Raw genomic sequence first — 60,000 nt, 5'->3', positions numbered from 1 at the left:
GTCCGGGAAACAGTACGGGGATTGGGGCACAAAGCCACATTTACCTGTGATTACTTAAGTTATTGGGGTTGGTATTGGGCTTAAGGCCTATCAACCTCTGAAGGGTTATTGAAGGCTATTAACCTCCGGAGGGTTGTTGAGGCCTATCAACCTCTGAAGCGTTATTGAGGCCTACCAGAAAAGTATGGATATACCTACAGAATATTCTGCCGTATCTGATATTGAGAGAAGATGCTTATAGGTTATATTGCATTTCGAGTCAATAAATTGATTGGGAAGCAATGCTCATATGTACATCTAACCAACGTCACTTGTTTAAGGCAGTGGGCAAGAACATAACAAGTCCCCCCCCCCCCCCCCTGGAATAATATCACAGAGCAGTTTCCCCCAAATTGTTTTATCTCTCTCTCTTCTCTAACCACGCTCTCACCTGTGAATCATTGTACATACACCTACACGTCACAAGCCCTGCATTGTTACTTTCTCTTCAAACTGCATATAAATGATAGCTGGAAACATTAAATGTTCAACACACACTCAAAAAGGGGTTCTTAGCGTACAACACATGATATTAGTTCCATGGACCCTCAGTTGGGACCTACTGTCATAGAAGAATCTGCAGCAGGAGTATTCAAGTCATATATACACACACACACACAAAATACAAGTGCACCCTTCCCGCGTGTGTATAATCACTCTAATGCATCATTCTGCTGCCCTTACTGACTCACTGACACTAAATAAATACATCAGACTGCTGAGACTGTATGAAACATCAATTAAAGAAGGCCCGTGACGTCAATTAATGCTTCATCAATGTCTAAGTCTTTGAAATACAACGATGTATTGCAAGCACTTTATTGCATATAGTTTGAGCAGAGGAGTGTCCTTCAGGCAACAGTAAATGATTACGCAAATTATACCATCTGCGCAATAATTATGCAAATTTTAACGTGTGCATAAATGACGCAAATGTTGATATATGCGTATTAATGACGCAAATTTTAACATATACGCAACAATTACGCAAATTTTTAAGGCATCGCCCCAACCGCTGATACGGTAAAGTTGTGCGTAATTAGTGGCTTAATACAATATACATTTTATATACATATTAATTAACTACTGCAACATTTTCCTTGTATATTTTATAATTGAAAATTATTATTTTATTACTAAAATGCCAGAAACAATGATTTAAGCAACTACTGATAAGCCCAAGGTGCCTAAGTCTCGAACCCCGTGCTGGCACGCACAGGCAGACAAATCGCCAACCATGTCATATAAATTTGCCCATATCCTGGCAAAGAATAGCCCATCTCCCAATTTGCATACGTCCATTTCTCTGTAAAGACCCGATTTTTCAGTCTACATTTCACCCATTTCTTTGCAATGTCATCGTTTCCATTGCTTTCTTGGCCCATTTGTTTCAAGCAAATCGGCGTGTTCCCATTCCACCAATTCTGTTCCCCCATCCGATAATAATGAATAATGAAGAATTATTTTCAGGACATATGATGACTTACGTGCTCGTTCGATTCATAGGGTAGACGGTACTTGATGAGTACTTGAAGAGTACTTGATGAATATAAGATTCAAGCCGTTCTGACCACCAAACGATTACCAGAAATTTGAGCTATAAATATGGAATATATGTACTCAGTGAAGACTTTTATTCTGTATTGAATGGCGTATCACTTACAGTTCTATACCAGGTCCATGCATGTAGCTACAGGTGTATGATAGATTGGACTGTGTAATATTGCCAAGACATGAATATGTATAATGAGTTAAGGCAGGTGTCTGGGGAATCATCTGGACGCGCGTTCAAGTCACTCAATTGCCTCAAAATGATTTTCATTTATGTATCACGCTATTGTGATTTAATTGTGATAATGAGGTACTTTTAAGGTAAAAAATATAATATTCATCTTATAAACCTGCAGTAAAACACACACACACACACACACACACACACACACACACACACACACACACACACACACACACACACACACACACACACACACACACACACATCCTCTTCATCCTCTACAACCCCCCCTCCCCCTTCCCTTCCTCCCATCAATAACCCCTCTAAACTAACTCCCGCAATTCTCTCTAATCACATGCAGCCCCCAGGCTAACATGATTTCAGCCGACCATCCCGCTTAACTAATTTACTTGGCCCCTTAACTTTTAAAACTGGTTCGCTTATTACCGTGGAGGAAGTTCGGTAACCATCTCATTCGCCCAAGTTAGAATGAAGTTTGAGAGAAGGGTTCGCGACCGACGCTAAAATACATTTCCAATGGAGTGTTCTCACCGCTTTCTGCGATTGTTTACAAAAGTCTCCCCCGTGAGGGTCTGATGCGCGGAGGGACAAAGCTTTTGTGGTTCAGGTAAAATATGTTTCTTGGGGCTATTGTGTGTGTGTGTGTGTGTGTGTTTCTCACCTAGTTGTGGTTGCGGGGGTTGAGCTCTGGCTCTTTGGTCCCGCCTCTCAACCGTCAATCAACAGGTGTACAGGTTCCTGAGCCTACTGGGCTCTATCATATCTACACTTGAAACTGTGTATGGAGTCAGCCTCCACCACATCACTGCCCAATGCATTCCACCTGTTAACTATGTGTGTGCGTGAGTGCGTGTGTGTGTGTGTGTAGATGACTTCTACTCCAACAGCTCAGGCGTCAGGGCTTCAAAAGCGATACGAAAGTAGTGCTTCTACATCTACTTCATTACTAACGACGACTGCCGATGCCATCTACTCTATTGCTGTTCAAGTTACTGTAACTACCATGATTATTACTACTACTCCTAATACTACTACTATCACCACCACTATTACTATCGTTGCTACTGCGAATGACAAGTAGACTTCCCAATATATTGTCAAGAAGATTAGCAAGTTCACCGTCAAGTAGATTAGCAAGTTCACCGTCAAGTAGATTGGCAAGTTCACCGTCAAGTAGATTAGCAAGTTCACCGTCAAGTAGATTGGCAAGTTCACCGTTAAGTAGATTGGCAAGTTCACCGTTAAGTAGATTAGCAAGTTCACCGTTAAGTAGATTAGCAAGTTCGCCGTCAAGTAGAATGGTACGTTTACCGTCAAGTAGAATGGAAAGTTTACCGTCAAGTAGAATGGTAAGTTTACCGTCAAGTTGAATGGTAAGTTTACCGTTAAGTAGATTGGCAAGTTCACCGTTAAGTAGATTGGCAAGTTCACCGTTAAGTAGATTGGCAAGTTCACCGTTAAGTAGATTTGCAAGTTCACCGTTATGTAAATTACCAAATAAATAACTAAGAAGGTTCCAAGGTACTGTATATTAACACAGACTACTAAACAGATTACCAGGTAGATTACAAGGGTAGAACACTAAGTAGATTATATTATAGGCACAGTCAGTAGCATGAATTGAAAAGAAATTAGTGTGTTGCCTCCTTAGCTCCCAAACCATAACCACCATCGTGACTACCACAATCACCACCACCACAATTACCACCACACTCATCACCTCTTATCTCCATAGTCATCACCCCGAGCACCGAAATCATCACGACTAACAACCCCTAAACCCCCCCCCCCTCCCCCACCATAGCCATACCTACCTTGAGGCTACCTTGAGGTGCTTCCGGGGCTTAGTGTCCCCGCGGCCCGGTCGTCGACCAGGCCTCCTGGTTGCTGGACTGATCAACCAGGCTGTTAGACGCGGCTGCTCGCAGCCTGACGTATGAGTCACAGCCTATAGCGTATAGAGCCATCATCACTACCACCAAATTCATTCTCCATCATTACCACAAGATTCATTCTTACATATCCCCCTTAAATCTTACACAAAACCACACCCATTATGCCCCATGCGGACCCCCTCTTCCCCCCCCCCCTCCCCCCATCATTCCCCATTATCAAAAAGATATTTATTGTGTGTTGCCGAGAAGGCGCTCGGCATACGAACATGGTTATGCTACAGCTCACAAATTAGACGCTTGTCAACTCACTTGAATGGGTTGATATTAGTCTCCCGTGATATTCATCTCCCATTTTCTTTGGCCGTGTGAACCTCCAGCTTCCCCAGCCCCGCTGGGTAGATATCATCAAGTGGTACAGTGCTTCCCAGCCTCTATAGAGCAGTCCCAGCCTCTATAGAGCAGTCCGAGCCCCAGTAGGGCAGCCCTAGCCTCTATAAAGCAGTCCCAGCCTCTATAAAGCAGCCCTTAGCCTCTATAAAGCAGTCCTAGCCTCTGTAAAGCAGTCCCAGCCTCTGTAAAGCAGTCCCAGCCTCTATACAGCAGTCCCAGCCTCTATAAAGCAGTCACAGCTTCTATAAAGCAGTTCCAGTCTCTATAAAGCAGTCCCAGCCTCTGTAAAGCAGTCCCAGCCTCTATAAAGCAGTCCCAGCCACTGTAAAGCAGTTCCAGTCTATATAAAGCAGTCCCAGCCTCTATAAAGCAGTCTCAGACTCTATAAAGCAGTCCTAGCTTCTATAAAGCAGTCCCTGCCCCTATAAAGCAGTCCCAGCTTCTATAAAGCAGTCCCAGCCTCTATAAAGCCGCCCCCACCCTCTATAAAGCAGTCCCTAACCTCTATAAAGCAGTCCCAGCCTCTATAAAGCAGTCCCAGCCTCTATAAAGCAGTCCCAGCCTCTATAAAGCAGTCCCAGCCTCTATAAAGCAGTCCCAGCTTCTATAAAGCAGTCTCAGACTCTATAAAGCAGTCCTAGCTTCTATAAAGCAGTCCCAACCTCTATAAAGCAGTCCCCAGCCTCTATAAAGCAGTCCCATCCTCTATAAAGCAGTCCCATCCTCTATAAAGCAGTCCCAGCCTCTATAAAGCAGTCCCCAGCCTCTATAAAGCAGTCCCAGCCTCTATAAAGCCGCCCTTAGCCTTTATAGAGGTGTTACTTTTCCATTATTACAAAGCTTCTTTCACTATTGGGATTAAGCAAATATAAGCTAAGAAAACAGAAAATAGCAAATATAAGTGAAGTATATATAGGTGGTGGGAGAGAAACTGTTCTGTTTGTGAATAAGATGTAGATATAAAAGTAGGTATGTGTGATAAAAGAATTAGTACGTATTGTGTATTGTGAAGTGTAGTGTGTGTGTATGTGTGTGTGTGTGTGTACTCACTTATTTGTATTCACCTATTTGTGCTTGCGGGGGTTGAGCTTTGGCTCTTTGGTCCCGCCTCTCAACTGTCAATCAACTGGTGTACAGGTTCCTGAGCCTACTGGGCTCTATCATATCTACACTTGAAACTGTGTATGGAGTCAGCCTCCACCACATCACTTCCTAATGCATTCCATTTGTCAATCCTTGATTTGTGTGTGTGTGAGTGTGAGTGTGTGTGTGTGTGTGTGTGTGTGTGTGAGTGTGTGTGTGTGTGTGTGTGTGTGTGTGTGTGTGTGTGTGTGTGTGTGTGTGTGTGTGTGTGTGTCTGTCTGCCTTACGACCCCAAGGAAGCTGAAAAAGAGGACTGGGACTCGTATTTTCCACTTAAGTTCTTTTGTCCTAACTCTAAGACCCTGTCTTTGTCCACTCTGTCTAATCACGAAAGTATTTTGTATGTCTCGGTCATAATCTCTTTGGTCCTTCCTCTCCTCTAGCCGATGAGATTAAATTTCATTAAACTGTCATCTTGGAGTAATACGCTAAATTCAGGCACATAGTCTTGTTGCATACGTCAAGTTTTGAGGTTCCTAAAGCGCGGAATCCATGTCAATGATGCGGGAATTCCGCCCTTATGGTGGTGTGTGGTATTAGCAAAGAGGGTGGAGGGTTGCCTGCTGAAGTAAACAGCAGCATATTTATGCGCGTTTGGGGGATGATAATGCAGTTCGTTCTCTTGATTTGCCACTCCGTTAAAATTGCTACTGTTTTGCCTCACCAGAAACAAGCGGATCGTGTTGTAGGGAACACTACTGGGGAAAGTCTCAAGGCTGTACTTAGGGTTCACCTGTTCTGCCCCCCCCCCCAATCTACCCCCACGCCCCAACATCCACCCCCCACGGCCCCCCATCCACCACCACGCCCCAACATCCACCCCCCACGGCCCCCCATCCACCACCACGCCCCAACATCCACCCCCCACGGCCCCCTATCCACCACCACGCCCCAACATCCACCCCCACGGCCCCTCATCCACCCCCACGCCCCAACATCCACCCCCACGCCCCAACATCCACCCCCACGCCCCAACATCCACCCCCTCCCCCACATCCACCCCCCCCCCCGCCCAGGAGGTACGGGACCACTTGGAATGGCGCTAAAGGCGACTCCGACGACCCAGGCTAATCTTAACTCCTATATGCCTTGAGCTCCTTCAGCAGGGACATGCTCCTCGCGTGGAAAAATAAAATGCTTTCGCGATTTGCATAAACTGGAAGGCTGATAAACAGAATGCCAGGATGTGGGTGTCTCTGGTGGGCGGTCCCTTCTAATTGGTCGGTCGTTAGATGGAGGTGTGTCTGTATATCTGGTGCGCGGTCCCTTCTAACTGGTTAGTCGTTATACTACCTTTACATTGCTCAATGAAATCAAAGGAACGCTCAAATTAGGATTTTCTATGTCTATGTACGATTCTAAACTCGTACTGACAACATCTTATAATTTAGATGGCATCTTGATTTGCACAAAAGTTCTTTTTCCCAAATTATGATTGAAATCTCAACTCTGTATTCCTCAGGCGCACGCACTTCCGACTAGGCCATGATGAGCTCAAAAACTAACCGAAAACATGATTTCGATCCCCCCCCCCGATAAAACCCACCTTAATAGAGATCTAAATAGTATTTTGTCAAGTCTCTTAGAGCATATGGGAGTTACATATGTAACTAAACAGCCACAAGTTACACAACTGTATTCTAATGACAGCAGTAACGCATTTGTTATACTCAAAAAAAAAATAAAACGGATTTAGCCGGATGGTTGGGATTTAACGGAGAAGAAGCTGACGACTGTTCAAAGACTGAAGAGGGAGAGAACGGGGAATTAAAAAAAAAAGGAACAAAGGTGTGAGAGGAAATAATGAGACAGTAAAGGCCTCTTCAACAGAAAAAAGGGGTCGAGGTATGGGGCAGGCAGGAAAGGGAGACATAATGGCAGAAAGGGAGGTACACGAGGGGAAAAAAGAGAAGTTCAGGTGCAGAAAGGGAGATTTAGAGGTAGAAAGGGAGGTGTACGGGTTGAATTGGGCACACACACACACACACACACACACACACACACACACACACACACACACACACACACAGGAGTGTGTGTGTGTGTGTGTGTGTGTATATAGGAGAATAATTAACAGGAACATGTGTACAGAGCTATACAGGAGTGTGACACAGCTCTACAGGATTGCGACACAGCCATGCAGGCGGCCGGTGCCCCCATATGCCCGGCTAGGGTTTCACCCCCCAGTTGAGTTTTCAAGATGACTGATGATAACATAACCCACAAGGAGGAGCGGGAGAGGTCAGGAGGGAGGAGGATGGACGGAGATGTGAGGGAGGGGGGGAGGGATAGAGGGAGAGAAAAATGGGAGGGAGGGAGGAAGGGAGGGAAGGACAATAAAGAGATTGATTTGTGGCAGAGAAAAGCATGAGAAAGAGGGAAGATGTTCTACAAAGTGATTGATCTTGAGATATCTTCCATTGTTCACGAGTGAAGAGCCGGATCACTGTACAGTTACAATCCCCCCCTGAATCATGCTATATTGTACTACTGGCTCTGGCTCTCTCTCTCTCTCTCTCTCTCTCTCTCTCTCTCTCTCTCTCTCTCTCTCTCTCTCTCTCTCTCTCTCTCTCTCTCTCTCTCTCTCTCCTGCTGGAGAACATGACTGCTACCCAACAAGGCCACTCTTATCAGACGTAAAGGGAATCTGCAACTCCATATCCAACTGCATTTTATGTCTCTATACTTTTTTGCTGTTGCAAATTCTGTCCCTTGTGTAAGCGGGGGGGGAGGAGGAGAAGGGACAGTCAGATACAAACTCACAGTGTGACACACACACACACGCACGCACACACACACACACACACACACACACACACACACACACACACACACACACACACACACACACACACACACACACACACACACATATAGGGAAGGGGTTTGGCAACTGAGTGGACAGCGCGCGGGACTCGTAATCCTGTGGCTTGGGTTCAATTCCCGGCGCCGGTAGAGACAAATGGGCAGAGTATCTTTCACCCTTATGCCCCTCTTACCTAGCAGTAAATAGGTACCTGGGAGGTAAACAGCTGTTACGGGTTGCTTCCTTGGGGGGGGGGGTGAGAACAAAAAAATGAGTAGTTAGTAACAGTTGATTGACAGTTGAGAGGTGGGACCAAAGAGCCGAAGCTCAACCCCCCGCAAGTACAAATAAGTGAGTAGACACACGATTACATTCAGATACCTAAACAAAAAAAGTTTCAGTATACAACACATGTCAGACCAATTCCGGAATATGCATCACCAGCCACCTCGTTCTCTTGAGTAGCCACAACAGACAAAAAACGGTGTACTAATACACGTGACCCTAACCTAACCGACCCACGGCATAGAAAACGTGGCTGTGTGCAACCCGTCCTCATAATAGCCACGTCGCATTTTGACGTATACGATACCTCAGGCCAAAAACTGTCGTACTAGAAAATGGTTGCGGCTTGCGAAACTGACCTATGTCCCGTTTTCTGTTGGTGGGTCCTCTGGTAGGTTAGGATAGGGCACTTTAATACGACAGTTTCTTGACGTTGGGAACGCTCCCAAGAACGGGCTGATCTGTGAGGCGCAATGATTCATACCTGGATCATACCTGGAGAGGGTGTCGAGAGTTCTCCTACTCCCCGAGCCCGGCCTGGGGCCAGATTCTGGCGTCAAATTACGATGTATTATTTGAGAGAAGTTGCACCAGCTTAGTATCCATATCTCAATACAACAAAATAAATCTAGATAAAGTCTAGAGATACGCCACTACACTGGCCCCGGAGCTGAGACCCAACAGTTGCGAGAACAGACCGAAGGAAACTCACGTCACTGGAGGAGTGAACAGGGGAGACATGATCAGGAAATACAAATTGGGTGTATCATCCTGAACCGTGACGAGGTTCGAACCCTCGCCACGGCCCTTGTGGATTTGTTCATTTACACAATAAGCTCCATGAATAACTCAAAGAACAATGTTACTAGCAAAGACGAGAAATAAACAAGCGAATGTTCGAAAGCGTTCGCTTGTTATATATATATATATATATATATATATATATATATATATATATATATATATATATATATATATATATATATATATATATATATATATATATATATATATATATATATATATATATATATATAACTTGTTATATATATATATATAAATATATATTATAAATATATATTTATAAGCACTTACATAGTTTATATCATTTCATTGATTTGATATTACACAACCGAAAAGGTTTTGGAACTAGCACAGCCGCCACCTGATATGTGAAAGGCAGGGACCAAAAGCTAAAGCTCAACATAAAACAAAATTTGAACAGAGACAAATTGATGAGGAGAGCCAAGAAAGACGGAGGAGGTGGAAAAGACGATGTTTATGGAAATCAGAGAGTAATCCCAGACCTGTGTGAGGCAACGGAAGGAGGAAGTAAACGGGGACATGAAGGAGGAGGAGGAGAAGGGGAAGAGTGAATGAAGCTTGGAAAGGAGAAAGGAGTATAAAGGAGAGAGATATATATTATGAGAGGGGGTTGAGGAAAAGAAGATAGAGAGATGAAACAGAAGGATAGAGGGAGGTAGAACATGAAGACGATGATTGTGGAATAGAAGGAAGGGTAGAGAGGAGCGACAGTCCGCAAGTGCGAAGGTTTGGTGATGGATAATAGTGATAAACTATGGATAGTAGAGATGGGGATAAAAGCGAGATGAAGCCACTTGGTAAAGAAGAAAAAGAGAGAGCTGAAGGGAGAACTGTAAATAACGGTAATATTTTAGTAAAAATAGACTGAAGGAAATCAGTGAAAAACAAATGGAAGAGGAGGAGATAAGATAAATTATATATATATATATATATATATATATATATATATATATATATATATATATATATATATATATATATATATATATATATATATATATTCCATGATAGAACAGAAAAGGTCCCAGTGAAAGAGGAACGTGTGTGTGTGTGTGTTTGTGTGTGTGTGTGTGTTAGAGGGACAGGGGGGGGGTGCGAGAGAGACGGGAAGGGAAGAGAAAGGAGATGTAAAAGAGAAAGGGGAGTGAAAGTGGGACAGGGATAATATAAAAAAACAATTGCTATTGGAGTGGGAGTAAGGGGGAAGGGGTGGGGTGGGCGTGAAGGGTTGGCTTATGGGTGGAGGAGGGTGTTGGAAAATGACCAACCATTAATGGTATTAAGATACCATTACTCCACCATTAATTTGCTAAAACCCTTCCCCACCCCCCCTCCACCTTACTATACCTGCCTCAATAAAACTAACCCAAGACCCAACCATTCATAAACAAAATCGCCCATTTAAAACATAGACACCTGAAACTTTTGCCCCATAAATCCCCCCCCTCCCCCCCCCTCTCCCTTGTACCCCCCTAACAACCCCCGCCCACCCCCCCCACCCCCACCTCCCACTCCACACGTCACCAATAACGAGCCGTTCAAAGGCCATTTGCGCTATCCATAACCGTAAAATGCGTCAGATACTTTGCTCTTTCCTATTTTACCTCAGCCGATGTCGTATACACCACAAAAGCCCCCCAAAAGGCCATCGTATACTCCACAAAAGGCCCCCCCCCTCCTCCTCCAAGGGGACACCTGCTCTTGGCCTTTATTTCGCAATCAACCGCCATAAATGTGAAGTTTTCTGACAAAACGGCTTTTTTTTTTGTTCCGAAGTCAACTATGCAACTTTAACCCCGGAGTGTTAAAGGACAAATTGGTTAGCAAAAATGTGTTTTGATTGTCTTCAAGTGGCATCGAAGTCGTTTGATTAAGAAAGTGACTCGACGCTCAGTATGATTAAATGAGAGAAAGTTTGGGATTTTAAGGTAAACCGATCAAATGTGTCTTTAAAGCACGTGTCGTGAGGGTCTTTAAAGCACGTGTCGTGAGGGTCTTTAAAGCACGTGTCGTGAGGGTCTTTAAAGCACGTGTCGTGAGGGTCTTTAAACCACGTGTCGTGAGGGTCTTTAAACCACGTGTCGAGAGGGTCTTTAAACCACGTGTCGTGAGGGTCTTTAAACCACGTGTCGAGAGGGTCTTTAAACCACGTGTCGTGAGGGTCTTTAAACCACGTGTCGTGAGGGTCTTTAAACCACGTGTCGTGAGGGTCTTTAAACCACGTGTCGTGAGGGTCTTTAAACCCCATATCGAGAGGGTCTTTAAACCCCATATCGAGAGGGCTTTATACCCTATACCCAGAGGGTCTTTAAACCCCTTGTCGAGTGGGTCTTTAAACCCCATGTCGAGAGGGTCTTTAACCCCCATATCGAGAGGGTCTTTAAACCCCACGCAGCGCTGAATAATAAGTGCGTGAAGGATAAATAACCACGTGTAAATAACAACCAACTCACCAAATATAACCAAAACCAACGCACCGTAACCTAACCTAACCTAACCTAACCTAACCTAACCTAACCTAACCTAACCTAACCTAACCTAACCTATCCTAGGGTTAACCAACCCACTCAACTTAACCAAGTTGGGCCTAAACATACACGGGGGGAGGGGGGGTAGAGGGAAACTTATGACGTCATAGGAAGTGACGTCATACCTCGTGCATACCAATAAACACAATAATAAAACTCCTAAGAATTGTGATATTTCGTCCTTGAATCTTCCTGTTTTCTTATACTCTATGTACTCACCTAGTTGTGCTTGCGGGGGTTGAGCTCTGGCTCTTTGGTACCGCCTCTCAACAGTCAGTCAACTGATGTACAGGTTCCTGAGCCTATTCAAGGAATATGAACGAATATGTTTCAAGAGGCGTTCCCTTTTCGCCTCTTTCCCCAACCCCGAGCCTCTCCCCTTTCCCATTCTCTACCCTTTCCCCCCTATCCTCCCCCTATCCTCCCCCTTGCCCCCATCCCATCCTCTCTCTTTCCCCCTTCACTCCTTATTCCTTTCCCACTAACCCTTCAGAACCTTAAGCCCAACATGAAACCATACCAGACATCATGGATCAGCTGATAAGTATAAATGCTAGTGATGTCACTGATGTCACTAGTGATGTCACTGATGTCACTAGTGATGTCACAAGTGATGTCACAAGTGATGTCACAAGTGATGCCACTGATGATGTCACCGGTGATGTCACTGGTGATGTCACCGACGATGTCACTGGTGACGTCACTGATGATGCAATTGGTGATCCGCTTGTCAGAAAATAACCTATGAGCTCACTGATCTGGTGTCAACCGTCCCTGGTGGAATAAATAAACAATTATGACAGACACGGATTACATGTAGGCATTAATTAACAGCTGTACGTTAGCTGAATAAACAACTCACGACGTCATAGATGAGATTAGGAAGTGACGTCATAGATAAGCCTAGGGGGTGACGTCATAGGTGAGCCTAGGAGGTGACGTCATAGATAAGCCTAGGGGGTGACGTCATAGATGAGCCTAGGAGGTGACGTCGTAGATGAGCCTAGGAAGCGACGTCATAGATGAGCCTAGGAGGTGACGTCGTAGATGAGCCTAGGAGGTGACGTCATAGATGAGCCTAGGGAGTGACGTCATAGATGAGCCTAGGGAGTGACGCAGCGAGTCAAGAGCTCCAGCAATTATTCCAAAATATAACTCCTTCGCAACATTTAGTACATATTGCCATTTGTGAATTTATGAATATTTACTGTTTATATATATATATATATATATATATATATATATATATATATATATATATATATATATATATATATATATATATATATATATATATTATTAAATATGACCGAAAAAGTAAGATTAATAATTCTAACACGAATTTTCTCAATCTTTCGTACATTACGCTTCACTGTTGGAGGTAAATCAAAAATCACTTCTCCAAAATTCATTTTTATTTCTAGTCTGACGCGACACGGGCGCGTTTCGTAAAACTTATTACATTTTCAAAGACTTCACAAATACACAACTGATTAGAACTTGCGTTTCCCTCATTTTATATCTACATTTGAGTGAGGAGGGAAGGGTGATGTGGCATTACATTTGAGTGAGGTGGGAAGGATGATGTGGCATTAACACAAGACAGAACACTAGAGGATATTAATAGGGTATTAAAAGTATCAACACAAGACAGAACAGAAACAATGGGTATTGAATAGAAGTGTTTGTAGAAAGCCTATTGGTCCATATTTCTTGATGCTTCTATATTGGAGCGGAGTCTTGAGGTGGGTAGAATATAGTTGTGCAATAATTGGCTGTTGATTGCTGGTGTTGACTTCTTGATGTGTAGTGCCTCGCAAACGTCAAGCCGCCTGCTATCGCTGTATCTATCGATGATTTCTGAACACAGAAATCATCGATAGATACAGCGATAGCAGGCGGCTTGACGTTTGCGAGGCACTACACATCAAGAAGTCAACACCAGCAATCAACAGCCAATTATTGCACAACTATATTCTACCCACCTCAAGACTCCGCTCCAATATAGAAGCATCAAGAAATATGGACCAATAGGCTTTCTACAAACACTTCTATTCAATACCCATTGTTTCTGTTCTGTCTTGTGTTGATACTTTTAATACCCTATTAATATCCTCTAGTGTTCTGTCTTGTGTTAATGCCACATCATCCTTCCCACCTCACTCAAATGTAATGCCACATCACCCTTCCCACCTCACTCAAATGTAGATATAAAATGAGGGAAACGCAAGTTCTAATCAGTTGTGTATTTGTGAAGTCTTTGAAAATGTAATAAGTTTTACGAAACGCGCCCGTGTCGCGTCAGACTAGAAATAAAAATGAATTTTGGAGAAGTGATTTTTGATTTACCTCCAACAGTGAAGCGTAATGTACGAAAGATTGAGAAAATTCGTGTTAGAATTATTAATCTTACTTTTTCGGTCATATTTAATAATATATGTCTACAGGAAAGACTGCTACCAAAATATACTAATATATATATATATATATATATATATATATATATATATATATATACACAAATTGCACCGACAATTGTTTATGGAAATATACACCACAATCAGTTGGATTGTGTTACAATTGAAAAACAATAGGTGTGCAAGGGGTTAGTGTAAAAATGTGTAATGGAGTGAGTTGATGACGCAGCTTCCTAATGGGGGCTGATTGACAGATGGGTCCAGCTGGGCTCCTCTTACACACCCGGGTAATATGGCCATTATATAATAGTGTGGATATCTAATGTAGACACACACACACACACACACACACACACACACACACACACACACACACACACACACACACACACACACACACACGTTTCAATGGGAGTATATAAAACTTTTAAACTTGGATTTATTGGTACAGCGTCCGCCTCGCTGTCGGCGTTCGATACCCGATGGTTGAAGTAACTGAGCACCTTACTTTTCAACTTCAAACCTGCCACTAGTAGATCACATTACTTAAATAGCATCCGGAAACCTGGAAATGTCCTCAAACCTACAGTTAATCTTCTGAATACATGTAATACTACGTATGAAAGACCAACCTCTTGAATATGCAGCCACGGAATTAAATCATCATCTGTTTAGATATTTTACAAGTTTACAAAAAGGTCCAGATAAGTGCAGCAGGACTTAGTGCAGAAGATCGGGAACTGAACGATAGTGAAAGGTTGTGGGAAATGCGAGTACATACTGTAGATACAGTACCTTTGACGGAAAGGCAGCTTATATAATCAGAGTAAGTATAGCTTATATAATCAGAGCAAGTATAGGTTATATAATCACTGAAATTGCTCATATACTCAGAGCAAGTATAGATTATATAATCACTGGAAGTTGCTCATATAATCAGAGCAAGTATAGATTATATAATCACTGGAAGTTGCTCATATAATCAGAGCAAGTATAGATTATATAATCACTGGAAGTTGCTCATATAATCAGAGCAAGTATAGCTTATATAATCACTGGAAGTTGTTCATATAATCAGAGCAAGTATAGCTTATATAATCACTGGAAGTTGCTCATATAATCAGAGCAATTACAGCTTATATAATCACTTGAAGTTGCTCATATAATCAGAGCAAGTATAGCTTATATAATCACTGGAGGCTGCCTTAACAATCGTTGACAGCAGCTCAGCAAAATCCATGACATGCCAGGCCCGGCATCAATATAATTTTGTTTTCATGATTTTCCAAGAATTTCCCATGACTGTTCGCAGTGTGGGTGATGGACGGACGCTCGGACGGACGCCCTCTTCTGTTGCGTTATAAAGTTCGATAGTTTGATTGATTCATTGATGAAGATTAAGCTACCCAAGAGGTGGCACGGGCATGAATAGCCCATAAGTAGTAGAATTTTTATTTTTCTTGGGAAGGGAAAGGGAATTTTCATGGGAAAAAAGGCAAGTCATTACGATTATATGGCACTTGGAAGGGGCCAGGATAAGGATTTGGGATGAGATGAAGGATTGGTATGAAACCAATCGGATGGTCGGGGATTGAACGCCGACCTACAGAAACGAGACCGTCGCTCTACCGTCCAGCCCAAGTGTGTGTTATACTGTGTGCTTAGGTCCCGTTTAAATCGTCAGGCTGCTATCGCGGGGGAGGATACTGCTTGACAGTATTTATGAGGGTGTCCAGCTGCTGGACACCTTTTTAGACCAGAAGAGTGACAGTGTTGATGGCTTCAGGGTGGGTACTGCAAGATTCAGGGACTCTTAAAGCTCTTCTAAGGTCGTTGGTTGCTTCACATTCCAGGAGACGGTGAAGTAGTGGCATTTCTGTGATTGTTTGGCAGTCTATAATGTGTTGTAAAGTTTGTTATAAAGAGCACCTACACCTCACTGTTCACTTAGTCATTCCACACTCATACTAACTACTACTACTTCTTCTTCTCACTCAGACGAACACACACACACACACACACACACACACACACACACACACACACACACACACACACACACACACACACACACACACACACACACACAATTGAGCCGGTGGCCGAGCGGACAGCAGGCTGGGCACGCAATCCTGTGGTCCCGGGTTCAATCCCGGGCGCCGGCGAGAAACGATGGGCAGAGTTTCTTTCACCCTATGCCCCTGTTACCTAGCAGTAAATAGATGCCTGGGAAGTCAGTCAGCTGTCGCGGGCAGCTTCCTGGGGTGTGTATTCACCTAGTTGTATTCACCTAGTTGTGGTAGCGGGGGTAGCTTTGCTCTTACGGCCCGCCTCTCAACTTTGCCCATTTGTTTCTGCTTGGTGCGGGAATCGAACCCGCGTCACAGAATTACGAGTCCTGCGCTCTATCCACCAGGCTACCAGGCCCCTGTGCGTGTGTGTGTGTGTGTGTGTGTGTGTGTGTGTGTGTGTGTGTGTGTGTGTGTGTGTGTGTGTGTGTGTGTGTGTGTGTGTGTGGAGTGGAAAAAAAAAGTAGTAGTAGAAACAGTTGATTGACAGTTGAGAGGCGGGCCGAAAGAGCAGAGCTCAACCCCCGCAAGCACAACTAGGTGAGTACACACAAACAAACAACTTCCTGTACAAACAATCATGACACACCCGCCTCCAACATGCAGACGGCTCCGTCAAGCACACACACACACACCTTCCCCAGGAGTTAACCCCTGCAATCACTCCACTTCCCCTCTTTACAAGCACAGTCTTCCCCTCTTCCTTTCGAGTACCTACATCCCTTTCCTTCCAGCAACACATCAAACATCACCAGCTCAAAATTGAGCGGAGAGTCTCTCCGCTCAATTTTGAGAGAAAACTCTCTCTCTCTCTCTCTCTCTCTCTCTCTCTCTCTCTCTCTCTCTCTCTCTCTCTCTCTCTCTCTCTCTCTCTCTCTCTCTCTCTCTCTCTCTCTCTCTCTCTCTCTGTCTCTCTCTGGCCTCTTGGGGTGGACGGTAGAGCGACGGTCTCGCTTCATGCAGGTCGGCGTTCAATCCCCGACTGTCCAAGCGGTTAGACACCGTTCCTTTCCCCTGTCCCATCCCAAATCCTTATCCTGACCCCTTCCAAGTGCTATATAGTCGTAATGGCTTGGCGCTTTTCCATTATTGTTCCTTCCTTCCTTCCTTCTCTCTAGTACTCTTTTTTTTTCATCGCCACACACAAAGATCTGCTTCTATTTTGCATACTGGTGAACACACACACATACACACAGCTCCCAAAGCGATGTGAGTACACACACACATATTGGCAGAATTTGTTTCACTCTGATGCCCCTGTTCACCTAGCAGTAAATAGGTACCAGGAAGTTAGACAATTGCATCTAAACTACTGCGACCGATTAAAATGCCTAAATCTGTATTCTCTTGAGCGCATGTGTGAGAGATACATAATAATTTACACCTGGAAAATAGTAGAGGGGCTGGTCCCAAACCTGCACACAGAAATAACATCACATGAGAGCAGAAGGCATGGCAGGATGTGCAGAATACCCCCGTTGAAGAGCAGAGGTGCAACAGGTACTCTGAGAGAGAACTCTAACATCAGAGGCCCGAGACTGTTCAACACGCTTCCACTACACATAAGGGGCATAACTGGCTGACCCCTCACAGTGTTCAAGGAGAATTGGACAAGCACCTCCAAAGGATACCTGATCAACCAGGCTGTGACTCACACGTCAGGCTGCGAGCAGCCGCGTCCCACAGCCTGGTTGACCAGACCACCAACCAGGAGGCCTGTCAGAGACCGGACCGCGACCACGTTCATCTCCAGAACCAACAACAGGTAGGCAGGCTGTACTATACCTGCTGCCTTACTTAGTACTTCCTTAGTACTACCCAAGTACAACTGGGGAAGTACAGACTCAAAGCTTACAGCCTAAAACTACCTTTCTTAACTCTGTACCAAATTGACTTACTTATTCCACTCGCTTCCTTCCCTCTATTTCCATAGGTGAGGCACTCCACTCCCTCGAGCTAAAAATAAATAGATTTTTTACTTCCTTTTCCCTTCATCCTCCCTTACATCCGTTTCTCCCAAACAACTACAAACAAACTTCCTGTAAATGCAAGCCGCCCCCTCATCTCTCTCTCTCTCTCTCTCTCTCTCTCTCTCTCTCTCTCTCTCTCTCTCTCTCTCTCTCTCTCTCTCTCTCTCTCTCTCTCTCTCTCTCTCTCTCCCTCTCTCTCTCTCTCTCTCTCTCTCTCTCTCTCTCTCTCTCTCTCTCTCTCTCTCTCTCTCTCTCTCTCTCTCTCTCTCTCTCTCTCTCTCTCCCTCCCTCTCCCCTCCACATATTAGAGTCTTACGCCACCCCAACATAGAACTACACATTCCGCAGCATCGTTTATCCTAAAGACTTCTACAAATCAGAGGAATCATTGGACCACAGCACCGTCACAAGGTATTTGAAGTAAGAAAAGCAGAAGAACGAGTCTGTGAATTTGTATGATGGTACACAGGTACAGCTGGTACAAGGGTACAGCTGGTACACGGGTACAGTTGCAGACGATAACCTCAAGTATCATGGACGAAAAGGTGGTGGTCGCAGGAGAGACTGTAATAGATAGAATTCGTCTTGGGTACAAGTACCCATGGAACCTACATTAAATACTACATTGTTTGAAAAAAAACCTAATTGTCAAATATAGACAGACAGACAGACATGATGGCGGCCATCTCCCCCCCCCCTTTCGCACCCTCAAGAAAATGCAAACTTAAAGGACTGGTAAATATTGGTATCTTGCTGGACGATCTGTTCATTTGAGATAGTTATTTAAGTATACTTGAGACAGTTAAGCAAGTCCCAGCTGTGTCTGGGTACAAGTGACAGGATGAACAACCCAGCGGGTTTTCTTCCTATTGGGGAGTGTTGTACATGCTGCTATGGCGGTGATGAGTGGCGCTGCCCAATAAACTCCCCTTCGTGGCAAAATACTAAATGAAATCCTACAACCCAGCGGGTTTTCTTCCTATTGGGGAGTGTTGTACTTGCTGCTATGGCGGTGTGTCCACTCACAAGATGGCGCTGCCCAATAAACTCGCCCCTCGGGGCCAAATTTAAAAAAAAATTAAAAAAAATCCTACAACCACACACGCGAATGGACCGGGAGCTGTAGCTCAACCGTGCCACCTGATAGTCAAGCTGAGGATGTTTATACCGCGAGTCGACCTCTGACACTCCCCAAAGAGAGGCCCTTGTGTGAGGCCGGGTCGTCGAGGACGGCCCGGGACGAGGGGGTCCAGGCCTGTGTGTGCGAGTCTGTGAGGAGAGAAGTGGGGGGCAAGTCGCTCAAGTAGAGCGTAAGGGGGATTTAATTTGATTTTAATTTTGAGCCAGTGAAAGAGTTTACAGGGCAGCGTCACTCATCTTGTGAGTTAACATACAGTCATGGGGATAGTATGAGGCAGCGTCACTCATCTTGTGAGTTAACATACAGTCATGGGGACAGTATGAGGCAGCGTCACTCATCTTGTGATTGAACATACAGTCATGGGGACAGTATGAGGCAGCGTCACTCATCTTGTGATTGAACATACAGTCATGGGGACAGTATGAGACAACGTCACTCATCCTGTGAGTGAACACAACGCCATGGGACAGTATGGAACAACGTCACTCATCCTTTGAGTGAACACAACGCCGTAGGGACAGTATGGGACAACGTCACTCATCCTGTGAGCGAACACCCTTCAGAGCAGCACAGACAATACTCTTCAAGGCTGATGAAAGTACAGAGGAAAGATTAAAGGCACTTAACCTTACGTCGCCTAAGACTTAAATATAAAAAAAAGAGACATAATTACCATATACAAAATACTCATAAAAATTGATGGAGGGAAGACAAGGATTTGGAAAGGGCAGTGCACGGAGAATGGAGCTGCAGAATCTGTAGTGAGAGTAGCGGACATGACCACTACCTGAGAGATTGTGCCTACCTAAGAGACATTAGAAATACGTGAAGAATACTAAACCCCACATTGAGGTAGGAAACACAGTATGTCAAAAATATAGATACTGATTTTAAAAGACTCCCTCACTTTGCACCCGCAAGATAACGTAGGTTTAAGGATTAGTGAACGTTAATCTTCTTGATTAACGATAAACTGTTCACTTGAGTGAAGTAGGTCCCGGCTGCGTCAGAAACAAGTGGCAGGATGAACAATCCAGCGGGTTCTTTTTTTTATTGTGGGATGTTGAACATGCTGCTGTGTTAGGATGTTCGCTCATCCTGTGTTAGGATGTTAGGATGATGACGCTGCCCGACACACAGGCGGAAACTAAGGACCCAAATGAGCGCTAGGAATATTTAAACTAACTTGTTCACTCACAACACGAGCACTCACTAGGGCGTGAGTGGTGAATGTAGTGTTAAATGTGCATATGAAAGAGAGACGAGTCCCGTGAGCTGAAGCTCAACCCCTCCAACTCAAACCCCCTTTCACCACCTCCACCCACAACCCCCCCAACCCCACCATCACATCCACCCCTCCTCAAATATAATAATAATAAACTATTATTATCAATATTCCTATCTGCTTATCTCCACATTCACCCCATTCAAGCACCCTCCCCTCCCCCATTACCCCTTCCCCTACCCCAGCCCCTCCACCCCCTCTACCCTACCTCCCCCTACTCCCTCCCTCCCTCCCTCTACCTCACCACAGATGAAGAAGGGAGGCCCTTCATCATCTGTGGTGCGTTGTTGCCTGTGGCCCTTCACAGTGGTATTTCGAACACCCCCCCCCCTCCCCCTCCCCAACTCCCCCCTCCCCCAACTCCCCCCCTCTTTACGTTATCCAGGTCACTGCTCTCCTAGTTGATTCCTTCTTTCTCCGTCACGTCTTTCCCTCTTTTCTTTTTACTTTCTTTCTCCCCTTTTTTATCTCTTCTTCCTTTCTTTCTCCCTTTTTTATATCTCCTTTTCTTCTTCCTTTCTTCCTTCATTCTCCTCTTTTTCAGTCCACTTTTTCTTTTCTTATCCTTCATTCTCTTCATTCTCTTCTTCCTAAACATTTTCCTTCCTCTTCTTTTTGTTTTTTCTTCTCTTTTTCTTCCTCTTTCTCTTTTCTACCTCCTCTTCCGTCCTCTTTTTTTTTTGTAATTTCCTTTACTTGCTGCGTCTCTTCCCCCTCCGAGTCCCTTATGTTCCTTTTATGGTGACTCGTATTTTTATTGTCCTCCTTTTGTCTCTTTATCTCTATTTACCGTATCTTCCCTCTTCCTCTACGCCTCGTGCCTCTGCTTCCCTCCCCTCGTTCGCATTTCCCCTCCAATTATTATGTTTTTGCAGCCATTTTCATTTTGACTTAAATTTGGCCTTTAGTTTCCCCTTCTCTCTCTCTCTCTCTCTCTCTCTCTCTCTCTCTCTCTCTCTCTCTCTCTCTCTCTCTCTCTCTCTCTCTCTCTCTCTCTCTCTCTCTCTCTCTCTCTTATTTGTCTTCTTTCGCTGTCATGTAATCATTATAAGTTATATAGATTAGTTTACCCTGTGGATTAAGGTACTCTTTGGATTAGTTGATTGTTTTAAAGAGTACTGTTTACCCTAGGGATTGGTTTGCCGTGTATTAATTTAAATTATGGAATGATTTACCCTGTGGATCAGTTTACCGTGTACTGCTTTAACTTTTGGACTATTGTACCCTGCGTATGGGTTTACACTGTGTTTACACATGATTTACCCTTGGTTTATACTGTGTTTACTCTGGGTTTACCCTCTGAATTCGATTCGAATGTTGATTTGTTAGATTCACATCCTGCTCGCGTGAAGAATTATCATAGATTTCAGCTGCATTGTTTGGTTCCTCTCCGTCGAAGAGGAGAGAAACGAAATAATGGAAAATACACCTGGAAGATACTGGAGGGCCAAGTACCAAATCTACACAGTAAAATAACAACGTACTGGAGTGAACGATTTGGAAGAAAATGGAGAATAGAACCAGTGAAGAGCAGAGGTGCCATAGGCACAATCAGAGAACACTGTATAAACATCAGAGGTCCGCGGTTGTTCAACGTCCTCCCAGCAAGCATAAGAAATATTGCCGGAACAACCGTGGACATCTTCACGAGGAAACTAGATTTATTCCTCCAAGGAGTGCCGGACCAACCGGGCTGTGGTGGGTATGTGGGCCTGCGGGCCGCTCCAAGCAACAGCCTAGTGGACCAAACTCTCACAAGTCAAGCCTGGCCTCGGGCCGGGTTTGGGGAGTAGAAGAACTCCCAGAACCCCATCAACCAGGTATCAACCAGGTAACCAGGAATGTAATGGAATCAGACCCCTTCTTTGATTCCATTACATTCAAGCTGGCAGCGAGCAGGAATTAAGCTTCCTCGTCAACCTATACGTGGCCTTCCACACCACTGACGGCTACAGCTGTCAACAAGGTGTAAGTGCACACCAATTTTAAATAGGCACCCAAACCAGTTAAGCTTGTGACGTAGAACAGAGCCCCATTTTGTGTGTCTTAAGCTTAAGCGGGCGTCTTCAATGGACGGCAATTCGCGATGGACGCGAACTGAGGGAGTCTGGATGGGATGATGGCTCAAGGTCCGCCATCAACACCGCCTCTGTGGAGCGCAGGAGCTGTGGATGAACACCCCGCAGCTTTCACATTCCTCGTCTGTGGCTCCTGTGTCGCAACGTCCAGGGTTTATGACCTCAGATGCACAGCTGGCAATGAGGGAACTTGGCCTATGAGGCGTCTGGCGAATGAGGAGTCTTGGGTATGAGGGAGCCTGGGGTGTGAGGAGCCTGGCGTGTGAGGAGCCAGCTGGTGAGAGGAGAAGAGGGAGTCATCACCAGCCACCTGCCGAGGACGCGCGAGCCGCCTGCACCCTGAGGTAGATGAACTAAGTCGCCAGACGCTCATAAAACCTGGTATTGGGGATAAGGGAGGCGGAGCTGCGGGCCCCATAAAGGTCTCCTTGTTTTCCTACCCCCACCTCCTTCACACGCACACACACGCACGCACGCACATATTGGTGGCCTCGCAGCTAAGTGGGCAGTGCTTGGTAGTCGTAGTTCTAATGGCCCGGGTTCGATTCCCAACGGAGGCGGAAACAAATGAGAAGAGTTTCTTTCATCCTCATTTTTCCTGTTCCCCTAGCAGTAAATAGGTACCTGGGAGTTAGACAGCTGTTACGGGCTGCTTCCTGGGCGCGTGTGTGTGTGTGTGTGTGTGTGTGTGTGTGTGTGTGTGTGTGTGTGTGTGTGTGTGTGTGTGTGTGTGTGTGTGTGTGTGTGTGTGTGTGGAAAAAAATTAGTAGTTAGTAACAGTTGAGAGGCGGCCCGAAAGAGCAGAGCTCAAGCACAACTAGGTGAACACACACACACACACACACACACACACACACACACACACACACACACACACACACACACACACACACACACACACACACACACACACACACACTAACACACACATCTGGGAGGGGAAATCCTGCAAGAGACAAATAGAGAGAAGGATCTGGGGGTTGATATCACACCGAACCTATCCCCAGAGGCCCACATCAAAAGAATATCATCAGCGGCATATGCTAGACTGGCCAACATAAGAACTGCCTTCAGAAACTTGTGTAAGGAATCTTTCAGAACCCTGTATACCACTTATGTAAGACCAATCCTGGAGTATGCAGCTCCAGCCTGGAGTCCATACCTAGTTAAACACAAGACAAAGTTAGAGAAGATTCAGCGGTATGCCACCAGGCTCGTCCCGGAACTGAGAGGATTGAGCTACGAGGAAAGGCTAAAGGAGCTGAACCTCACATCCCTGGAAAACAGAAGAGTAAGGGGAGACATGATAACCACCTACAAAATTCTCAGGGGAATTGACAGGGTGGACAAAGACAAACTCTTCAGCACGGGTGGGACACGAACAAGGGGACACAGGTGGAAACTTAGTACCCAGATGAGCCACAGAGACGTTAGAAAGAATTTTTTCAGTGTCAGAGTAGTTAATAAATGGAATGCACTAGGAAGTGATGTGGTGGAGGCTGACTCCATACACAGTTTCAAATGTAGATATGATAGAGCCCAGTAGGCTCAGGAATCTGTACACCAGTTGATTGACAGTTGAGAGGCGGGACCAAAGAGCCAAAGCTCAACCCCCGCAAGCACAATTAGGTGAGTACACAGCTGGCCTGGTAGCCTGGTGGATAGCGCGCAGGACTCGTAATTTTGTGGCGTGGGTTCGATTCCCGCACCAGGCAGAAACAAATGGGCAAAGTTTCTTTCACCCTGAATGCCCCTGTTACCTAGCAGTAAATAGGTACCTGGGCGTTAGTCAGCTGTCACGGGCTGCTTCCTGGTGTGTGTATGTGTGTGTGTGGAGAAAAAAAAGTAGTTAGTAAACAGTTGATTGACAGTTGAGAGGCGGGCCGAAAGAGCAAAGCTCAACCCCCGCAAACACAACTAGGTGAATACACACACACACACACACACACACACACACACACACACACACACACACACACACACACACACACACACACACACACACACACACATACACACACACACACACACACACACACACACACACACACACACACACACACACACACACACACACACATTGTGATGTGGTGGAGGCTGACTCCATACACAGTTTCAAATGTAGATACTACAGAGCCCGATAGGCTCAGGAATCTGTACACCTGTTGATTGACGGTTGAGAGGCGGGACCAAAGAGCCAGAGCTCAACCCCCGCAAACACAACTAGGTGAGTACAACTAGGTGAGTACACACACACACACACACACACACACACACACACACACACACACACACACACACACACACACACACACACACACTACCCCACCATCAACATTATCTTGACCCACACTAATTTACTCATTGAGAACTCTCTCTTCATCTACTCCCGACACCAATTTAGACCTCAATTGCCCTGACCTTATTAAGTTAAACGGAACGGTCTTTTAACTAGACACTTTAGCTCGTACGGAATTTAAAATGTTACATTTGTATTTGAATTCCAAATGATTATACAATGTTCCACAAAAACTGAGGGGTTAGAAATGTTATATACAATATACAAACGCAGAGAGAAAGTTAGTGGGAAAAAGGATTGCTTGTTAAGAAATTCCATAATTGGCTGAAGCTTTCCACGCACTTGTGGTTATAATGAGCAAATATCTGAGGAATGCCAGAGTCGACAGTGTTGGCAGCCCTGGTCCTGGACTCCCTCCCCCCTCCCCACCTCTTCTTAGCCCCCTGGCGGCCGCCGGAGTAAATGTTTGCCACACACACACACACACACACACACACACACACACACATCACACACACACACACACACATACACACACACACACACACACACACACACATCACACACACACACACACACACACACACACACACACACACACACACACACACACACACACACACACACACACACACACACACACACACACACAGGTGAGGTGGGGGGGGGGGAGCTAGCTGGCTGAGTGGACAGCACTCTAGACTCGTGGACCTAGGGACCAGGGTTCGATCCCGGCAGCCGGTGGAAAAATAAATGGGCAGAGTTTCCTTCACCCAGATGCCCCTGTTACCTAGCAGCAAATAGGTACCTGGGAGTTAGACAGCTGCTATGGGTTGCTTCCTGGTTGTGTGAGTGTGAAAATATAATTAGTTAGTTAGTAGTTAGTAACAGTTTACTGATTGACAGTTGAGAGGCGAGCCGAAAGAGCAAAGTTCAACCCCCGCAAGAACAACTAGGTAAATACACAGTGGGCTAAGTCGTTGGCTGATAACCGAGAAATTCTAAAGTCCGCTCAGATGTTTCCTTTCTAGATATGACAAGCGAGGTCGGTATTGTGAAGGCCTAGTTGAGGCCTGGCCAAAACTGTTGTGTGTGTGTGTGTGTGTGTGTGTGTGTGTGTGTGTGTGTGTGTGTGTGTGTGTGTGTGTGTGTGTGTGTGTGTGTGTGTGTGTTTGTGTGTGTGTGTGTGGCAAAATAGCCAAATCTTTGATGCAAAATTTTCTCGCGTGCCAACCGAAATTTTGGGGAACATATTGTTATTTCGTGTCTTGTAAGTCTTACAAGAACCTTTCAAATAATCAAAGATCTTTCTAGAGCGGGAAAATCAAAAAATATTCTTTGAGTGACTATTTAACGTCTCGTAAGATTGAATGAACGTAAAATTTAGTGAAGAAATTTGTATTTAAAAGTCGTTCTACCCTACTGATAGCGGGAATACTTTTTTTTATAAGCCTTTAAATGTAATTCTCGCTGCCATATACACCCACACAATTTCAAAAAGGAATTTTTTTTAAACATCAGCAAGAGAGTAAACAATAATTCAGATTTTTTTCTTTTTCTTTCATTTATCCGATGAAACAAGTCCGTATGTTTTCAAGTCCTTCCTTTCTCACCCAAGAAGTTGATTTAAGAACAACCATTGCTTCGACAAGGAGCAAAGTACAATGCCAAATTGATGCTTTGGTCAGAGAGCGCGTCCTTTCCCAGATTATTGACATTGATGGCTCCTTGCACCAGTCCCATGGTGCAGCTGGAAGTGCAGTTGTTGTGACAGGGAGAGATGGTTCCTTCTCCCATGAGTGTGGAGCGCGTATAAGTAACTGGGCCTCCACTCTTCAAACAGAATTGGTTGCCATAATCCTTGCACTCGAGCGGGTATATGATTCCAAGGTTTACACGCTAATTGTAACTCCATGTCATCCTTGACTGCCCTCAGCTCCCTAAGGCATAACTGTGACGTGCTTGTCTCTGAAGCCAGACAAGTATACTTTAATTTGGTGAAATAATCAATGATGGAGTCAGACTTTGTCTCCTGTGGATTCCTTCCCTCCGAATGCATGATAGAACTGATGAGTTGGCCAAGAGTTTTGCTCATAAAGAGGAAATTGATTACTAACTTGGACTGTCTTTGAGCAGCCTGAGAGCAGTAATATTCCGGGAACATCAACACAATCTCGTATAGACTTGAGGCAAAGTGAAATTCACACCAGTTCCTCCATCTATCATCATTCAATTATGCAGGAAGAACCGCACGTCTATTGGTCATCCAATCATGTTAGCAGACTTCTAGATGTTACCACTGCTAGGCTTAGGCTCAGCAACAAGTACCTCTGGGAGCTTGTAACATCTGCTGATGTAGATTTGACTAAATGTAAACTCTGTCAGCAGAACTATTTCCATACTTTGCGTCATTATATAATGGAATGTGAAAAAATAGCGGCATTCAGAGCTAACACCATCAATGAAGTTCAAGAAGTGTGTAAGTACTTCATTCATGATGATATACTGCCAAAAATCTTAGCGAAGTATCCAAAATTTACTTACTGTAGGTAATACATGCACATGACTGTAAAGCTGCCGCCCAGTTGAGTGGGTGTGCAGCAAGACTAGTAACTGTGTGACTCACCATAGATGTAAAGTGCCTTGTATAGTGACTGTTGTGAGCCTCTTGTTGAATCACTTGTGATACAAAAAGATTATTGATATGTACAGTAAATGTGCTTGTGTACATGGATATGTATTTGTGTACATGGATGAGTATTTGTGTACATGGATATGTATATATATATATATGTACATGTGTATGTACATCGATACATGTGTATACATGTACACATACATAGATGTGTATATATGTACATGTGTATGTAGCATTAACAAGTGTGTAACAAGCTTCAAAAGATTGTCATTTACCAAGCTAAACGAACTATGGGGTTTAGTTCTTCAACCCATTATGTGCCTCTATAACCCTTTCCACCACCGCCCAAGGGATGGGTATGGGGTGCATAATAGAGAAAGAAATTGCAACTGAATTCTCTAGCCGTTATGAGTGATGCATAAGAATTACTTGGCCCAGAAAATCTCATTGTAATCATTCACAGCACACACCTACCAAGGTTCATGATAATCGGTTCGTGAGTAAGCGAACCCAAAACGAGTATTTATTAGCCTCCCTACACTTGGTGATAAGCCTCCCTACACTTGGTGATAAGCCTCCCTACACTGTTGGTGATAAGCCTCCCTACACTGTTGGTGATAAGCCTCCCTACACTGTTGGTGATAAGCCTCCCTACACTGTTGGTGATAAGCCTCCCTACACTGTTGGTGATAAGCCTCCCTAAACTTGGTGATAAGCCTCCCTACACTTGGTGATAAGCCTGCCTACACTGTTGGTGATAAGCCTCCCTACACTTGGTGATAAGCCTCCCTACACTTGGTGATAAGCCTCCCTACACTTGGTGATAAGCCTCCCTACACTGTTGGTGATAAGCCTCCCTACACTTGGTGATAAGCCTCCCTACACTGTTGGTGATAAGCCTCCCTACACTGTTGGTGATAAGCCTCCCTACACTTGGTGATAAGCCTCCCTACACTGTTGGTGATAAGCCTCCCTACACTTGGTGATAAGCCTCCCTACACTGTTGGTGATAAGCCTCCCTACACTTGGTGATAAGCCTGCCTACACTGCTGGTGAAGGAGAGAGACGACGTCTGGCCGCCTGGCCAATGACGCAACAAGTCAAGAGGACAAAACTTGCGCGTCTGTACTCAGCGGAGCCACGCGGCGGGGGAATACCATCTTGGTTTCATTTTCTTATTACTTAAGCAGTTGTATTTGTTTATTTACTGTATTTTTACTTGGTATCGCTCTACTTAATATAAATGTCATTTATGTACAATTCTGCGAAGTTGGATATTTATTTATTGACTTATTTTTTATGGTGAGTCCATGGCTTCGCATGCCGGGGAAAAAAAACTTTGCGTGCCATTTTTGGCACGCGTGCCAAGGGTTCCCTCACCCCACGCCTAGCTTCTTTCATGGTCGGCGCTCGATCCCTTCCTCGTCAACCTTGCTACGGCCACGATAAATATTATTCTGTCATATCACAGGGCAGGTCCACCAAACACTACGCAACCCCTTACGAAACCTGTGCATCTTTCCGAAATCACTGCGGCTGTGTTTACATTTATCAAACAGTTTATGAACTCTGAAGCCCTAAGATGGTGTTTATAACAACAATAACCTTGGGTTGTGAAGTTTCGAAACTCATAATCGGTTTAACAAATGTAAACACAGCCGCCATGATTGAGGAAAGATGGTTCATGAGTTGTGGGCCGGGTATCATAACATCACATTAACCAACCCTCAACTCTGCTGTTAAATATAGGCACAAGTGTGGAAGGTTCACGCTTCAGGACCAGCCAATCACTCAAGAGAGGGAATAGAAGCCTTCAACATAATTACACTTGGCACCAACAACAGCGTCACTATAGACGTCTACACCACCAGAAGCACCAACAACAGCGTCACTATAGACGTCTACACCACCAGAAGCACCAACAACAGCGTCACTATAGACGTCTACACCACCAGAAGCACCAACAACAGCGTCACTATAGACGTCTACACCACCAGAAGTACCAACAACAGCGTCACTATAGACGTCAACACCACCAGAAGCACCAACAACAGCGTCACTATAGACGTCAACAACACCAGAAACACCAACAACAGCGTCACTATAGACGTCAACAACACCAGAAGCATCAACAACAGCGTCACTATAGACGTCAACACCACCAGAAGTACCAACAACAGCGTCACTATAGACGTCAACACCACCAGAAGCACCAACAACAGCGTCACTATAGACGTCAACACCACCAGAAGCACCAACAACAGCGTCACTATAGACGTCAACACCACCAGAAGCACCAACAACAGCGTCACTATAGACGTCAACACCACCAGAAGCACCAACAACAGCGTCACTATAGACGTCAACACCACCAGAAGCACCAACAACAGCGTCACTATAGACGTCAACACCACCAGAAGCACCAACAACAGCGTCACTATAGACGTCAACACCACCAGAAGCACCAACAACAGCGTCACTATAGACGTCAACATCTCCAGAAGCACCAACAACAGCGTCACTATAGACGTCAACACCACCAGAAGCACCAACAACAGCGTCACTATAGACGTCTACACCACCAGAAGCACCAACATCAGTAGCATAAACAGATAATTAAACCGACAGCATATCTGTAAAAATATCAACCCACAGCTACGCAACAGCAGCTGTCATAATGACCCAGCAGCCTACGCAACAGCAGCTGTTATAATGACCCAGCAGCCTACGCCACAGCAGCTGTCATAATGACCCAGCAGCCTAAGCAACAGCAGCTGTTATAATGACCCAGCAGCCTACGCAACAGCAGCTGTCATAATGACCCCAGCAGCCTACGCAACAGCAGCTGTTATAATGACCCCAGCAGCCTACGCAACAGCAGCTGTTATAATGACCCCAACAGCCTACGCAACAGCAGCTGTCATAATGACCCCAACAGCCTACGCAACAGCAGCTGTCACGTTGCGGCAACAAAACTGATTATATAAAAAAGCAGCAACAACACCAACAGCAGAAACAGACGCAAGGAAGAGTAACAAAAGCATTAGCAGCAGCTGCAGCAACAACGGCTGCAGCTGCTGGCTTATTATTGCACTGCGGCAATATTATTAGGAGTTCATAATTACCAATGTAATATGTATATATATATGTTCCCCCACGTGAAGACGGCCAGGCTGTGAACATTAGAAAACGAGGGGAATGTAAACAAAGAACGTGTGAACATTAGAAAACGAGGGGGAATGTAAACAAAGAACGTGTGAACATTAGAAAACGAGGGGGAATGTAAACAAAGAACGTGTGAACATTAGAAAACGAGGGGGAATGTAAACAACGAACGTGTGAACATTAGAAAACGAGGGGGAATGTAAACAAAGAACGTGTGAACATGAGAAAACGAGGGGGAATGTAAACAAAGAACGTGTGAACATTAGAAAACGAGGGGAATGTAAACAAAGAACGTGTGAACATGAGAAAACGAGGGGGAATGTAAACAAAGAACGTGTGAACATTAGAAAACGAGGGGAATGTAAACAAAGAACGTGTGAACATGAGAAAACGAGGGGGAATGTAAACAAAGAATGTGTGAGCATGAGAAAACGAGGGGAAATGTAAACAAAGAATGTGTGAGCATGAGAAAACGAGGGGAAATGTAAACAAAGAATGTGTGAGCCTGAGAAAACGAGGGGAAATGTAAACAAAGAATGTGTGAACATAAGAACACGTGTTCATAAGAACATGTGAATAGAGGGAATACAAGTGCACCGGGGTCTACTGGTGTTATCTGTGCCACAGATCAACAACCGTGGTTTCCAAAGCCAAAATGCATTGATTTAGAGGATGTCTGAATAGATCTTAAGAATACCACGACTATCTATTTCATTTCGTGATTACACATGCACGGGTTCGATCCCCAGCTCCGCCACTGTCCTGCTCCAATGGTTTTCTCGTCGTGGTTATATATTAAATAAGAATGTCCAAGAGGCATGTAGACCCCAATTAATATCAGCCAGGACAAGGTGATTGTGCTTACTGGGGGGGTCTCTATGCCACTGGGGTAAGGGAGGTAAGAAGGGTGGAGAGGCAAGCATGTGCATGGGGGTGAAGGTAAGGGAAATGGGAAGTGAAGGGGAAGGGAAATGGGGTAAGTAGGTCCGTGAGGAGAGGATACAGACGAGGGAAGACGCGAGAGATGAGCATGTTAGAGGTAAGGAAGATAGCTCTGTCCTTTACCTTCAACACCCTTACCTTAGGCTCTGCTTTATTTTTACCTCCTCCCCTCATCCCAACCACCCCTGCTCCTGCTCTATAGTAACCCTGCTTACTAGCAATAATAATCCCTGAGATTAGATCCTAAACGGATCTAATCTCCGTTTAGATCCGTTCTCCTTATTCCCCGTTCAAGCAAATGAAGGGAAGGGAACTATCAGGGAGAAAGCGCCAAGCCATGACGACTATATAGCACTTGGAAGGGGGTCAGGATAAGGGTTTGGGATGGGACGGCGGGAAAGGAATTGTGCCAAACCACTTGGACGGTCGGGGATTGAACGTCGACCTGCATGAAGCGAGACCGTCGCTCTACCGTCCAGCCTAAGTGGTTGGGGGTTAAGCAAATGAAGTTTATAGCAGCTTCATATTTTAATATTTTTTTCTTTCCTCTTCCTTCTCGCTGCACCTTCGTCCTTCCCTCTTCTTCCTTTCCGTTCTCCTTCCTTGCTTCTTTCACTTCCCTCTTTTACTTCTAATTTCATCCAGTCTCTATACTATTCCTGGAGTGTGCCTGAATGGGGTTTTGAGAGTTCTTCTACTCCCCAAGCCGGGTCCCTCTACTCTCTATTTTACCTATATATGTCTAGTCTTTCATCATCCTTTTTCTCTGCTTCCTTTCTATACATTAATACCTGTCTTCCTCTCTACTTCCAATTCACTTGTCTCTCTCCTTCTTTTTCTATCCCTCTCTCTCTCTCCTCTCTCCCTCCCATACTGCTTCCTTACCTCCCCCTCTCCCGTCTCGATGCCTGCCTCCTCGTCTCCTTGGCCGGATGAGTTGGCTGGGCCGCCTCAGGGCTCAGCCTACCTTCGCTTTGGCTCCCCGTTTAGCACAGATTTCGGCTGGCGGCACAGCCGGTGGAAAGGAACAGAAGGAACAGAGAAAGGAGGGGGGAGGAGCTGCGGGTGGTGGTGGACTAGAGGAGGATTCCGGAACGGGAGGTGGTGGAATAGGGGAGGAGGTGCGGGAGGTGGAATAGGGGAAGATGAGGAAGGAGAAGAGATGGAGCGGCCGCAGCATATAATATTGAGGGAGATGGGAGCTTGACTCATGGTTGAAGTTAGCGTGAGGTGAGTTTATTATTATTAACATCTTTATTGACAAAATTAATTACAATTTTGCCTAATCTGAGGATTTTGATAGTCTTGTTAAATAGGTGAGTGTACACCTCTCATTGAACTAGCAGGGTCTGAGCTATGGTTCTTGGGCCCCGGCTCTCAACCCTTTTCGACTGGGGTATATTTTCCAAGAGTTATGAGCTCTGTATTCACCTAGTTGTGCTTGCGGGGGTTGAGCTCTGCTCTTTCGGCCCGCCTCTCAACTGTCAATCAACTGTTACTAACTACTAATTATTTTTTCCACACACACACACACACACACACACACACACACACACACACACACACACACACACACACACACACACACACACACACACACACACACACACACACAGGAAGCAGCCCGTAACAGATGTCTAACTCCCAGGTACCTATTTACTGCTAGGTAACAGGGATATCAGGGTGGAAGAAACTGCCCATTGTTTCCCGCCGGCGCCGAGAATCGAACCCGGGCCACAGGATTACGTGTCCAGCGTGCTGTCCACACAGCCACCGACGCCCTCTGTGTTCACGATTCCTTATTATTACAACGTAACCAGAATTGGGTGGGCCAGCCAGTGGGCCCACCCAATACTGTGGTGGGCCAGCCAGTGGGCCCACCGAATACTATGGTGGGCCAGCATTCCTGGCCCACCACAGCCTCCCTAACTCACCACAGCATCCCCAGCTCTTCAAAGCATCCCTACACCACCACATCTCCCCCCAGCCGTCCTTCAACGTTATCAAGATCAACCTGTGTCAACAAGGTGAGAACCTCAATCAGGCGAGAGGAACCTGCACAAATGCTTTCTGAGTGCGAGTGTCTCAGACACCCTTTCGGTACCTTTGTCTGTCTGGTTCTTGTCCCCTCTCCTCCCCCCTCTCTCTCTCTCTCTCTTTTCCTCCCTCCCAATGTCTCCCTCATTAGTCAGTGCTGTTATTATTTTTAATTTCCTACTTTTTATGCTATTTTATTGTCTGTTGGACTCGTCTTCGGGCCATTAGCAACATGCCAAGTAAACACTCCTAAAGCACTTAGCTCGGCGCGACACCACCTGTGCTGGATGGGCATAATATTCCTACACAGTGAGGGGCAGCAAGGAGTAGCTGGTCAGCAACCACGTGGCAGTCTTGTCAGACCAGAATTTCTCTTGAATATATACACTTAGCTAGGTACACGTCTAAGAGGTCAGTCAAGATCATCGAGGACGCCGGTAATGACAATAAAGTTGGCTCCTCAAGGAAAGGTCAGGGTGCAATAATTTCATATATTGAAAAAAATTGATGTATCATGTACAATTATTAGGAAAAAAATAGTACAAAAGGTTCTTGTTTGTATTTATACAGACTTATAGAACAGGTACAAAAATATATATAATCACATAGCAACTGAAATACTTATAATATGAATTCATCATTTATCCAGTTTTTCTTGGTATGGTGTTAGACTTATGACCCATCAACCTCTTGATCCGGAAGGCTGTCAAAGGCCACCACTCTACCCTACTCCCCATCCAGCAAGCATACTTTAGTCCTGAATGTAGTTCAGGGCTAAGTAAACTCTCAGTGTAGATACACCGAGAAATATGGTGTATATACACATTGGAGTATATATTCCTGTTGAGTCTCCCCTCTCACGTGAAACTGAGATACATCTAAATCCCACTTGAGCTCCCACAGTGCAGTCTCCCATAGTGCAGTCTCCCACAGTGCAGTCTCCCACAGTGTGTGTGGCATCCCCCACACCCTTAGCTAGGTCTTGCCTATGGCCCACAATACAGAGGTCGAGTGCCGTGTGGACACGTCTTAAACATGAAGTCAACATCGCAGCTGTGTTCACCTGCTATAAATTAGGAGCATGATTGCGGATGACCAGTTCTGAATAATTAACCTGCTGAAGGCGAAGTAGTTAGCATGTTGGACCAGGATAACCCCCCACCCAGACTCCAGAGCCAACCCCATTAGTGCTCATGAAGGGTTGAATTTACAGCGATTATAATTTTCTTCTAATAGGCTATTATAAGAATTTGAAATAAAGGGGCTACCTGCCTTTAACATGCACACTACATACCAGTAACCTCCGTGAACACAGCCTCCACAGCCTGCTGTGCGCCTCATGGTAAGCTATATGACTACCTCCAGAACTAACATCTCCCAGCCTTAATTTCCTCTGTAAATTCCGCGGCTAACTTGGGTCTTCCTGCTCCAACCCTTCCCCCCCCCCAGCACGCTATAGTTTGCTCCTGCCTCGGCTCCCGACACCAACTCCTTCCTTAATGATCTTCCGTCTACAGGATATCTGAGTGTAACTTTCTTCCCTCGCCAAAGTCAAATATAGTTGCAGCAAGACAGTGCCTTGCCTAGGCGGTGGGCACCCTCCTTCCATGGGTCAGTTTACCCGACGGAGGAGTGTGAGTGTCGGTCTTAATTACCGTGGCTGGGAAAGTCAACATAGCAGCGCCGCCTCTTGTGAGCGAGTTCAGTTAATGCTCTAGAAATGTTGTTGACTTTGGCTCCATTGGACGACGGCGGCGGCGGCGGTGGCGTCTTGGTGTTCCGGCTTTTGTTGGGAGCTTCCATAACTTCCGGTGGAACCGGTGTTTGGGGCGGCGCTGTGTATTAACACACATTTCTGCCCGAAACGCTTTGCGTAATAGTGGCTTTAGGCATTGTATGTACTAGCTCTATCTATAAAGACAACAAACTTTGTAAAATCTCTTTATGTATGTACCTTACCTAAATAAAAATTATTATTATTATTATTATTATTATTTACATACATTTTATGCACAAAATGAATTATTGTATCGCCTATCATATTATTGTGTGATTTATTTTATGTACGACTGTGACATATTTCCGTAATCTGTGAAATACCATTTTTGTTTTTAACCCGCATCATTTTTTGTTTTTAAATTTAAAATAAAATAAAAAAGGTTGGGGCCTCCAAGCCCTGGTCTGAGCCCTTCTGTATTAACATTCCCCTACACACACCATCCAGGTACTCGACTTGTTATGACGTGTCCTAAGCGGTGCCTTCCTGTCGATTTCTTATGCTGACATCAGAATAAATTACTTCTCCCAGCAGTTTCCTCGTTTTGACTTTGGCTATAAATTCTTATCATCTCTCGACCTTTTCCTGTCACCAGCTACACTTTCCCCTGTCTGTCTCCTTATACCTTATACCAGCTGCCCTTTCTCCTCAACATCCTGACACTCTTCTTTCTTGTCTCCTCATCTTGGAAGCAGTTGAACTCTTCCTATCTCGCCTCCCTTTTTTGCCCAGACATGAGATGTCAGGAGCAAACCTACGAGTCCATTTCTATCTAGACATCTACAAACCTATCCTTTTCTGCAACTGTTACCCACCTACCCATGGTACGTCTGGCAGGACCTACCATGAGGTTGATTTCGAGGCTCAACGTTCCCGCGGCCCGGTCCCCCGACCAGGCCTCCCAACACACACGCTTCATCAGACGCCGACCCGTACAACTTCTCACCCTAACTCCCTTTTGCTCGACACTCCACCACTCCGTCGCTCCTCTCAACAGTGTGTAATACGCCCTTGTTAATTATATTTATATTTAAATCTATTTATCTCTGCGTGTCTATCGCCCTGACGATAGATACCTCCTCCTGGGTGCTCCCAGTCGTAGGGTGGCCACGGCAGTAATGTCTTTAGGAGGGTCTTTCGCCTTGTTAATAACTTTCCTAATTAACGCAAGACAAATCGCCTTAAGCTGCTGCCTAGACACTAATTTTGCTAATTTATTAATGCTAAATTTTGGCTTTATGTGTTGTTATTGGAATTGGAACGTCTTGCAACACCCTCGTTGCCATGTTGCGCTCTCGGGATGTAAATGAAGCCAACTACTTTTTACCGGTAAATAGTTTGTGAAAAATGTAGGCCTGTCTCCCGTTGATTCCAGGAGCCTAGATCCCAGATCCTTCATAACACTTGAGACATTTTTGGCACACAAGTGGAAAAGTGCTCGCTCTCTCTCTCTCTCTCTCTCTCTCTCTCTCTCTCTCTCTCTCTCTCTCTCTCTCTCTCTCTCTTCTCTCTCTCTCTCTCTCTCTCTCCTTGTATGATTAATGAACAGAAGCAAATGTGACCATTGCACATTAGTGCCATAAGGTGGAAAGTACCGTCATACCGGCGACTTCCGCCATTTCAATAGCTCGCTTTCTCTCTTTTAACACTACCCGCATAGGCCTGGGTGTTATGACACTGTCATCCCTACAGCTTCCACCACCAAGCCTACCATGGCTCCTCCAAGCTGTGTTCATCCCTACTGCCACTGTGAGGGAGGACCCACACACAGCTGGGCGCCTCCCTGCTGACGAGTTGTGTAAGCAGGGAGACCCCAGCTGGATATTTGGAATGATTAAGGAACTAATGCCACAGAGAGATGGATTACTGGCAGGCATTTTGAGTCCAACTATCAATGCAATATGTTGTGTGTTGGAGGGGGGGGAATGATTTTGAGCCAGGGTAACCCAAGAATCTGTTGACGTAGATGTATCACTTGTATCTGGAAGATAAGCTCTCTTTTGACAGGGTTATCTTGAGGTTATCTTGATATGATTTCGGGGCTTAACGTCCTCGCGGCCTGGTCCTCGTTCAGGCCTTCTTTTTGTTACACCTCATGTATTTTAACATATATAGATATCTATAGATGAATACTGTGAAGCATTCACATACACACTCAGTTGCTTGTGTACCCTACCTGTTCTGGCAAAGTTTTTTTTTGGTTGAGTGGCGGTGCCCAATAAACTCGCCCCTTGGGGCAAAATTTAAAAAAAAAAAATTTGGTTGGGGTGGGACGGGGGGGGGGGGGAGGCGGGGATGGGTGATGGGTCTGTATTTCATCTTGGAACTGTGTTGTACGCACTGAATGGCGAGAGTAACAGTCTCACGTCATCTAAGAGTTGCTTGGTTCCCTTTCTCCTAACCTTCTCCCAACGTCAGAATCGTGAAGTTGTAACGCAAAAGGTACAACAAGGCTAGAAGGGGGTTGTAACAACAAGGCTAGAAGGGGGTTGTAACAACAAGGCTAGAAGGGGGGTTGTAACAACAAGGCTAGAAGGGGGTTGTAACAACGAGGCTAGAAGGGGGTTGTAACAACAAGGCTAGAAGGGGGTTATAACAACAAGGCTAGAAGGGGGTTGTAACAACAAGGCTAGAAGGGGGTTGTAACAACAAGGCTAGAAGGGGGTTGTAACAACGAGGCTAGAAGGGGGTTGTAACAACAAGGCTAGAAGGGGGTTGTAACAACAAGGCTAGAAGGGGGTTGTAACAACAAGGCTAGAAGGGGGTTGTAACAACAAGGCTAGAAGGGGGGTTGTAACAACAAGGCTAGAAGGGGGTTGTAACAACAAGGCTAGAAGGGGGTTGTAACAACAAGGCTAGAAGGGGGTTGTAACAACAAGGCTAGAAGGGGGGTTGTAACAACAAGGCTAGAAGGGGGTTGTAACAACAAGGCTAGAAGGGGGTTGTAACAACAAGGCTAGAAGGGGGTTGCATATAAAGAGCTGGACCTTACTCTTCAGTAGACACTGATAGGTCACCACTGGTTAAGGGCAAAATATTCGTCTTTACATAACCTTGGTACACTACGGCCATACAGCCGACGACGATGTTACCTAACGTTACATTCTTGCTCTCATCCTCCTCGTCCTCTGCCTCCGCCTTCTCCTTCTCCTGCTCTTCCCTTCTTCTGCTCCTCCTCCTGCTGATCCTTCCCCTCCTCCTCACACTCCTGTGCCAGGTAAGTCCACTGTGGGCTCACCATAGCCCGTGCTACTTGGAACTTTTTGTTCCGAGTAGCTGAATCTAAAACAACAAACAACTTCCTACTCCTACTCCTTCTCCTTCTCCTTCTCCTTCTCCTGCTCCTGCTCCTTCCTCCTCCTCCTTCTCCTCCTCCTGCTCCCTCCTCCTGCTCCCTCCTCCTCCTTCTCCTGCTCCTGCTCCCTCCTCCTGCTCCTGCTCCTGCTCCCTCCTCCTCCTCCTTCTCCTGCTCCTGCTCCCTCCTCCTCCTCCTTCTCCTTCTCCTGCTCCTGCTCCCTCCTCCTCCTCCTTCTCCTTCTCCTGCTCCTGCTCCCTCCTCCTCCTTCTCCTGCTCCTGCTCCCTCCTCCTGCTCCTGCTCCCTCCTCCTGCTCCTGCTCCTGCTCCCTCCTCCTGCTCCTGCTCCTGCTCCCTCCTGCTCCCTGCTCCTGCTCCTGCTCCTCCTGCTCGTCCTGGTCCTGCTCACCTCCACTACCATAAACCACTGACCAGCGGGCCACACCAAAACAGGCCGCCTAACTACCGTAAACGGGGGGGGGGAGCACCCCCGGGGGGGGGAAGCACCCCCGGGGGGGGAGCACCCCCGGGGGGGGGGGGAGCACCCCCGGGGGGGGGCACCCCCCCCCTCACCGTTATAAACAACACACCATAACAAAAAAAAAACTAAAAAAGTTAAACAACCATTACCAAAACATGTTTACCTTCATCCCATTCCTTCCCGCTCCTTCATTCCTTCCCGCTCCTTCATTCCTTCCCGCTCCTTCATTCCTTCCCGCTCCTTCATTCCTTCCCGCTCCTTCATTCCTTCCTGCGCCTTCATTCCTTCCCGCTCCTTCATTCCTTCCCGCTCCTTCATTCCTTCCCGCTCCTTCATTCCTTCCCGCTCCTTCATTCCTTCCTTCCCGCTCCTTCATTCCTTCCCGCTCCTTCATTCCTTCCCGCTCCTTCATTCCTTCCCGCTCCTTCATTCCTTCCTTCCCGCTCCTTCATTCCTTCCCGCTCCTTCATTCCTTCCTGCTCGTTCATTCCTTTCCGCTCGTTCATTCCTTCCCGCTCATTCCTCGTTCATTCCTCGTTCATTCCTTCCCGCTCGTTCACTCCCTGGGCCCCACCCGCTGGCTCTCACTCGAGTGGTTCAGCTCTGGTCGTACAATGCTGAAAAACGTGCAGCGGGGAAGTCATCTAAATAGAGATATATTAGAGCAATAACGCGTACCACGGCGCTGCTCCTCACCCTTATATCTCTATCAGCGTGTGGGTGGGTGTCTGTACTGCTCGTGTTTACTATTTGGCCCTGCTGAATCGAGCTGTTAGCTCCTGGACCCCGGTCGGCCGAGCGGACAGCACACTGGACTTGTGATCCTGTGGTTCCGGGTTCGATCCCAGGCGCCGGCGAGAAACAATGGGCAGAATTTCTTTCACAACAGAGACCTACACACAACAAAAACATCCACACAAGACAGAGAACACCAGAAAAAGCAGGAATCAACACAAACAACCAAATAATCAACACAAAATCAACAAACAAAAGTAATCAACACAATCAAATCCTCCACAAACAAAAGTAATCAACACAATCAAATCCTCCACAAACAAAAGTAATCAACACAATCAAATCCTCCACAAACAAAATAATCACCAAACAAAATCCCCAACACAAACACGGGGGATTTACGAAACCACAACACTGCATAACATCCTCCATTTCTCCCCCCCCCCCCCCTCCCTCCCCCTCACTCGCCTCAGACAACACCCTTTATTGCAGGTTGCTCTTGCACACTCGCGCTAAACGCCCCCTTCCCCCCCCCCCCCGGCAAACTCTCTCATACCTGGACATACCTGGACATTCCCCCCACCCCCACCCCCCCACCCCTCACCCCCATCCTCTTTGACAAGTCCGAGGAGGTCAACCCATCCTCTTAAAAAGAACGTCACTTTTGGCCCGTATGCGCACTATGGCCAAATTTGGACGTAATTTGAAATGAAATCCACTCACAAAAGTGACGTTCTGTTCCGTTTTCTATTTGAGTCGTCCGGCGTACGCGCAGAGGTTATGAGAGGACACTTTAAATTAACGTTTTTCATAACGTTTTGAAACTTTATGAGAATTTCCTGCCCACCTAACCTATCAGAGGACCCTTAACTTACTGTTGTTGACAAAAAAAATCCCAAATTTATTTTCATATTTTTTTCAATTTCAAATTACGTCCAAATTCGGCGATACGGACAAACGGCCAAAAGCGACGTTCTTTTTAAGAGGACAGGTTGCTCAACTACCCCTCCTTCCCTCCCACTTCCCTCCCACCCCCGCTCCGGCAACGACCCCATTTAGAAACTGTAGAATAGATTGCTTATTCGTGGCGCAGAGGATTGTATATATATATATTCCTTTTCCATTCCCTTCCTCCAACTCCTTCCCATCTCTGTTCTCTCCCTCCCCTCCCTCCACACATCTTCCTCTTTCTTCCATCTTTCCCCCTCTTTTTTTTCTGTCCCTCTGCACCGCCTTCCCTTAAATCTCTTCACCCTCATCCCATCTCTCTCTCTCTCCATCTGCCTCACACTGCTCTCTCCCATCCTTTTCCATCTCCCTCCACCTCCTTTCTGTTCCTTTCATCCCCCTTCCCATCCCTCTCCACCTCCTCTAATCCTTATCAACCCCCTCTTCCCATCACGGACACCATTCCCATCCCTCACCCCCATCCTTCCCATCCCTCACCCCCTCCTTCTTCCCATCCCCCCCCCCTTCCTTCCCATCCCTCACCCCTTCTCCTTCCCATCCCTCTCCCCCCCGTCCCTTCCTTCCCATCCCTTAACCCCCCCCCCTCACACCCGTATTCACGGGCCAAAATGGAAGAGGTCGGAGTGCTGGAATTCCAACGATTGCTATTCCTTTCACTCCACAATATTCAGCCTATTTGAACTTAATAAACCGGAATTATATAATGAGACCCGGGGAAAGGCGGTCGACAAGTCGAGCGGCAAAATCGCCCCTAAAGCACCGCAGCGTAAGGTCGATTTTGCGGGGACTGTCTCATGCCGCGAGAGAGAGAAAAGGGGTTGTTTTGGGAGAAGAACCCTCGCTGAGCCAAAGAATAGGGGTGAAGAGGGGGAGGAGGTGGGACAGCCACTCCCTCGCCTCCTACAAAAGACCTGATAATGTACAACAAGGGCAAGATTTTCATCATTCCTCCTCCTCATGATGAATAACTTAAGACCCACTTACTCACTTTTCCTGCAGAGAGCAATGCAGTTGTGTCTAGCCGGCTCGTTGGTTGACTAGCTGGCTCGTTGGTTGACTAGCTGGCTCGTTGGTTCACTAGCTGGCTCGTTGGTTCACTAGCTGGCTCGTTGGTTCACTAGCTGGCTCGTTGGTTCACTAGCTGGCTCGTTGGTTCACTAGCTGGCTCGTTGGTTCATTAGCTGGCTCTTTGGTTCACTAGCTGGCTCGTTGGTTCACTAGCTGGCTCGTTGGTTCACTAGCTGGCTCGTTGGTTCACTAGCTGGCTCGTTGGTTCACTAGCTGGCTCGTTGGTTCACTAGCCAGCTCGTTGGTTCACTAGCTGGCTCGTTGGTTCACTAGCCGGCTCGTTGGTTCACTAGCCAGCTCGTTGGTTGACTTGTTTGTTTGCGTATTGACTCGCCAGATGGCTAGCTTCCCTGTTGGTTAGTTGTTTCATCTACAGATCGACTTGCTGACCTGCTGATTGGTTGCCTCAGCAGATACCAGGCCAGTCCGCACCATTTATACTAGTAATTAAGCCCACGTGACCAGATGTAACGAGTGGATGATGGCTCCAACTGCCCGTGATATATTTACCGTTTGAAGATTGCGACTGTCATACTATTTATTGGCTGGAACACTTTAAACCACTTCGTAAAGGACTTTTAAAATATTTACATGTGTTGTATTAATGCAGTAAGAATTGGATGCAAGTCGTGTCAAATGAAGGGCTGTATCCTTTAGCATGCCTAGCATGATTTGTGTGTGTACTCACCCTGTACTCCAGGAGGCCTGGTTGACGACCGGGCCGCGAGGACGCTAAGCCCCGGAAGCACCTCAAGGTAACCTAGTTGTGCGCCTCTCACTTATGTTCTGCTACCGTTTTTTTGATGGTTAATTGCAGTATGTCAAGATGATTTTGCTGAGGCTGCGTTGACTACCTTGGAATTATGTGAGAGAAAAAGGGCGAGAGAGAGAGAGAGATGAAGGAAGAGAAGAGGAAGAGAACAGAGGATATAGGAAGAGAGGGTAGAGGAGAGGAAGAGAGAGACAGGCCTGGGGCCTCGCTGCTGGCTGGGTAAGACCCTTCTAGTCACATCTTTATATTGAAGTTAGAGATCCACATTCTGAAAATTCCGCATCAAAGGTCTTCAGATCAAATGATTTCCCTCATTCCTCCAACAGAACAGCGAATATCAAATCAAATACAGCATAAAATTTACAAATAAAATAAAACAGAAATGTTCACCCAAAAATCCCACAGGAGAAGAAAGCACAATTGTTTAGCTGTCAATATAATTCTCATAGATCAGTCGGGGAGGGAATTATAATTTGTTCTATAATAAATCTAATTACAAGCCATAAAGTTATCATCACATTACGGAATGCAGAGTGCTTCAGTCCGCACCTTGAGGGACCCGCAAGAGCCGCAGCCGCCCGGCCGCATCGGGCGTCCAATGGGATTAGAAATTCCCCTCTCATTGCGAATTGTGGACACAAAATCTTATAAGAGGATTAAATTATCCAGAAGCTCGTAAAAATCCGAGACGGCCTTGGGAATGGAGGCGTTGTCGCCACCACACAAGAACCCGTGCAGAATACTCGGGTTTCAACCCCATTTTTGCGTGTTTTCTTTCGTACTTCTTCTCCATTTTGCACTAGCCTCTTATCCTTCTCTGTCTCTCTCTCTCTCTCTCTCTCTCTCTCTCTCTCTCTCTCTCTCTCTCTCTCTCTCTCTCTCTCTCTCCGTCCCTTAGCAAGTATCTTGTAGTTCCCATAACAAGAGAATCTTTCTTGATAATTTTTCCCTTCGTGTTGAATGGTCTTACAGTCTTGCATCTTCTTAATTTTTCTCCTAAACAATTACAAGGCCTAGATGTAGTACAGAATGATGCCATGCGCATCATCCTGGGTTGTCCTAGAACTGTCAGAATTGTTAACATGAGAAAGGAACTAAACTTACCTTCCATTTACGAAAGAATAGTTCTACTTAGTACTATGTTTTGCGCCAAAACTTTGAAAAATAATGGTCCCCCCAGCTCTATTCAAATTAAATTGAGATCCATTCTAAACAATTCTGACTGTTCCCTCAATCCGCCGCAAAAAGCTCCCTACAGTGTGTGGCTCAGTTGTTGTGTCTATAATCTTCAGAAACTGAATGTATCTCTTAACCCTGATAAAACTGTTCACTATATTCCCCCTTGGAAAGATGTGGAGGTCTCTCTGCATTATACTCCCATCAGTGTAAAACAAATGTATAACACTGACATTTTGAGATGTATAACATTAGAAGCTATTGACAGTCATCTTCAAATTCTCAAACCGACTGAATCCTATGCCTTTACTGATGGCTCTGTGCAGTTAGGCACTGGTAGAACAGGTTGTGCATGTGCAGTGTATAAAGGGAATGAAATGATCATGACTAGTACACAGAGATTGAACAACTGGGCAAGCACGACACAGACCGAGCTATTGGGTATTTATCTAGCCACTGAATACCTTAAGCTCAATGGTGGTGGAGTTATTTTCTGTGACTCTAAAAGTGCTCTGCAGTCCTTAAATAACCCATCACAATGTATGTCGGAAGTAGCTTGTAATATTAAATGGAATGTAATTTTTGCCAATGATAATAATTCTTGTATAAAATTTGTGTGGATCCCATCCCATGTTGGAGTTGAAAAACATGACTTTGTAGATCGATTGGCCAATGAGGCTTGCAGGAAAGAAAACATTGATTATGATTTTGGACTATCTAATGCAGTTATTAGAAACATACAAATTAAAGAAATTAATTCAGATTTAGAAGAACTAAGAAATGCACAGAGACCTGAAAGCTGCAGTATTAAAAGTTATAACAAGTTCTGTAATAATAGGTATTTGTATGGTCAGCACAGTAACCGGACCAGGCAATGTGATGTAGTAATTGCGCGAATTCGCCTTGGCTATAGACACATCTGGCAGGTTAGTGAGGCTGAGCCACTACCAGAATATTCAGATTGTAAACTCTGTGATAAACCTTTAATGCATTCAATAGAACACTATATTGATGAATGTGAAACCGTAAAGGACTTTAGACCTCCTGGCCTATTGTACCACCAACTGTGTAACTATTTTATTGACTCAGGTGTTCTGGACGACATCCTAACAATTTACCCAAAATTTGCTTGTCCATTTTAAAGAATGAAGAACAATTTCTACTTATATTCTAAGCTGTATCACTTATGAACCCATCCCTGCACTTGTGTGGCAGTGCACAATAGAAAGTTGTTTTCACATATCCACACATTAAAACATTGATTGTAACCGTGATATATATGTGCTTCAGCCTACAGTTTAGGCCTATTGTCTTATGTATGACCCTCTGTCCTGCGTGACAGTGAATACTAGCATTAACCTCAATTTAATAAGACTATCAAAATCCTCAGATTAGGCAAAATTGTAATTAATTTTGTCAATAAAGATGTTAATAATAATAACAGTGTCTACGCATTTCGGACACGTCACCGTAGTTCACAGTTATTCCGAATATGTAACCGTAGTACACACTCATTCCGAACACGTCACCGTAGTTCACACTCATTCCGAACACGTCACCGTAGTTCACACTCATTCCGAACACGTCACCATAGCTCACACTCATTCCGAACACGTCACAGCAGTTCACACTCATTCTGTATCCAGGTAACGAAGCAGTTACCGTCAGCTCACATGGTCGCTGTCAAAGGCATGTTGTTGTTGCTGTTTAAGATTCGCTACCTGGAACAAAAAGTTCCAAGTAGCACGGGCTATGGTGAGCCCGTAACGGACTCCAAAAAAAGGTGTGGTTTCCCCGTCTACTGGCGACACTGGCGTCTTACTGGCGTCCTCTCCATAAGCCGAACAGCCTCGTTCGGACTAAACGAGTTTCACAACAGCCGCTGCTCACTTATTAACAGCTTTAGTGTCTTGCTAAACCTTTCATCTCATCCAATTACCATTTTTAGCATCGTTAGTGCTCACATAATTATTCTGTACCGTGAAACCTCACCATTAGCCTTTGTATGTTGTTACTACACTAACAGCCCTCGTTACTACACTAACACCCCTCGTTACTACACTAACAGCCCTCGTTACTACACTAACAGCGCTCGTTACTACACTAACAGCCCTCGTTACTACACCAACAGCCCTCGTTACTACACTAACAGCCCTCGTTACTACACTAACAGCCCTCGTTACTACACTAACAGCCCTCGTTACTACACTAACAGCCCTCGTTACTACACCAACAGCCCTCGTTACTACACTAACAGCCCTCGTTACTACACTAACAGCCCTCGTTACTACACTAACAGCCCTCGTTACTACACTAACAGCCCTCGTTACTACATTAACAGCCCTCGTTACTACACCAACAGCGCTCCTTACTACACCAACAGCCCTCGTTACTACACTAACAGCCCTCGTTACTACACTAACAGCCCTCGTTACTACACCAACAGCCCTCGTTACTACACTAACAGCCCTCGTTACTACACTAACAGCCCTCGTTACTACACTAACAGCCCTCGTTACTACACCAACAGCGCTCGTTACTACACCAACAGCCCTCGTTACTACACTAACAGCCCTCGTTACTACACTAACAGCCCTCGTTACTACACCAACAGCCCTCGTTACTACACTAACAGCCCTCGTTACTACACCAACAGCGCTCGTTACTACACCAACAGCCCTCGTTACTACACTAACAGCCCTCGTTACTACACTAACAGCCCTCGTTACTACACCAACAGCCCTCGTTACTACACCAACAGCCCTCGTTACTACACTAACAGCCCTCGTTACTACACTAACAGCCCTCGTTACTACACTAACAGCCCTCGTTACTACACCAACAGCCCTCGTTACTACACCAACAGCCCTCGTTACTACACTAACAGCCCTCGTTACTACACTAACAGCCCTCGTTACTACACCAACAGCCCTCGTTACAACACTAACAGCGCTCGTTACTACACTAACAGCCCTCGTTACTACACCAACAGCCAACGTTACACCAACAGCCCTCGTTACTACTCCAACAGCCCTCGTTACTACACTAACAGCCCTCGTTACTACACTAACATCCCTCGTTACTACACTAACAGCCCCCGTTACTACACTAACAGCCCTCGTTACTACACTAACAACCCTTGTTACACCAACAGCCCTCGTTACAACACTAACAACCCTTGTTACACCAACAGCCCTCGTTACAACACTAACAGCCCTCGTTACTACACTAACAGCCCTCGTTACTACACTAACAGCCCTCGTTACTACACTAACAGCCCTCGTTACTACTCCAACAGCCCTCGTTACTACACTAACAGCCCTCGTTACTACACTAACAGCCCTCGTTACTACTCCAACAGCCCTCGTTACTACACTAACAGCCCTCGTTACTACACTAACAGCCCTCGTTACTACACTAACAGCCCTCGTTACTACACTAACAGCCCTCGTTACTACACTAACAGCCCTCGTTACTACTCCAACAGCCCTCGTTACTACTCCAACAGCCCTCGTTACTACACTAACAGCCCTCGTTACTACACTAACAGCCCTCGTTACTACACTAACAGCCCTCGTTACTACTCCAACAGCCCTCGTTACTACACTAACAGCCCTCGTTACTACACTAACAGCCCTCGTTACTACACTAACAGCCCTCGTTACTACACTAACAGCCCTCGTTACTACACTAACAGCCCTCGTTACTACACTAACAGCCCTCGTTACTACACCAACAGCCCTCGTTACTACACCAGCAGCCCTCGTTACTACACTAACAGCCCTCGTTACTACACTAACAGCCCTCGTTTCTACACCAACAGCCCTCGTTACTACACCAGCAGCCCTCGTTACTACACTAACAGCCCTCGTTACTACACTAACAGCCCTCGTTACTACACTAACAGCCCTCGTTACTACACTAACAGCCCTCGTTACTACACTAACAGCCAGGGATCCCATCTTAAAGTGCCCCCTTCATCATTATGCAAACAGGGATTATAATGTCATTTTTGGCACTCCCTCCCCGGAATTAAGTTAGCCAACAGACTGCGCCGGGGCGGGTGTGTTAAGTGGCCCCCGGAAAGAACGGCTCACGCAAGCACACGCAAACACACGCAAACACACGACAAAAAATGTAAACGAACCTATATACGTTCTCATACATTTGTATTGTCTTTCCTTTTTTCTCCCCTTATTTGTTATCTTAGTTTCCCTTCCTCTTCCTTTATTCTAGCATTATTATAGTTCTTTTTATTATTATTTTGGCGTGAAGGAACAACGTCCAGTCAGTCCTCCACGTTCGAGGCTCTCGACCAGGCGGTGGAGGGTACCGTTCAGCACAAGGTGTCTATACAGACTTCAGCATTTGTCTGTCTATGAAAGTCTAAGAGCTCCTTCTTGTAGCCTTTACACGATAAAAAAGATACAGAACCATCTGGTGTGGTTTGTTGTTGTCACTTTTATAGAGTGAATCATTTGAGGAGAGTATACATGTTTACTGTGATCCACTTGACTGTGACTGTTGGTGTGTGGTGGTGTTGGGGTTGTTCCCCACCCCCTCCCCCTCATTCCCTTCTCCTCATCTTCATTCCCTCCCTCACACTCTTCTTTCCGCCCCCCCACGCCCATCTTTCCTCCAGATACCCTTCTTCCCCAGCGCCACACGACCCACCGGGCTGTGAGTGCCTGCGTCTGGTGGTGTCAGTTGGCAAAAAAAAAATGGAGTACAGGGGGGAGAGAAATAAGGGAGGGGGTTCGGGGAGAGATGAGGGAGGGGGTTCGGGGAGAGATGAGGGAGGGGGTTCGGGTAGAGATGAGGGAGGGGGTTCGGGGAGAGATGAGGGAGGGGGTTCGGGTAGAGATGAGGGAGGGAGGGGGGGGGGTTGTTTCGAAGGGGAGAAGAGACTCCCCCAAGAAGAAGCTCTCGGCTGGAAATTGTAGCAGTTATCCTAGGTGACCAAAATGGCCATTAACTCCGAGGGATGGCTTCGGTATGCAAACCACGAGCAAAACAAGAGTCCCTTTGGTGCGTCAACCATTCGTAATGGGCCCTTTATGTACTTTTTTCACCTTAATAATAGGCACTCAAAGTGGCCCTTACAATAAACGAAACCCCTCGTAAAGCCCCCCTCGTTACCAAGGTAAAAGTTTGAAGGCATTATCCAAAAAAAGACGAATTTGTGTAAAAAGTATACCCCCCTCGTTATTTCAAGGGCAGTCTAGTATATTTCTCCCAGGCACAGTCGTAAACATGAACGCCATTGTGATAGAAAAAAACTTATCTGATAATTAAAAAAGCCCAAAAACACCCAAAAAATCCACCTCACACAAGCCATAAACAGGAGCAAAGGCATCAACATATTAAAAAGACTGAACAGGAGCGGTGCCAGGAGCCAGCGATACACATCTTAATGGCTTGTTTTTATTGGGGATTTTTTTTTATTTCCTGCCACCCTTCTCTTACATTCCTCTGCTCCTCCTCCTCCTCCTCCTCCTCCTCTTCTCCTCACCGCTTGTGTCTTCCTGGTATCTTCCGTCGTCCTCTTCCTGTTGCTTCGTTTCCTTTCTACCTTAGTAATTTTGTTTTTCTTCTCGTCTCGTGCCTCGATCTCAGTCCTCTCTCTCTCTCTCTCTCTCTCTCTCTCTCTCTCTCTCTCTCTCTCTCTCTCTCTCTCTCTCTCTCTCTCTCTCTCTCTACTCATTCTTTGGGAAAATTAATGCGGGTTTCTCTGATTATTTATGCCTTTTCTTACTTTCACTGTTGGCTCTTTTATCCAACATTATTTATTTTTTTCTTTTGTCTTTTCTATATATTTTTTTGTATTCTTAATGCCATTTTCATTATTCAACCAATAAAGGATTTGAAAGTAGTTTATTTCTGAATTTACATTTTACTGCTGCACAATATACCTAACGGCACTCACACACACACACACACACACACACACACACACACACACACACACACACACACACACACACACACACACACACACACACACACACACACACACTTTCCGTTTCAGTTTCACACCTGAGTTTCAAGTGTAAATATGATAGAGCCCAACAGGCTCAGGAACCTGTACGTCAGTTGATTGACAGTTGAGAGGCGGGACCGAAGAGCCAGAGCCAAAGACCAAGGAGCACCACTAGGTGAGTACACCCACTCTAAAATGACTACAAGGAAGCAGTGACTGCCAGAGCGGCTGCTGGCTTGTATTATAATGATAACCAATCGAGTTCGTCAAGCAAGTACATCATACATTAATCTCTATATAACCCCGAGTGAGTGGGTCCGCATTAGTAGAGCAGGTCAAGAGGGCTCTAATATAAATGTTGGATTTCGGGAGCTCTGTCTGTCTCTGTCTCTCTCTCACTCTCTCTCTCTCTCTCTCTCTCTCTCTCTCTCTCTCTCTCTCTCTCTCTCTCTCTCTCTCTCTCTCTCTCTCTCTCTCTCTCTCTCTCTCTCTCACTCTCTCTCTCTCTGTTCCAGGTTTAATTGATAGGCAAGACGATTTGAAGTGGACGGCCGTAAATTTTCACTCAATCGTATACAAGTGATATTATGTGGAAGGGGGAAGATGGAGGAAGAGGGAAAGAGGGAAGGGGATATAACAAAAAGAAGAGAGGAAATGAGGTAATAAAATACATATATGCACACACCTACTTTTTTAAAGGGGCTGTTTTGCACATTTTACCATGTCTTACTACCATGTCTTACTACCATGTCTTACTACCATGTCTTACTACCATGTCTTACTACCATGTCTTACTTACTCCTCTGGTGGAGAAGTATTTCAGGGTTATCTTGAGGTTATCTTGAGATGATTTCGGGGCTTTTTAGTGTCCCCGCGGCCCGGTCCTCGACCAGGCCTCCACCCCCAGGAAGCAGCCCGTGACAGCTGACTAACACCCAGGTACCTATTTTACTGCTAGGTAACAGGGGCATAGGGTGAAAGAAACTCTGCCCATTGTTTCTCGCCGGCGCCTGGGATCGAACCCAGGACCACAGGATCACAAATCCAGCGTGCTGTCCGCTCGGCCGACCGGCTCCCCCTTTCCGGAACCAGTCCCTCCAATATTTTCCACGTGTGAATTATTATGTATCTTGCCTGCACCGGTCGAGAGATCTTAAGCAGATTCAATATTTTAGATGTTTTATTGAGTGGGTTCCGGCAGTAAAAGTTCTGTATACTTTCTCCAGGTCAGGAGTTTCTCCTGCTTTGAATGGTGCTGTTAGTGAGCAACATTCTGCCACCTTAGATATAGTACTAAGTGTCTTAAGTATCACCACAGGTCTGGCATATGATGTTATCCGGCTTGTCCTTCTTGCTATTGTGACCGCTATTTTATTGTGTTCTTAAGACGGAAGGTCTTCAGACATGATTACTTCAAGGTCTTTTTTACATTGATTTTTTTTCTCTCCTCACTCCCTCCAAGCCATCTTCTTCACCACATTATCTTCCTCCTACTCTCCCTATTAACTTCCCCAACCCTCCCACTCCCCCCATTAACTCCCCTCCTCCCTATTAACGTGGCCTCTCCTCCATCCGTCTCCCTCCCCAGTAACTCTCCCTTCCTCTCACCTACAACACCAACCTTTCCCCATATTTATCCTCAGCTAATCCAACCTACACACAAACATACAAAGAATGACCTTTACTCCAACTCCCCCCCTCCCCCTCCCCCTCCCCCTTTCTTCTCTCAACCCTCGCTCCCTCCATCCCACCTTTCCACTCTCAACTCTCCCTCCCTCTACATTAATCAATTTCCGATTTATTCTATCCTGTGTTCAGATGAGCTAATTTTGTTATGAAAGGTTTCCTATTCCACAAATTTCCTACAGAGGTACTTGAAAACGAATGCGAAGCGAAGAATGGAAGGGGAGTGGGTATGGAATCAGATGGGAAGGGAGAAGAGACAGTTTAATCGCTTCTGAATGGGGACCTGTTCAACAAAATGTCCCTTAGGGGGATCAGGGAGCAGATCAGTTGTTTGGCGTCAATTGAATGTTCCAATGGTACCACGTAAACACAGAGAGAGAGAGAGAGAGAGGAGAGAGAGAGAGAGAGAGAGAGAGAGAGAGAGAGAGAGAGAGAGAGAGAGAGAGAGAGAGAGAGAGAGAGAGAGAGAGGGAGGGAGGCCCTTCCCCTCCCAGATAATCCTGCGCAGCTCTGCTGGCTAAACCCAGCCTCAACGCTTCCTGAATTCTAATCTTAAGCTTTTATCCAATATATACCTTGGGTCTCTGTGGTTATATATGTCTGTCTGTATTCTTCCTTCTAACCTCTCTCTCTCTGAGTTCCTCTTTTCATGCCTTATCATCCTTCGCGCTTTTTTTCTTTTGTAATCTCTATCTCTCTCTCTCTCTCTCTCTCTCTCTCTCTCTCTCTCTCTCTCTCTCTCTCTCTCTCTCTCTCTCTCTCTCTCTCTCTCTCTCTCTCTCTCTCTCTTTCTCTCTCCCCTCTGGGCACAAAAGGAGGAGCCGTCAGCCCGTCACTGAGACACCAGCCAGTAGACACTTAAGAGATTGACACGCCAAAAATTACCTTGAAAGCCAAACGTGTGACTTTCGTCATTCTACTGAAATATATATTAAACTGCCAGTTGAAATGTGTGTGTATTCACCTAGTTGTGCTTGAGGGGGGTTGAGCTCTGCTCTTTCGGCCCGCCTCTCAACTGTCAATCAACTGTTTCTACTACTACTATATTTTTTTTCCCCACACCCCAGACACACACACACACACCAGGAAGCAGCCCGTGACAGCTGACTATCTCCCAGGTAGCTATTTACTGCTAGGTAACAGGGGTATAGGGTGAAGGAAACTCTGCCCATCGTGTCTCGCCAACGCCCGGGATCGAACCCGGGACCACACGATCACGTGCCAGCGTGCTGTCCGCTCGGCCGGCCGGCTCCCGTGTGTGTGTGTGTGTGTGTGTGTGTGTGTGTGTGTGTGTGTGTGTGTATTCACCTAGTTGTATTAACCTAGTTGTGCTTGCGGGGGTTGAGCTCTGCTCTTTCGACCCGCCTGTCAACTATCAATCAGTCAAGTGTAACTACTAAATAATTTATTTTTCATTTCTTCTCCCCCCCCCCACACACACACATGCACCACCCCCCAGGAAGCAGCTCCGTAACAGCTATCTAACTCCCAGGTACCTATTTACTGCTAGGTAACAGGGGCAGCAGAGGTGAAAGAAATTTTGCCCATTTGTTTCTGCCTAGTCCGGGAATCGAACCCGGGCCCCAGAACTACAAGTCCTGTCTGCTGTCCGCTTTGCTACCAGACCCCTGGTGTGTGTGTGCACGCGCGCGTGTGCGTGCGTGCCCGTGCTATGTTCCGATACACTGGCTGTGAGCAGAGACCTTCCACAGGACTTCAACTGATTGGCTCTTTGTGGGGCGACTCTCATCTGAGGTGAGGTGGAGCGACCCAACTCTCTCTCTCTCTCTCTCTCTCTCTCTCTCTCTCTCTCTCTCTCTCTCTCTCTCTCTCTCTCTCTCTCTCTCTCTCTCTCTCTCTCTCTCTCTCTCTCTCTATCTCTCTCTCTCCCTCTCTCTCCCCTCCTCCTAGACTTACCCAGAACCCCATCAGCGCCAGCGAGCAGAGCCTGCACTCTCTGGTCTAAGAGAACCACCCTCCCCCCACGAGGCAGACCTCTGCCTCGGGGAATAGTCCAAGTTCGGCAGGAGTGAGAATAAATACGACAGTTTAGGTGTGAGAGCTGCGTCATGAAAATCCAGTGAAGGCTGTTGGTGGGAGGAGCGGAAGGGTGATAAATTTCCAGAATGAGAGGGAGGGTGAGGAGAGGAGAGGAGAACAGAGGAGAGGAGAGGATTGGAGAGGAGAAGAGAAGAGAGGAGAGGAGAGGAGAGGAGAGGAGAGGAGAGGAGAGGAGAGATAGGGAAATAGGAGAGTACAAAACACCGTCTACAGAGCACAACAGTCACTTTTGGGAAATATGAGAGAGGAAAGGAGTACGGATGGAGGTGGAGGAATTGACAAACAGGAGGAGAAGAGATAAACAAATGATAAATAATGAGTGGAAACAAATTACAAGTTCTTATAAAAAAAAACAGAAATTATGGATAAAAAATAGGGATAAACACTGTCAAAAAGGAATAACGAGATGGAATTATGAAATTAGCGGAAAAAAAATAAAGAGGGAAAGAGAAGAAACGGAGGGAAGGAAAAAAACAGGTGGAAGTAACATCAAAAAGCAGCTAAGAAATAATGTCACAGAAAAAAAACTAAAGGCATGAAAAACTAAGAAAGGAACGGGGCAAGAGAGATAAGAAATAAGGCGATACACAGCATAAACCTGTCTATAAAACACAGGGAGAATAATAAAATATGATAAAACACTTCCGTCCATTGAAAAAGTGGCAAGGGGAAGATGCAGCAGAGGTAAAAATACTGCAATGTTTATTGGGCCACTATACGAGGAGAGAAGGTGGGGGAGAAAGAGGTGAATGGGAGAGGATCGAATGGGGAGAAAGGAGGGGGGGAGAGGAGAAAGAAATGAAAGAAAAAGCGAAAAAGGGAAAGTACCACCACATCCACAAACACCTTAACCACCTTCCAACCACAAAGAGTCGAACCATGTTGCTGTGGGCCTTACAAGTCCCCCTTCAATCACCACACGCCTTAACAACCGGCCCCCCACATAAACCTGCATTTGAATCATAAAGGCTTAGGTAGTGGCCAAGATTAAGGTTGTGTTCTGAAGGACCGAACATAAAAAGATGTCCAGACAGTCGCTTGTAACTCAGCACCGGAGACACGAGAGGGCGGAGAGAACCCATGTAGGTGGAACACACGATCACACAAAAACTACCACTAGCAACTACACGCTGATGAGGGAGGGGGGGGGAGAAGGGAAGGAAAATGAGACGGAGACTGAAGGGGAAGGGGGAGGAAGACAGAGAGAAAGAAGGCGCCAAGGAAGATAAGACAGAGAGGGAAGGAGTGGAACAGGACGCCAAGGAAGTGAATACGTGTATAGGAAATTCAGATAACAGAAGAGGCCCAGACTTGTGTACCTTAGGGCATCTCCCGGGACCACTAACTACTGCCCCTGCTGCTGCTGCTACAGGTGATCTCTCCACAGATGAGGTCAGAGTAGAGATGCTGGAGCTCGGAGATCAGAGAGAGAGAAAGAGAGAGAGAGAGAGAGAGAGAGAGAGAGAGAGAGAGAGAGAGAGAGAGAGAGAGAGAGAGAGAGAGAGAGAGAGAGAGAGAGAGAGAACTAAGGAGGATGCAGGTGATAAAGGAGAGGAGCAGCCATCGGAGGCGAGGGCAGCGTGAAGCATAACAATTAGCGAGCACTTTTGCAAGGAGGTCTGAGCTTTATGGTGCCATAACCCCGTGTCTCCCTGCTCCCCTGGACCAGGGAGGCTGAGGAAGAGTGAGGGAGAGTGGACGCTCACGTGGTGCTGCTGAGGGGGAGAGAAAGCGAGGTAGAAAGGTAAGGATAAAGGAGGGCATATGAAGGAGAGGGAGATTAGGGGAGGAAGAGGGAACAGTAAAGATACAGGAGAGACAGAGGGAAGGGGAGATACGAAGGTAAGCAAAAACGTAGAGAGAGGAGTGAAGGGTAGACACGGAGGTAGACAGGAAGGAAGAGAAAGGGGAGGCGAGCACTTAAGAAAGGAGGGATGGGGGTACAAAAAGGAACACTTAAAACGGAAAGGAAATGAGATTGCAACTAGTAGAATGACCAGACAACAGGAGAGAGGAAGACGTGCTTGTAAAGGATGTGGAACTCGCATAGATAACCGGTAAGGTCAACACTATATCCAGAGAACACAGCTCTGAGGAGACGGAGAGAGAGAGAGAGAGAGAGAGAAGAGAGAGAGAGAGAGAGAGAGAGAGAGAGAGAGAGAGAGAGAGAGAGAGAGAGAGAGAGAGAGAGAGAGAGAAAGAGAGAAAGAGAGAGAGAGAGAGAGAGAGAGAGAGAGAGAGAGAGAGAGAGAGAGAGAGAGAGAGAGAGAGAGAGAGAGAGAGAGAGAGAGAGAGAGAGAGCACAGGCTGTATTCAGATATATCACGAGACACAAGAGGGTCGGTGGACATCTGAGGACGCTATAGCTGAAGACGGAACAGAAAAGAGAGATAAAGAAGGAACAGAAAACAGAAATAAAGAGGGGGAGAGAGGGAACGGAGATGAAGAGGGAGAGCAGACAGAGTTGTAGTGAAGGAGTAAGAGCGTGTTAGAAAAGACCCAATGCAACAACATTGAAAATAAGAGAGGAAACTCAAGGAACAAGAGACGACAAAAGGAGAGGTGTAAGAGGGAGAGCGAAGGAAGCGTAATGGAAGAGAGTAGAGGGAAAAGGGAGAGAAGGGGGAGAGGAAGGGTGGCAGGACTTATTGTGAAAAATGGAGTGGCAGAGAATACATTAAGTTAAGGAGAGTCAAGAGGAGAAATATACGTTAAGAGAGTGTGCGGGATGAGGGAAGAGAGAAAGGGAGAGAGGATAGGGAGGGATGGAAGACAGGTGAGGGATGGAAGATAGGGAGGGAGAGAGAGAGAGAGAGAGTGAGAGGCTCTCTCACTCATCTCTCTCTCTCTCTCTCTCTCTCTCTCTCTCTCTCTCTCTCTCTCTCTCTCTCTCTCTCTCTCTCTCTCTCTCTCTCTCTCTCTCTATAGATGAAGCAGATGAAGGAGGAAGACATGAAGGATGACACTGTACCACCAAGACACTGTACCACCAAGACACTGTACCACCAAGACACTGTACCACCATGACACTATACCACCATGACACTGTACCACCATGACACTGTACCACCAAGACACTGTACTACCATGACACTATACCACCATGACACTGTACCACCATGACACTGTACCACCAAGACACTGTACCACCATGACACTGTACCACCAAGACACTGTACCACCATGACACTGTACCACCATGACACTGTACCACCATGACACTGTACCACCATGACACTGTACCACCATGACACTGTACCACCATGACACTGTACCACCATGACACTGTACCACCAAGACACTGTACCACCATGACACTGTACCACCATGACACTGTACCACCATGACACTGTACCACCAAGACACTGTACCACCATGACACTGTACCACCATGACACTGTTCCACCAAGACACTGTACCACCATGACACTGTACCACCATGACACTGTACCACCATGACACTGTACCACTGATTGACTGTTTAATAATTGTAAATAAAGCCGTCATTATTGAGGAAAGATATATAGGTTTCGTAAGTAGATGAGTAGATACCGGATGAATCCTGGACTTGATCTTTGAACAGGCGCTCCACGGGAAAGTTTATCTGAGTTAGTTCTTCTCCTTTTCCTTCCTTTCCTCTCCCCTCCCTTCCAGTTTCCCTTTATCTGTTTCTTATCACTCAAATACCTCTTCCCCAACAGGATAAACGCTATCATTCCCGACACCCACAGGATACACGCTATCAGTTCTGACCCCCACAGGATAAACGCTATCATTCCTGACCCTCACAGGATAAATGCTATCATTCCTGATTCCCACAGAATAAACGCTATCATTCCCGACCCCCACAGGATAAGCGCTATCAGTCCCCCCCCCCCCCACAGGATAAACACTTGAGAACCTCCTCCTTCACCTGGCTTCACCGTCTTCTTGTTTACCTGGGATACGAAGCCTCGGCGGTGTGAATTATGGAGATTGAGAGTCCACCTGAACATATTGATTGACCCCCTCCCCCATTTCCCCCCATTTCCTTTCGTCCCCTCTCACCTGCCTGCCCTTTTCCCCTTCTTCTATGGCTGAGGTCTACCAGAGGCCTACCCCTCTCTCTCTCTCTCTCTCTCTCTCTCTCTCTCTCTCTCTCTCTCTCTCTCTCTCTCTCTCTCTCTCTCTCTCTCTCTCTCTCTCTCTCTCTCTCTCTCTCTTATCTTCTATTTCTGTAATTTCTCATCTCTCTCCCACTTCTCGTTTTATGTGACCACCTCACTTGTTTTCGCTTCCTTATACAGTATCTCATATTCTCTTCTATCTCATTTTCTATATAAAAGTATCTTTCTATTCTTTCTATTTTATTTTTCACTCTTGTCTTCCCCAAGTGATCTCAGTACGGGTCTAGTTGCTGGCTGAGATAGTGAGCGGTTTGAGGATCTGTCTTTGAAACCATTTAGTTACGTGTATACGTAAATGTACAATAAATACAGTATGCAGAGACAGAGAACCTTGTAGAAACACCCAACTCTAGTCCTTACACTATCATCGCCGTTATCCACCTCCTTGTCTTCTTCTTCCTCTTCCTCCTTCTCCTCTTCCTCCTTCCTTCTCCTTCTCTTCTTTCCGCTTGATTTGTTGCACAAGAGCAGCTCCTCCCTATCATGTGCCTGGCCTTCCCATCTCTTGTTTCTCTTCAATAACGACAGATCTGCCCTTCCTTCGCCGCCCCTTCCCACAACCATCTCCACAAGCGATACCATACAAGCCCCTTCCTCCTCCTCCTTCTCCCAGCCCGTTCCACTTGCTTAATGGCAGAACCATCGTCACCTCTTATGGTCTTTCGCGTCCTCCATGACCAGCCAACACTGGACCCGGACCTCATACTGAAGTGTGTTTTTAACCACCTGCTTCCTCCTCCTCCTGATCTTCCTTGCTTTCTCCTCTTGATCCTATTTACCCTCTTTCCTCCCCTGTGACCCGTGTTCTTGTTGTTGAAGACGTGGGAAATCTTCATTCCGTAGCCAGGAGCAGCATCTCCCAAGCTCTCCCTTCTCACCCCAAGCATGCTCCCCACCACCTTATGCATCCTCCCCTCCCGCCCCCAAGCACCCTCCCCACCTCAAGCAGCCTCCCCCATTCCTCTGATATATGCACTTAGGCCTCAGTCTCGTCGTGTTTGCCCTCTGGACGCGCGGTTAGTAAACACTCTCCCTCGTATTTATCTAATTGTAAGCCTGGGTGTGTATACGAGGGGGCGGGCGCCGGCAAGTTAAACACATCACTTGCCATTATCCGGTATTCGTGAACTTCAGGGCTCCGAGCCGGCTGCTGGATGCCGGATGCTGTTGCAATGATGCTCCTGTCGCCGAGTTTGTTTGCTGGGTGCTCACCTAGATGCGCTTTCACGGGGTTGAGCTTCGGCTCATTGTCCCGCCTTTCAATCGGCAATCAACTGGTGTACAGGTTCCCGAGCCTACTGGGCTCTATCATATCTACATTTGAAACTGTGTATGGAGTCAGCCTCCACCACATCACTGCCTAATGAATTCCATTTGGTAACTACTCTGACAATTAAAAAATTCGTTTAATGTCTCTGTGGCTCATTTGGGTTCTAAGTTTCCACCTGTGTCCCCTTGTTCGTCTTTTGTGTGTGTGTGTGTGTGTGTGTGTGTGTGTGTGTGTGTGTGTGTGTGTGTGTGTGTGTGTGTGTGTGTGTGTGCGCGCGTGCGCTGAAGAAGATAACGTCCATGATATGAGTGTGATTTTGTTACCTTTGTATTCAGTGAGTGTGGGTCTGGCTCTTTTTCAATCACATTGATAATATTTCCTTTGTGTAGTAGGATCCGATACGGGAAGCATAGCAGGAGGAGGAGAAGAAGAGGGGGAAAGAGGAAGGAGGAGGAAGAGGAAGAAGGGGGGAAGAGGAAGAAGGGGGAAAAATAGTTTTCCCCTTAACAACAACAACACTGTAAACCAATAACTCTTCCATTGTCTTCAGCCCCGTTATTGTGACTTCCTTTCTGCAAGATAGACAAGATGAAGTGATTAACGTAAAAGTAAACTTTCCCGCCCACGTCTGCGACAAAGAAAAAGTCAACGCTATTCAAGAGAAGTCAAGGTGGAAGCCACATGTTTGATGTAACTTGTCAAGTGAGTGAGTCACGTTGGTCGTGTTTCTGCACCTTGAAACACATTTTGGTACACTTAACTTTGATATTTGACGCTAACAAGTATACTGACATTTGTACATTTAATTATTTCACCTCATTTTGGCGCCAGATCTTATGTTTTTATTCCACTTTGG

General features: G+C 45.9%; 1 protein-coding gene across 1 annotated transcript; it reads left to right on the top strand.

The window, feature by feature from the left end:
* Positions 1-12,195: 12,195 nt before the first annotated feature.
* Positions 12,196-47,985, top strand: LOC138369556 (uncharacterized). The gene is made up of 2 exons (XM_069332974.1): positions 12,196-12,396; positions 45,628-47,985. Exons 1-2 carry the CDS (start codon positions 12,196-12,198, stop codon positions 47,983-47,985), a joined length of 2,559 nt encoding a protein of 852 aa, XP_069189075.1.
* Positions 47,986-60,000: the final 12,015 nt, after the last annotated feature.

Source organism: Procambarus clarkii, chromosome 29 (genome assembly GCF_040958095.1).
Source record: "Procambarus clarkii isolate CNS0578487 chromosome 29, FALCON_Pclarkii_2.0, whole genome shotgun sequence".
NCBI lineage: Eukaryota > Metazoa > Arthropoda > Malacostraca > Decapoda > Cambaridae > Procambarus > Procambarus clarkii.
The sequence above is the reverse complement of the archived record's forward strand: the minus strand, read 5'-3'. Positions and strand labels throughout refer to the sequence as shown.

What these genes read in the sequence shown, in the direction of transcription:
- LOC138369556 (XM_069332974.1), top strand. Translation starts at nt 12,196, where the DNA reads ATGGATCAGCTGATAAGTATAAATGCTAGTGATGTCACTGATGTCACT. An exon ending in ATGCAATTGGTGATCCGCTT is followed by an intron (nt 12,397 to 45,627) that starts GTCAGAAAATAA and finishes TTCTGTATCCAG; the next exon opens with GTAACGAAGCAGTTACCGTC.